General features: G+C 43.2%; 1 non-coding gene across 1 annotated transcript; it reads right to left on the reverse strand.

Moving 5' to 3' along the window:
* Nucleotides 1-45,279: 45,279 nt before the first annotated feature.
* TRNAE-CUC lies at nucleotides 45,280-45,352 on the reverse strand. Its single transcript has one exon. It is a non-coding gene; the product is annotated as a tRNA-Glu (tRNA).
* Nucleotides 45,353-72,089: the final 26,737 nt, after the last annotated feature.

Genomic DNA, 72,089 nt, shown 5'->3' on the forward strand with positions numbered 1-72,089 from the left:
CCCTACCATCAGGGGAGCTTTCCTGGTGGCTCAGCGATAACGAATCCACCTGCAAAGCAGGAGCCGCCGGAGAAGTGGGTTCGATCCCTGGGAGGGGAAGATCCCCTGGAGGAGGACATGGCAACCCACTTCAGTACTCTTGTCTGGAAAATCCCAAGGACAGAGCAGCCTTGTTGGCTATGGGGTCACAAAGAGTCGGACACGACTGAAGCGACTTGACACGCACACATGCACCACCATCAGGAGCCCATGAAGCTGCCAGTGATAAGTGACGACCTGAGCACCCCTGACCTGAGGTCTGGGACTGTCACTCACCTCCAGATCAGAGTAGACGCTCGTACCCGGGCTGATGGATGAACAAATGAATGAAGGACTGAATGGTCAGCCCATGCCTTGTCTTGCCTGGGAGGCTGCTAGAGTTTTCCAAGTGGTCCCCTCTTCTTTCTCCTGCCCAAATGGTCACCCAGGCCCATGTCAGAGTCTAGTTTGGGATCAGGGGTTGTTCTGAGTTTCCTTCTCCCAAATGAGTGTGCGCTCAGTTGCTCAGTTATGTCCAACTCTTTTTGACATTGTGGACTGTAGCCCGCCAGGCTCCTCTGTCCGTGGGATTCTCCAGGCAAGAATACTGGAGTGGTTTGCCAGTTCCTCCTCTAGGGGATCCTCTCGACCCAGGGATCACACCTGTGTCTATTCTGTCTCCTGCACTGCAGATGGATTCTTTACCTCTGAACCACCGGAGAAGCCCTTCGCCGAGGTGGTCAGACCCCCAGATGCAGGCTGTGTAGGAGCAGCACTCTCACTGGGCTGTCAGGCCCTAGGATTTGAGTCTCAACTTTGTTCCATGATGGCAGGAGAGGAAACAGATGCCTTTTCGATTTTTGTTTTTTTTTTTTTCCTGAGGCAAACTATAGTAGGAGGGGGGGCTGCCAAGATCACAAAGTTTGCCCCTCCCCTGCCCCCTCCTGTACCCCTGACCAACCAGAGTGCAATTAAAGATGCCAGACCAATTCACATCCCTAGTATTAAGGTGCTAACAACTTGGATTGAGATCTCTTGGGGGGACATTTGCATTTGAATGTTTAGGGCTGGGCTTGGAAGTTTGTGAACTAGGAGTCTGGAGGTTTGAATTAGGTCTCCAGGGTACAATAGACAGACAGCCCTTCAACCTGTGGGTGAGTGATCTCTCTCTTTCAGTTCCTCTCTGAATCTTCCTCTCTCTCAGTCTGTAAATTTGAAACTGTTGAACTAGATATAACACCCAATATAACAGAGTTAGAATTAAGTGGTGCATTTTTTGTAACAATTTTATGAAAAGGGCACTATTAATGGTACCATTTTACAGATGAGAAAACTGAGGTCCAGGGAAGCACCTTGCTTGAAGTAGGTGGCAGTTTAGGAGCAGAACCAGGATGCAAACCCAGGCCATATTCTGCCAGCGTCCACCTACCACCTCACTCCCTTCACCTTCTCACTCCCTCACCTACTCACCTCACGCCTTCTCACCTTCACTCCCTCTCACATTCAAAAAACAAATAAATGTGTGTTGTCACAACAAGGAAGAAATCACCGTGGGTGAGGGCTGAGGGAAAGTTTGCTCAGAGTCTGTCAGGTGTTTCCCCTCCTCCTCCCTTCCCGCCCCAGGGAAGTTGGAGTTGGCTGGAGTTGGGTAGTTTGCTGGATGTATGGTGTTTACAGTTTCATGAAAGGCGGTCCCAGGCCTTTTAACCAGCTCCATGGCCCAGCCCCTCTTTCACGTATCAGGTAACATCTTGCACAAAGTCAGATCTTTGTTAGCACCAGTTTCATTTTCTTTTCTTTTTTTTTTTCACAAGGAAAGATTTGCTTTATTTTTCTTACACTTAACAAACCCCAAAGCATTTTGCCCTTAACATCAGATTATTACAGTTAGAATGAATAAACAACAAGGTCTTACTGTATAGCATAGGGAACTGCATTCCATATCCTGTGATAAGCCATATTGAAAAAAATTGTGAAAAAAGAATGTCTATATGTGCATAACTGAGTCACTTTGCTGTACGGCAGGGATTGGTGCAATGCTATAAATCAACTATACTTCAATAAAAAAATGCCAACAGTGTCTAATGATGATACTGGGTTTCATGAAAACAAAGATTCACCCCCCCCCCCCCCCCACCATATCCTGTGTGTGAAAACATCATAACCAACTATCAGAAATGACAAATGGAAGCAATCAAAATAGATTATTGGATATGCTAATGATGGGGTATGGGATGAAGGGTTGAAGCTGAGAAGTGTGTCCAGCAGGGATGTCCCCCTTCCCCACAGGAGCCTTGGGACCCAGGACCCCAGGACATAGTGGTGGGAGGTGTGGGTGGGAACAGGGAGGTGCCCACACCTTGGCCTGGGGTTAGAGGAAGGGGAGCGAGGTAGCGGGGAGAGAAAGTTGAGTTTCCTGGAAGACCTGTGCCAGCTCCTTGGGAAGCTGTTTTGATGGAGTTCAGGAGGCCATGAGCATAGATTTAAACTCAGAAGCCAGAGGCTACCTGGGGGACAGACACTGTCTGAAAGCCTAAAAGAGAACATGCAGTTAAACCAGAGTGAACAGGGAAAGAAGCATAAAGACATCTCATATAAACCTCCCTGGAATAAGACGGAAGTGCTGACAGTATGGATCCTTCGAGGAGCAGCCAGGGCTCTAAGCATTCACCACCGGCCCTGTCCTGTGGCTCCCTGCTGTTATCCCTGCTTTAGACGGGGCTCCAGAGCACACAGGCCAAGACACTTACTCTTGGTCAAGGCTGGAACCTGCACTTGAACTAAGGCTGACTTAGAGCCATGCTCCTGCCCTCTCTTCTGTACCTAGAATAGCAGGTTGACAACAAGGCAGAGGAAATGGCAATGGATATTAGAGGGGAGTGCAAGAGGAGGTCAGAATCCTAAGCAGGGAGGAGCCCCACCATCCGTAAAGGCAGTGAGAGATGCTCTATTCACAAAATGGGGCCCCTTAGTTAGGCTTCATTGGGGTCCTTCATTGGCCTCCTTTTGTCAAACTTCTTAAAGGTGAAGAAATTCTGATGGGCTACACAGATGGACAATCTAATTTTGCCAGCTTTAAAAGATCATTCTCATTTCTTCTTAAATTAGGATACCTGAATCTGGACTCCCTAGGGGACCTCAGTGTGGGTCATTTTGTCCTGAGTTCAGTCTTGGAGGAGCAGGTACTACTGTGGATGGAATGGGGTAGGGACCTGGGGATCCAGGCAGTCTGTGTATGGACTTTGATCTACCTCCCTTCTTAACCTTGCTTTCTGGATTTCTGGAACCTCTCAGGAATCTATAGGCAAATTGTCTCTCATCTTCTTGGTATTTCTCTCTGCAGGGTTTAAGTTATAAACATATATAACTTGGTATATAAATTGGTTAATCTTTCTCCAGCCACTCCTTTTCAACAGCTACATGCTGTGCTGTGCTTAGTCGCTCAGTTGGGTCTGACTCTTTGTGATCCCATGGACTGTAGCTCACCAGGCTCCTCTGTCCATGGGGATTCTCCAGGCAAGAATAACTGGAGTGGGTATACTGAGATGTAATTGACATAGAATAAATCACATGTTTCAAATGTACTCCTTGAAAGATGTATCTTACACACACACACACACACAGACACAGACACACAGGGGAATACTACTCAGCCTTAAAAAAGAATAAAATAATGCCATTTGCAGCAACTTGGATGGACCTAGAGATACTAAGCGAAGTACGTCAGACAGAGAAAGACAAATATTGCGTAGTATCACTTATATGTGGAATTGAAAAAAAATAATACAAATGAACTTATTTACAAACAGAAACAGACTCACTGACAGAAAACAAAACAAAACAAAAAAACTATGGCTACCAAAGGGGAAAGAGGGGAATGGATAAATTTGGAATTTGAGATTAAAAGATACACTGCTGCTGCTGCCAAGTTGCTTCAGTCGTGTCCGACTCTGTGCGACCCCATAGACGGAAGCCCACCAGGCTCCCCCGTCCCTGGGATTCTCCAGACAAAACACTGGAGTGGGTTGCCATTTCCTTCTCCAATGCACGAAAGTAAAAAGTGAAAGGGAAGTCGCTCAGTCATGTCCGACTCTTAGCGACCACATGGACTACAGCCTACCAGGCTCTTCCATCCATGGGATTTTCCAGTCAAGAGTACTGGAGTGGGGTGCCATTACACTACTATATATAAAAGAGACAATCAACAAGGACCTACTATACAGTACAGGGAACTATATTCAATATCTTGTAATAACCTATAATGGAAATGAATCTGAAAAACAATATATGCATTATATATATAATTGAATCACTTTGCTGTACACGTGAAAGATTGTAATCGACTGTACCTGATAAAAATTGTGCTCCTTGATAAGTTATGGCAAATGCACACACCTGTGAAACCATCACCACAATCAAGATGTCCATCACCTCCAAAGTCTCCTCATACCTCTTTAATCCACCATCCCATCTCTCCCTAAACACACCTGCCCAGACTCCATTATCAGCTTTCTTTCACTTTCAATTTGGTGACCTTTTCTAGACTTTATGTAAATGGATTCATATACTAAGTACTTTTTTGTCAGCTTCTCTAAGTATATTACTAATTCAAATATGTTAGTTTTAGAAAACAAATTCCTATTTAAAATAAAAAGGAAACAATGTGTCCATTCAGTTGCTAAGAAATTTTGCATCTCCAATACCCATGTGCCTGCCTCCAGAACAGTCCTTAGTTCTTGCCTTGGTTGCTCCAGGTTGAGAACAGCATATTGCTTTGAGATTCATCCAGCAGTTATTTTCCATAGCTCATATCCTTTAGTCACTGAGGAGTATCCACTGCATGGTAGGACTGCCTATTCAAGGCATCCAGGCCCCAGTCTAACCACGTCCTACATCTAGAGGCAGATTCTAGTGCTCTCACATCCTCATTTTTGCTTCCCTGGTGGCTTGGTGGTAAAGAATCCATCTGCCGATGCAGGAGATGCAAGTTTGAACCCTGGGTTGGGAAGATCCCCCCGAGAAGGAAATGGCAACCCACTCCAATATTCTTCTCTAGGAAATCTCATGGACAGAAAGGAACCTGGTAGGCTACAATCCATGGGGTCACAAGAGTCAAACATGACTTAACAACAACAGCATCCTCATCTTAAAAAATTCAGCATAATTGTATTTTTTAAATTTATTTTTGACTATGTTGGGTCTTAGATTGAAGAAAGTAGGGAAAACCACTAGACCATTCAGGTATGACCTAAATCAAATCCCTTATGATTATACAGTGGAAGTGAGAAATAGATTTAAGGGACTAGATCTGATCTGATAGATAGAGTGCCTGAAGAACCATGGACGGAGGTTCGTGACATTGTACAGGAGACAGGGATCAAGACCATCCCCATGGAAAAGAAATGCAAAAAAGCAAAATGGCTGTCTGGGGAGGCCTTACAAATAGCTGTGAAAAGAAGAGAAACAAAAAGCAATGGAGAAAAGGAAAGATACAAGCATCTGAATGCAGAGTTCCAAAGAATAGCAAGGAGAGATAAGAAAGCCTTCCTCAGTGATCAGTGCAAAGAAATAGAGGAAAACAACAGAATGGGAAAGATTAGAGATCTCTTCAAGAAAATTAGAAATACCAAGGGAACACTTCATGCAAAGATGGGCTCAATAAAGGACAGAAATGGTAGGGACCTAACAAAAGCAGAAGATATTAAGAAGAGGTGGCAAGAATACACAGAAGAACTGTACAAAAAAGATATTCACGACCCAGATAATCACGATGGTGTGATCACTCACCTAGAGCCAGACATCCTGGAATGTGAAGTCAAGTGGGCCTTAGAAAGCATCACCATGAACAAAGCTAGTGGAGGTGATGGAATTCCAGTTGAACTATTTCAAGTCCCAAAAGATGATGCTGTGAAAGTGCTGCACTCAATTTGCCAGCAAATTTGGAAAACTCAGCAGTGGCCACAGGACTGGAAAAGGTCAGTTTTCATTCCAATTCCAAAGAAAGGTAATGCCAAAGAATGCTCAAACTACCCCACAATTGCACTCATCTCACATGCTAATAAAGCAATGCTCAAAATTCTCCAAGCCAGGCTTCAGCAATACATAAACTGTGAACTTCCAGATGTTCAAACTGCTTTTAGAAAAGGCAGAGGAACCAGAGATCAAATTGCCAACATCCTCTGGATCATCAAAAAGCAAGAGAGTTCCAGAAAAACATCTATTTCTGCTTTATTGACTATGCCAAAGCCTTTGACTGTGTGGATCACAATAAACTGTGGAAAATTCTGAAAGAGATGGGAATACCAGACCACCTGACCTGCCTCTTGAGAAACCTGTATGCAGGTCAGGAAGCAATAGTTAGAACTGGACATGGAACAACAGACTGGTTCCAAATAGGAAAAGGATCACATCAAGGCTGTATACTGTAACCCTGCTTATTTAACTTCTATGCAGAGTACACCATGAGAAACGCTGGGCTGGAATAAGCACAAGCTGGAATCAAGATTGCCGGGAGAAATATCAATAACCTCAGATATGCAGATGACACCACTCTTATGGCAAAAAGTGAAGAGGAGCTCAAAAGCCTCTTGATGAAAGTGAAAGAGGAGACTGAAAAAGTTGGCTTAAAGCTCAACATTCAGAAAACGAAGATCATGGCATCTGGTCCCATCACTTCATGGGAAATAGATGGGGAAACAGTGGAAACAGTGTCAGACTTTATTTCTGGGGGCTCCAAAATCACTGCACATGGTGATTGCAGCCATGAAATTAAAAGATGCTTACTCCTTGGGAGGAAAGTTATGACCAACCTATATAGCATTTTCAAAAGCAGAGACATTACTTTACCAACAAAGGTTTGTCTAGTCAAGGCTATGGTTTTTCCAGTGGTTATGTATGGATGTGAGAGTTGGACTGTGAAGAAGGCTGAGCACCAAAGAATTGATGCTTTTGAAGTGTGGTGTTGGAGAAGACTCTTGAAAGTCCCTTGGACTACAAGGAAATCCAACCAGTTCATTCTAAAGGAGATCAGTCCTGGGTGTACTTTGGAAAGAATGATGCTAAAGCTGAAACACCAGTACTTTGGCTACCTCATGTGAAGAGTTGACTCATTGGAAAAGACTCTGATGCTGGGAGGGATTGGGGGCAGGAGGAGAAGGGGACTAGAGAGGATGAGATGGCTGGATGGCATCACTGACTCGATGGACGTGAGTCTGAGTGAACTCCGGGAGTTGGTGATGGACAGGGAGGCCTGGTGTGCTGCAATTCATGGGGTTGCAAACAGTCAGACACGACTGAGCGACTGAACTGAACTGAACTGAGGTTGGGTCTTAGTTGGGGCACATGGGATCTTTTGTTGGAGCAGTGGGCTTAGTTGCCCCATGGCATGTGGGATGTTCCCAGACCAGGGATTGAACTCCAATCCCCTGCATTGCAAGGTGGATTCTTAACATCTGGACCATGAGGGAAGTCCCAGCACAATTGTATTTGGCAGATGATAAGCTCCCAAAGACACTGTTTTAGATGGTTTTTAAATCTTTTCAAATATTTTGAATGGAGATGTAATAATAAGCTGTACTGATTGATTCTTCTGTCTGTATTTTCAAAGTTGGTTGATACCAGGCCATTTCTTTCTGAGAAAAAGTGTTACTGGGCTACTAATCCTTTTCCCCCACCATTTTACCTATCTCCAGGATAATTATATGAACAACAAGATGTTTTATGATTATTATCATTATCGTTGTTATAGGACTTTACTTTTCTAGATCAGTTTTAGCCTCACAGCAAAATTGAAAGGAAAGATCAGTTTCCAACCCCACCCCCCCGCCCACCTCACCACATACATAGCCTCTTAGATTAATCAATATCCGCCATTAGAATGGTATTTGTTACAGTTGGTGAACTTTCATGGATGCATCATACAAAGTCCGTGGTTTACATTAGGGTTCACTCTCGGCGTTGTACCGCCTATGTGCTGTGCTGTGCTGAGTCACACGTCCAACTCTTTTCAATCCCATGGACTGTAAGTCCACCAGGCTCCTCTGTTCATGGGGATTCCCCAGGCAAGAATACTAGAGTGGGGTGTCATGCCCTTCTCCAGGGTAACTTACCAACCTAGGGATTGAACCCAGGTCTCCCGCATTGCAGGCAGACTCTTTACCACAGAGCCACCAGGGAAAGCCCCAAAATACTGGAGTGGGTAGCCTATCCCTTCGCTAGGGGATCATCCTGACGATCCTCTAGGAATCTAACTGGGGTCTCCTGCATTGCAGGTGGATTCTTTACCAGCTGAGCTACCAGGGAAGCCCTGTACCTCCTATTGGCTTAGACAAATGTATAATGATCCATCATTATATATCCATCATTATGGTATCATACCAAGTTTTTTCACAGCCTTAAAAAAATCCTCCATGCCCCACACATTAATTCCTTACTGCCCCCAACCCCTAGCAACCCTTCAGCTTTTTATTCTCTTCATAGTTTTCTTATTTCCAGAATGTGATATAGTTGGAATCATACAATATGCAGCCATTTCATACTGGTTTCTTTCACTTAGAAATACGCTTTTAAGTTCCTTTCATATTTTTTCAGTGTTTGATAGCTAATTTCTTTTTTAGCACTGAGTAATATTCCATTATCTGTTCACTCAGTCATGTCTGACTCTTTATGACTCCATGGACTGTAAGTCTATCAGACTCCTCTGTCCACGGAATTCTCTAGGCAAGAATACTGGAGTGGGAAGCCATTCCCTTCTCCATGAGATCTTCCCTACCCAGGGATTAAACCTGGGTCTCCTGAATTGCAGGAAGGATTTTTACCATCTGAGCCACCAGGGAAGCCCCTGGATGTACCATAATTTGTTTATTCATCACCTACAGAACATGTTGGCTGCTTCCAAGTGTTGACAGTTATTAATGAAGCTGCTATAAGTATATCCACATCACGGTTTTGTGTGGACATAAGTTTTCAGCTCCTTCTGATAACAAGGAAAGGGGTTGCTAGATTGTATGGTAAGAGTATTAGTTTTGTGAGAAACCATCAAACTGTCCTCCAAAGTGGCTGTGCCATTTTCTACTCTCACCATCAATGAATTAGAGTTCTTACTGCCCCACATCCCCACCAGCATTCGGAGTTGTCAAGTTTCCAGATTTTGGCCGTTTTAGTAGGTGTGTACTGGTATCTTATTGCTTTAATTTGCATTCTCTTGATGACATATGATTTGAATATATTTTCATATGCTTTTCGGCCATCTGTTAATCTCCTTTGATAATGTATCTGTTAAGGACTTTGACCTTTTTAAAAATTGGGTTCTCTGTTCTCTCATTGTTGAATTTAACATGCTAATTTTTACCAAGAACTGTTCGTTAGAGGGATAAATGCTTAGCTAAAGTTCCTGATTCACTACCAGAGATATCAAATGTCAAAGCTGGAATGCCTCTATAGACCAAAAGTTCCTGATTTGAACTGATTTATATCCTCCCTAAATTTCTATGTTGAAGACCTAACCTTTAGTAGTACTTCAGAGCATGGTTGTATTTGGAGATTGGAACTTAACTAGGTTAAAGTATTAGTTGCTCAGTCATGTCCAACTCTTTGCGACTCCATGGACTATAGCCCACCAAGCTCTGTCCATGGGATTCTCTAGGCAAGAATAGAATGGAATGGGTTGCCATTTGCTTCTCCAGGGGACCTATCTGACCCAGGGATTGAACCTGGGTCTCCTGAAGGCAGATTCTTTACCATCTGAGTCACCAGGGAAGCCTGGTAAATGGTAAATAAGTTAAGATTGCTGCTGCTAAGGCGCTTCAGTCATGTCTGACTCTCTGCGACCCCATAGATGGCGGCCCACCAGGCTCCTCCATCCCTGGGATTCTCCAGGCAAGAACACTGGAGTGGGTTGCCATTTCCTTCTTCAATGCATGAAAGTGAAAAGTGAAAGTGAAGTCACTCAGTCGTGTCCAACTCTTAGCGACCCCATGGACTGCAGCCTACCAGGCTCCTCTGTCCATGGGATTTTCCAGGTAAGAGTACTGGAGTGGGGTGCCATCGCCCTCTCCGTGAAATAAGATTAGGGTCTACCTAATTCAACTGGACTATAAAGAAAGCTGAGCACTGAAGAACTGATTCTTTTGAACTGTGGTGTTGGAGAAGACTCTTCAGAGTCCCTTGGACTACAGGGAGATCCAACCAGTCAATCCTAAAGGAAATCAGTCCTGAATATTCATTGGAAGTACTGATGCTGAAGCTAAAACTCCAATACTTTGGCCACCTGATGTGAAGAACTGACTCATTGGAAAAGACCCCGATGCTGGGAAAGATTGAAGGCAGGAGGAGAAGGGGATAACAGAGGATGAGATGGTTGGATGGCATCACGGACTCGATGGACATGAGTTTGAGTAAGCTCCAGGAGTTGATAATGGATAAGGAAGCCTTGTGTGCTGCAGTCCATGGGCTCACAAAGAGTCGGACACGACTGAGTGACTGAACTAACTGAACTAATTCCATTAGCTGGTGTCCTTATAAAAAGAAGAGATTAGGACACAGAGAAAAGACCGTATGATGACACAAGAAGAAATAAGCCATCTACAAGCCAAGGAGAGAGACTTCAGAAGAAACCAACCCTTGCTGACACTTTGATCTTAGTCTTCCAGCCTCCGTGATTGTGAGAAAATAGACGACCGTTATTTAGGGAACCCATCTTCAGTACTTTGTTATGGCAGCCATAGCAAACTAGGTCTGTCTCTTAGTTCATCCAGCGGTGACCAAATGCTTAGCACATGACAGGCTGGGTAGGGGGTGTATTAGGAGGGCAAAGATAAGGTCCCCATCCTTAGGAACCTATGACCTAGTTGTGTCACTTCGCATTTGAAGAAACGTAGGCTCAGATAGGTGAACTGACTTGTTTGAGTTAATAGCACAAACCTTCTCTACTTCCTCTTTTTCAAAAATTTTTTAATTTATGTGACTGTGCTGGGTCTTAACTGTGGCACCCGGGATCTTTGTTACTGCCTGTGGGACCTTCGCTGGGGCACGTGAAATCTTTTATCTGTAGCATGTGGCCTCTTAGTTGTGACATTCTGGCTCTCAGTTTCAACATTCAGGATCTAGTCCTCTGACCAGGGATTAAACTGGAGCCTCTTGGATTGAAAGCACAGAACCTTAACCACTGAACCACAAGAGAAGTCCCTCTACTTCCTCTTAATCCCTTTGGTCCCCTCCCCTGACATCACAGGTTGATCCCATCTGTGGGCTTGGAGGACTCATTGACGTAGTGGAAAAGTGCCCTGAAGAAGGAGTCCTTACTAGTTGTGTGGGCTCTAGTTTCAAACACACCTCTGCGAAATGGGCATGATAATTCCCACCCAGCCTTCTCCCCAGGTGGCCCTGTGGACCACAGGAGATAATACAGGTGAAGCACCAAATGGAAAGCATAATTATTGGGACTGTGGAGGCCTGAGGGCAGCCTCTTGGATCCCACTTAAGATGCAGGGCCCCAAGTCTGCACTTGCCCCCGGAGCAGGTGTTTACTACCTGGCTTCTGGAAGAGCTGCTGCTCCAAATGTGCTAATAACACAGGCCTGGACATCCCTCTGCAATTACCTCCTGCAAACCTAGACTCAGGAGCTCCAGCTCCAGAGACAGCATCAGTCTTTGTGGCATTTTAAGTATATGGTGTGTGTCTGAAGAAGTGCGCCTGGGGTGTGCACATGGGGACCAGTACAGTGCTTACCTCCAGTCCCCCTGTGATGGCTAACTCTAGAAGTCAATAGGCATCAACCTGGTTGAGGCCACAGCACCAAGCATGTGTGCGTGTGTTCAATTGTGTCTGACTCTTTGTGACCCCACGGACTGTAACCTGACAGGCTCATTTGTCCATAAGCTTTCCCAGGCAAGAATACTGGAGTGGGTTGCTGTTTCCTTTTCCAGGGGATCTTCCTGGACCAGGGATTGAACCCTTGTCTCTTGAGTCTCCTGCATTGGCATGCAGATTCTTTACCACTGCGCCACCTGGGAAGCCCACAGTACCTAGAGAGATGATCAAACATCAGTCTACATGCTGCCATATAAGTAGTTTTCAGATGAGATTAACATTTAAATCAGTGGACTTTGTGTAAAGCAGATTAGCCTTCTTGGGGAGGGAGTGCCTCATCCAATCAGTCAAAGGCCTTAAGAGAAAACAGACCAAGGTCCCTGAGGAGGAGAGAATTCTGCCTCCAGCCTGCTTTTGAACTAGAGCTGCTACATCAAATCTTCCCGAGGTCTCTAGCCTGCCAGCCTGCCCCGCAGAATTCAGGCTCACCAGCCCAAACAATCACATGAGTCAATTTCTTAATACACACACAAGACACTTCATATTGGTTCTATTTCTCTGGGGAACTCTGACTAATAGGCCCTGTGTTTTAGTCAGCTTGGGCTGCTGTCACAAAATGCCATAGACCGGGATGGGTTAAAGCACAAGCTTTAATTTCTCACAGTTCTGGAAGTGGGAAGTCCAAGATCAAGATGCCAGCAGACTCTGTTCCCAGGGAGGCTCTTCTTGGCTTGTAGATGGCTGCCTTCTCACTCTGAGAGCTCTCTGTCTCTCCAATGTGTGAGGACAGAGTGAGAAGGCAGCCATCTACAAGCCAAGACTTTCATTTTTATTGAGTATTTACTACACTTATTAGACATTGTTCTGAGTACTTCGTGTGTATTAACCCATTTAATTTTCATAGCAACCATATGAAGTAAGGATTAAAAAATTTTTTGATTTGTTTATTGGATGTGCTGGGACTTTGTTGCTTCACTGCTTTTGTGAAAGCCTTGTGTGAGCTTTTCTTTAGTTGTGGCAAGTGGGGGCTCCTGTCTAGTTGTGGTGCTCAGGACTCTCATTGCGCTGGCTTCTCCTGTTGTTGCTCTAGGGCATGCAGGCCTCACATGGGCTCAGTAGTTGCAGCTTCCGGGCTCTAGAGCACAGGCTCAAGAGTTGTGGCACCCAGGCTTAGTTGCTCCATAGCACGTGGGATCTTCCTGGACCAGGAATCGAATCTGTGTCTACTGCACTGGGGGTGGATTCTTTACCAGTGAACCATCAGGGAAACCAGGCAGTAAGGATTAATTCATCCTTATTTCACAGTCAATGACGCTGAGGCACAGAAAGGTTAAGAAATGTGTTCAGTGTCACACAACTAGCGAGTACCTCTGGGGTCTGCTCTCTAGACCTTTGTGCTGTGCTGCCTCTTGGGTATAAGCCCATATCCTGGACATGGAATGGGTTCTCACACCTGTCCAAACAGCAGAGACTGCATCGTCCCACAGGTGAACTCATTGGTCATCTCAGCCACAGGGGACATGCACAGTGCTCCATGGTCACACTGCATCATCCCCCATGATGTTGAGACATTCCTGCCCAGGGTGCATTATCTGAGACTGGCTGTGGCTGACCTGCTCCTGCTCCTACCTTGGCTCACGAAGGCCAGATGGAGCCTTGCATGGATGCTGGCACTCAGGGGCTGCTGATGGGCAACTGGATGGATGGCCTGACATGACACTGCAAAAGTACAACGGGGTGGTGTCTCGCATCTGATCTTCCAGGGGTGGAACATGGGGAGGTTGACATAATCTAAAAAAAAAGTGAGGTGCTTCTGGCTCTAAACTGAGTTCATATGCTTGCCTCCCCTGCCTCCCAAATCCTACTGAAATGACAGCAAAGATATAAAAAGGAAATCAATCCATGACTGTGCTGAGAACAGCAGGGATGGCTCTCTGTGCCCAGAGATTTTGACGAATTTCTGAAAGACAGGAAGGAGACGGCGGCATATGGAAGGGTAAGCTGGAGAAGAACTAGCTGAAGCTTAGAACATACTCAGCAAAGTGCTGTGTTAATACTCAGCCCTCAAGTACCGCCTGAAATGGAGTTAGATCCTGTGCAGTATTACTTTGATGATGATCTGCTAAATATCAGAGAAAAAATTATTTCCTAATTTTCAATCTGCTGGGAATGGTCCCCAGTGACAATGAGGTGCTCTTTCTCAAGGTATTTTAACAGATCTGGGCTGCAGGAATTGTATGCCTGCTACTGGGTGCATGCTTTCAATCTAGGGGTCTAGGGACTTGCCTGAGGCCAAGAGATAGGCCTAGAGAGGTCAGGAAGCTTCTGATGAAGCAGGAGGGAAGGGGCAGGGCACAATCTTTAAAAGAAGGACATGGCCATTTGTTGTTGTTCAGTTGCTCAGTTGTGCCTGATCTTTGTGACTCCGTGGACTGCAGCACACCAGCCTTCCCTGTCCTTCACCACCTCCCAGAGCTTGCTCAAACTCATGTCCATTGAGTCGATGATGCCATCCAACCATCTCATCCTCTGTTGCCCACTTCTCCTCCTGCCCTCAATCTTTCCCAGCGTCAGGATCTTTTACAGTGAGTCTATTCTTCGCATCAGGTGGCCAAAGTATTGGAGATTCAGCTTCAGCATCAGTCCTTCCAATGAATATTCATTGCCATAGGACATGACAGAAACTGATGACATGACAAACTTAGAACCAACTAGGTACAAGATGCAGATGAGTCAACTTCCAGTAGACCCTGGGAGTCATTGTAAACTCACTGTAATACATTAGCATAAACTAAATGGCACCATGACAGTTCTGAGGCTAACCAAAAAAGGCCAAAAAGTGGGTGCTGGTCCAGTTCCTAGAAATCCACCTCCCTATTCCCTAAAATAATTGGAACAATTCTCCTACTCATTAGCCTATGAAATTACCCAGCCTAGGGACTTCCCTGGTGGTAGAGTGGATAAGAATCTGTCTGCCAATGCAGGGAACATGGGTTCAATCTCTGACCTGGGAAGATTCTACATGCTGTGGAGCAACTAAGCCCAGGGGCCGAAACTACTGAGCCCAGGTGCTGCAGCTACTGAAGTCCACATGCCTAGAGCCCATGTTCACAGCAAGAGAAGCCACTGCAATGAGGTGCGCATGCACCACAATGAAGAGTCGATCCATTTGCTGCAACTAGAGAAAGGCTGCACACAGCAACGAAGATTCAAGACAACCAAAAATAAACAAATAATTTACAAAAAAGAGAAATTATCCAGCCCACTAAAACTAACCACATCATATTTCAGGGCTCTCTCACCTTCTGAGATGGCCCACATTCTGTCTGGGGAGTGTGTTTCTCTCTAAACAAATTCAGTTCTTACCTGTAACTTTGTCTCTCAGTGAATTCTTTCTGCAATAAGACATCAAGAATCTCAGAGTCACTGGCAACAGAGGTTGTGTGCAAACATTATTGTCTCCTTGGGCATTTTTTCTGGGATCTTAAGTCCATTGCTTTGGTTAGATTTGCAAAAGCTCTGTGACCCAAGGCTGTGGTGTACTATTAGAGTTTTATGATGACTTCCCCAACTTCCCACAGCTGGTTAGCTATGGCTGAGCAGCTCCTTTGGGCTCCTAGTCATCAGTACATTTTGTCCCCACTATGACAAAGGTTTGTATAGTCAAAGCTATGTTTTTTCCAGTAGTCGTGTGTGGATGTGAGAGTTGGACCATAAAGAAGGCTGAGTGCTGAAGAAGTGATGCTTTTAAATTATGGTGCTGGAGAAGACTCTTGAGAGTCCCTTGGACAGCAAGGAGATCAAACCAGTTAATCCTAAAGGAAATCAACCCTGAATATTCATTGAAAGGACTGATGCTGAAGTGGAAGCTTCAATACTTTGGCCATCTGATGCAAAGAACTGACTCATTAAAAAAGACCCTGATGCTGGGAAAGATTGAAGGCAGGAGGAGAACAGAATGACAGAGGATGAGATGGTTGGATGGCATCACTGACTCAATGAACATGAGTCTGAGCCAATTCTGGCAGACAGTGAAGGACAGGGAAGCTGGCATGCTGCAGTCCATGGGGTTGCAAAGAGTCAGACCTGTCTGAGTGACTGAACAACAACAACTAAAATTGGACTTTTCAAAATGCTTTTGTGTTTACTGTCCTCTTTGACTCTCACAATAGCCCACAGAAAAGATCAAACATGCACTGTTATCATCACTTGAGAAATGAGGAATCTCACACACAGGGAGGCTAAAGGGGTTCTCCAAAGTCACGTGACAAGATGGTGGTGAAGCTGTTGTGGGCTCCAGGTCAGGTGTCAGGACTCCAGGTCAGTGCTCTTGGCTGTTTTTTAGTTTCCTTACAGATGAGAGGAGCACTTCTGTTTTCTTAATGAGCCAAGTAGGAACCAGTAGCCATATGTTCAGATTCCTCCAAAAACCTGGTACAGCAACCTAGGGTGTGACCTCAAAATGAATCTTCTCCAGAGCTTGAATCTTTCGCAAATGCCTTTCTTCAAATAAGAACTATCATTACAAAAGGAGTGGCAGAGGCAAAGGAAACACCAGCTCCTTTTTTATCCTCTGTTGTTGTTTTTGTTCACTCGTTCAGTCATGTGCGACTCTTCTTGACCCCATGGATTGTAGCACGCAAGGCCTGCCCGTCCCTCACCATCTCCCAGAGATTGCCCAAGTTCATGTGCATTGCATTGACGATGCCGTCCAGCCATCTCATCCTCAGACTCCCTCTTCTCTGCTCAGTCCTATCTGACTCTTTGCCACCCCATGGACTCCTCTGTCCATGGAATTTTCCAGGCAAGAATACTGAAGCAGGTTGCCATCCCTTTCTCCAGGGGATCGTCCCAACCCAGGGATTGAACCCAGGCCTCCTGCATTGCAGGCAGATTCTTTACAGTCTGAGCTACCAGGGAAGCCCGCTTTTATTCTCTATGGCATCCCAAAGCACTTCCTAACTCCAAATGCCCTGGAGGAGATGGCCATAGCCTCCTTCTGCACTCCCTCTCCAAGAGTCAGTGCATCCCACTGAGCTCTTTTCTTGGCTTTAATTGATGCTATTTAAATGATGCTATTGGGTAATAGTTAATTACTACCCATGGTCCCCAGCATGTAATGAGTGGCAAACCACTGGGATCTAACCAGTGGCCCTTAATATCTGAGCTGCTCTCCTCCTCTCTGCTCCTCCTCATCTCAAAGCTGCATCAGGCTAGAGAAATTAGTCCCACATCTGTACCTTGACCAGCAGGGGCTGCTGATGAACATCTGTTGGCTCTCCTGGCCAGAAACCACAGCAGTCAGCCAGAACGGGCTTAATTGACTGCTCCTTGTCTCAATCTGTAGGCTCATCCAAAGATTTGGTTTTGGAAGGTTCCCAGCTAAGGTGGGCAGCTGGCCTTTGGATAGACAACTGTCCTATGTGGTTACCTCATTCCCAGCCTAGGAATTTTCAAATTCCAACTGAGTTTTCAACAGCTCACCGACATTTGGTGGGGGTGTGGAGGCATTGTCCAGAGTGCCTTGTTTGGACTTCCCTGGTGGTCCAATGGTTAAGACTCCAAGCTGCCAATGCAGGGAGCACAGGTTTGATCTCTGGTCAGGGAACTAAGATCCAACATGCCAAGCGGTCAGGAAAGAAAAAAAAAATTAAAGTGCCATGTTCACTCCAAGTTCTCATTGAAGGCAACTTGGTGCTGGAGGAAGGGTGTGGGCTTTGGATTCAGACAGACTTTAGCTTGTGGGAGGATTAAATAAGTTAATGCACATTAATACACATTTCAGTGCTAAGAATAGTGATTGGCCCTCTGTAAGCTCTCTGAGTGTGTTAACCATTGTCATAGAGATTAGAGCTCATGCCTCCAAAGCCCAGTACACAGTGGCTATTATTATTTTAAGCCTAGTTCATAATTTAGGGAGCCTCCCAAAACAAAAGCATCCTTTCTGTCCATTCTGAGCTTGGATCCAAGTTGTTGCTCATTAGAGAAATATTACGGGTTTCCCAGGTGGTGCTAGTGATAAAGAACCTGCCTGCTAATGCTGGAGACATAAGAGACACGGGTTCCATCCCTGGAGGAGGGCATGGCAACCCACTCCAGTATTCTTGCCTTGAGAATCCCATAGACAGAGGAGCCTGGCGAGCTACAGTCCATGGGGTTGCAAGAGTCAAACACGACTGAGTATGTGACAGATGGAGAGACATATTGGTGCCTTAGAAATCAGTCTGGGTATGGAAGCAAAAAGCCAGAACTTCTTAGCTCTGTCATTAACTGGGGCTATAATCTAGACCAATTCACTTCAGTCTCTAGCATTGTTCTCTTTTGGTGGATTGGACATTGAGGACCTTACATTGGATTGAATAGTGTCCCCCCCACCCCCACCAAAAAAAATTAATTCTCATCCAGACCTCAGAATGTGACCTTATTTGGAAATAGGGTCTTTGTAGACAAAATTAAGTTAAAAGGAGTTCATAGTGGATTAGGATAAGGTCTAATCCAATATGATTGGTGTCCTTATAAGACAAGAAAGGACACAGAGACTTGGGGACAGAAGGATGCACAGGGAGAATGCCATGTGATAGTGGAGGCAGGGATTAGAGTGGTAAGTCTACAGATGAGGATGCCAAAGTTTGCCAGTGACCATCAGAAGTGGGCTTCCCTCGTGGCTCAGTGGCAAAGAATCTGCCTGCAGTGCAGGAGACACAGGTTGAAACCCTGGGTCAAGATCTCTTGGAGTAGGAAATGGCAACCCACTCCAGTATTTTTGCCTGGAGAATCCCGTGGACAGAGGAGCCTAGCGGGCTTCAGTCCATGGGGTAGCAAAGAGTTGGATATGACTGCTGCTGCTGCTGCTGCTGCTAAGTCACTTCAGTTGTGTCCGACTCTGTGCGACCCCATAGAAGGCAGCCCACCAGGCTCCCCCATCCCTGGGATTCTCCAGGCAAGAACACTGGAGTGTGTTTCCATTTCCTTCTCCAATGCATGAGAGTGAAAAGTGAAAGTGAAGTCACTCAGTCGTGTCCGACCCTCAGCGACCCCATGGACTGCAGCCTACCAGGCTCCTCCATCCATGGGATTTTCCAGGCAAGAGTGCTGGAGTGGGGTGCCATTGCCTTCTCTGCAGATATGACTGAACAACTGAGAATTGATGCACCAGAAGTTGGAAGAGGTGAGGGAGGAGTCTCCCTTGAGTGGTCAGAGAGAACACAGCCCTGCTGACACCTTGAGTTCAGACTTCTGACTCCAGAGGTGTCACGAAACTTCCTGTTGTTTTCAGCCATCTGGTTTTTGGTACTTTGTGATGGCAGCCCTCAGGAAACGAATACAAACCCTAAAGAGCCATCCTGTTCTAATAGACTTAATTTATTGAAACACACAAAGCCCTGTCCCCTTATTTGACATCATCCACCTGTTCTCATCAGCCTGATCTTTGGAGGTACCTGAGACCTGGGCTATCCTTAAAAAGGAAGGAGGGAAAAGAATGAAAGGAAGCAAGGTTGAAGATGGAGTGCAGATGGTGGGCAGCAGAGCCAGAGGCGTCCCTGTAGAGGAAATGGAAGGGAAATGGAAGGAAAGAGCCCTGTGGTGGTGGGGGAAAGCCCTGCTACATTTGTGGGGTCAGTCCCAGAGGCAACATGTCACTAGGGAACAATGCCCTAAGTGGATCAGTTAAGCATGGATAGAGATCTAGGAGCCTCATGGTTTGGGGAGGATTTAAGCATTGCCATTGAATCAGTTCTGGATACACAGACCTTTATATAGGGCTTTCCTGGTGACTCAGTGGTAAAGAATCTGTCTGCAATACAGGAGACACAGATTCAGTCCCTGGATCGGGAAGATCCCGTGGAGAAGGAAATGGGAACTCACTCCGGGCAAAAACAATTTTTCCTGAAAATTCCATGGACAGAGGAGCCTGGCCAGATATAGTCAATTGGGTCACAAAGGAATCAGACACGACTGAGTGACTAAACAACAACAACAGCAGAACTGTAGATGCCAATGAAGTTATGGGCCTCCTCCTAGCAGAATGCTTAATAGGCTATTTGTGTCTGGAAGGTGGGAAAGAAAATGACATTTTTCCCTTAATATGTACTGGGCATTGCACTGGGAAAATTTTCAAATGTTTTGTTAATTTACTTTTGAAAATGACAGTGTGGTTACTACTTATTCTAGTTTGCAGAGGAGACTCAGAGCTATGAATTTGCTCAAGGTCACACACTTGTCAAAGATCTGTCCTGTAGTCAGTTCTCATTTTTGTTCCCATTCATCTCCTTTTTTTCTTCCTCAAACTCTTATCCACTCATTTAAAGTGCCCACAATGTCATTCTCTCTTGTATAGAAAAATTCAGCTGCCAGAATAATAAGGAATTTTCCCATCTTTTCATTTTAGAAATGAAACTCTTTTCCAGCTTGAGTTTTCCCAAAGTGAGCTGTCTTTTTAGTCCTTTAAATCTGTTACATCTCTGAAGTGTCTGATTTCCCAAAGACACAGTAAAAAGGAAATGACCACACCAAGAATGTTCAGCCAGTGAGGATAAGCCAAGTTTTGATCAGCGAAGTCTGGTTCCCTAGCCCATACTACCTCTGGAGAAATTGTCATCAATGACAAGTCAATGGACAGACTGCTTTGCATCTCTGAAACTTCTAAAAACCAGATGAAATTCTTTCAAGGCCTCTTCCATTGATGACAAAAAAATGATAGAAAAACAGTTCCTTTTGCCTGAGTGATCAATAAAGGGACTTAGGAGCCAATGTCTGCAAATGGAACCCATCACAGCCCTGAACTCATTCATTCACTTGCTGACCAACTTTGATGATCTAAAAATCACTGACAACCATAAACATTAATCAAGGCAAGCTGGGTACATGGATATAACTAGGTGGTCAATATGAAATCAGATTGGTTATATTCTTTACAGCCGAAGATGGAGAAGCTCTATATAGTCAGCAAAAACAAAACTGGAGCTGACTGTGGCTCAGATCAAGAACTCCTTATTGCAAATTCAAACTTAAGTTGAAGAAAGTAGGGAAAACCACTAGACCATTCAGGTATGACCTAAATCAAATCCCATACAATTATACAGTGGAAGTGACAAATAGATTCAAGGGATTAGATCTGATAGATAGAGTGCCTGAAGAACTATGGACAAAGGTTCATAACATTGTACAGGAGGCAGTGATGAAAACTATCCCCAAGAAAAAGAAATGCAAAGAGGCAAAATGGTCGTCTGAGGAGGCCTTACAAATAGCTGGGAAAAGAAGAGATGCAAAAGGCAAAGGAGAAAAGGAAAGATATATCCATCTTCATTAATGAAGAGTTCCAAAGAATAGCAAGGAGAGATAAGAAAGTCTTCCTAAGCAGTCAATGCAGAGAAATAGAGGAAAACAATAGACTGGGAAAGACTAGAGATTTCTTCAAGAAAATTAGAGATACCAAGGGAACATTTCATGCAAAGATGGGCACAATAAAGGTCAGAAAGGGTATGGACCTAACAGAAGCAGAAGATATTAAGAAGAGATGGCAAGAATACACAGAAGAGCTATACAGAAAAGATCTTCATGACCCAGATAACCACAATGGTGTGATCACTCACCTAGAGCCAGACATCCTGGAGTGCAGTCAAGTGGGCCTTAGGAAGCATCACTATGAACAAAGCTAGTAGAGGTGATTACTAGCAAAGCAATGTTCGACATTTCCATTGCCCACACCTGAAGATTGCCGGTGCCCCTTCCTTCCCTCTGCTCCCATTCCCAGGCATCCCCTTACCCGCTTTCTTTCGTATGTGTGTGTGTGTGCTCAGTCACTTAGTTGTGTCCAACTCTTGGCGACCCTATGGACTGTAGCCTGCCAGGTTCCTCAGTCCATGGGATTCTCCAGGCAAGAAAACCGGAGCATGTTGCCATTTCCTTCTCCAGGGGATCTTTCCGACCCAGGGATCGAATCTGTATCTCTTGCATTGGCAGGTGGATTCTTCTACTGAGCCACCTGGGAAGCCCATTTCTTTCACTATACCTTAGTCTGCATTTCCTAGAACTTTTTGTGAGTGAATTTTATAGTATGCACTCTTTTAGCCAACACGATAATGTTGATGTTCATTCATGATGTTTGCATCACAGTTTACCCATTTGATTGATGGGTAGCATTCCACTGTGTGGATATACCACAGTTTATTTATCCATTTATCTATGGATGGGCTTTTGTGTTGTATCCAGTTTCACTATCATTTTTAAACATACATACACAGGACACTCTGATATGTAATATGTCTTCATGTTGGTACCCAGGTGTGTTCTGATTCTATTTCCCTCTCTGGGGACCAGGATGTGACTTTTTAAGTCTCAGAAATCCTGTGATTCAAGAGTCCTCTAGTTCCACCCAGAAACCTGGTAATCAAATTTTTTTATGGGTAAGTAATGCAACTCTGTATAATAGGATTAGGGCAGAATGTTACCAGGCTGCACTAAAACAAAAGGATCAAGAAATAGGTCTTGAAAAATCACTGAACAATCTTCAAATTTATATCCAAATACAGAAACTGAAAAATCAGCCAAAAAAGTCATTATTTCTCAAAGCTTTTTATATAAAACACTGATTCCTCAGGATGAAAATAGATGTTTTGTTAAAAAATCACATAAAGCAAACTAACAGAAAATCATCAGCTTTCTTTTCTTTTTTTTTTTCCAGTTCTACTAGTTTATTACTACAACCCATCTCCCTCCACCCTCACCCATGTGTGCTCAGTCATGAAACCCCACAGACTGCAGCCTGCCAGGCTCCTCTGTCCATGGACTGTTCCTGTAAGAATACTGGAGTGGACTGTCAGCTTTCTTGATTACTTAAATTTTAGAAACACTGAATATAAGTTAACTTTAAATTGCTTTATTGCAAGACTTTTGAGAGTCTGTAACACATTAATGTCGATGTTCATAGACGTTACAAGAGGAGTGGTATGGAGTGTGAATTTAAAGTTTCCCTAATGTATCTAACCACCAAATATTTCTTTTTCCTTGTAAATTGGTATTCCATAAGAATATACTTTGAGAAGTGTTCTTCTGGAGACTTAATCATTCCTCAAAGCAATTTTATGTAAAGGAAAAGGAAAGTAGACAATAAAATATTTTAAAAAGGAAAACTAGAATGAGTTAGATTCAAGATTTTTTTTTTAAACTGGAGGACCCAAGTTCCAGGGAATTCCTTGAATCACCAATAGATGACTCTGTTAGTGACTAAGCATCTTCTCCTTTTCCTAAGTTTTTTTGTTTTTTTTTTTTGCCCCCAGTATGATAATCTTAAGGGCTTCCCAAGTGGCACAGTGGTAAAAAATTCCCCTGCCAATGCAGAAGACATGGGTTCAATCCCTGGGTTGGGCAGATCCCCTGGAGGAGGAAATGGCAACCCACTCTGGAATTCTTGCCTGGAGAATCCCACAGACAGAGGAGCCTGGTGGGCTACAGTCCATGGGGTTACAAAGAGTCACACATGACTGAGAACACATACATGATAATCTTAAAGATTAATATTATTTTTAATCATAATAGATGGCTCTTCTGGTGAAGTTTTTCTCTATGATCTCAGGATGATTGAATGCACTGCCCCCTCAGGGAGCTTCTTTTCGGTCCTGGTCCTTCCTCATCACTCTTGGGGGTGGCACTGGGGCGCCATCCCTCAGTGGGTGGGGGACCCACCGCATGCATTGGTTTGGCTGCATCCAACAGGTGTGCTCTCCATGATGAGAATGTGCTGGTGCTTATGGGAATCCATAAAACACTATCTGCTTGCTTTATAAGCTCTCTACTGTAATCCAGGCTCCATAAATGAGCAATTCCTTTGCATAATGAACGGATGAGGCTGTTTTATGCACTTTTATGTTGTTCCAAGTCTGTGGTTTTACTAAATTTCCACCTCAAAGATATGTAATTAGAGCCTCAACAATCTGCTGTCTTGGTCCTCCCCACCCTCCTCTGGAATCCACAGCAGTCTCACAGGCTGGTTTCTGACAGGAGCAAAAAGTAGGGTGTGTGTGTGTGCACGCGTGTGCATGCAGATGCATATATCTGTCTCTCTAGGTTTGTGTGGGTAGAAAGCATGACTCAGTCTTCTAGAAAGTGTGATGGATGGGTGGATGGAGGCTGGGTGTCAAACATGTGTACCTTTTGCTGATCTCTGGCTTTCTTGCTCACTATGGGGCCACTCATGGTTTTCTCCTACTAGGTCCCAGATAGCTCTCAGACCCCTAAAGGTTTATATTCTACTCTCCTCCCCCCTGGGCTTCCCAGGTGGAATAATGGTAAAAAGTCTGTCTGCCAATGCAGGAGATTCAGGTTTGATCCCTGTGTTGGAAAGATCCCCTGGAAGAGGAAATGGCAACCTCTTCCAGTATTCTTGCCTAGAAAATTCCATGGACAGAGGAGCCTGGCAGACTATAGTCCATGGGGTCGCCAAGAATTAGACATAGTGACTGAGCACAGCCCATCCTCCTCGCTCCTAGGCTTTCCCTCATGCTACTCCCACTGCTAAGTAAGCCCTTCCTTCTTCTCTTGACCAAACAATTTTTCCTTCAAGGCTCAATTCAAACTCTTATTTTGTTCCAAAACTCTTATTTTGCCTTTCCCCTCCAATCCTTAAAGATCTTTTCTTTCTCACTCATCTTATACTTGAAGTTAGTACCACAAAGCTCAAATTTATATTTTGTGTGTTTTCATGTTGACTTTATGTTCCCTGGGGTTAGGGACCATGTCCTATATTTCCTTGTCCATGTGCCCAATATAGCAGTGATCCTCTGACTGCTTTTGGTTTGGGAGGAGGAGCTGAAGTCAAATTTTAGGAGTTTTCAGATGAGGGCTCCAAGCTTCTGGAGCCATTTATGTATCTGAACCACTTCAATATTCTTGCCTTGAGAATCCCATGAACAGTATGAAAAGACAAAAAGAGTGGACACCGAAAGATGAACTTCCCAGGATGGTAGGTGCCCAATATGCTACTGGAGATCAGTGGAGAAATAACACCAGAAAGAATGAAGAGACAGAGCCAAGGCAAAAACAACATCCTGTTGTCCGATGCTGTAAAAAGCAATATTTCATAGGAACCTGGAAAGTTAGGTCCATGAATCAAGGCAAAATGGAAGTGGTCAAACAGGAAATGGCAGAGTGAACATTGACATTTTAGGAATCAGCAAACTAAAATGGACTGGAATGGGTGAATTTAACTCAGATGACCATTATATCTACTACTGTGGGCAAGAATCCCTTAGAAGAAATGGAGTAGCCATTATAGTCAACCCAAGAGGCTGAAATGCAGTTCTTGGTTGCAATATCAAAAACTACAGAAAGATCTCTGTTCATTTCCAAGGCAAACCATTCAATATCATAGTAATCCAAGTCTAAGCCTGATCAATAATGCTGAAGCTGAAGTTGAACGGTTCTATGAAGACCTACAAGAACTTCTAAAACTAACACCCCCAAAAGATGTCCTTTTCATTATAGGGGACTGGAATGCAAAAGTAGGAAGTCAAAAAACACCTGGAGTAACAGGCAAATTTGGCTCTGCAGTACAGAATGAAGCAGGGCAAAGGCTAACAGAGTTTTGCCAAGAGAACTCACTGGTCATAGCAAACACCCTCTTCGAACAGCACAAGAGAAGACGCTACACATGGAGATCACCAGGTGGTCAACACCGAAATCAGATTGATTATATTCTTTGCAGCCAAAGATGGAGAAGCTCTATACAGTCATCAAAAACAAGACCAGGAGCTGACTGTGGCTCAGATCAAGAACTCCTTATTGCCAAATGTGGACTTAAATTGAAGACAGTGGGGGAAACCACTAGACCATTCAAGTATGACCTAAATCAAACCCCTTACAATTATACAGTGGAAGTGAAAAATAGATTTAAGGGACTAGATCTGATAGAGTGCCTGAAGAACTCTGGAAGGAGGTTCGTGCCATTGTACAGGAGACAGGGATCAAGACCATCCCCAAGAAAAAGAAATGCAAAAAAGTAAAATGGCTGTCAGAGGATGCCTTACAAATAGCTGTGCAAAGAAGAGAAGCAAAAAGCAAAGGAGAAAAGGAAATATATACCCATTAGAATGCAGATTTCCAAAGAATAGCGAGGAGAGATAAGAAAGCCTTCCTCAGTGATTAGTGCAAAGAAATAGAGGAAAACAATAGAATGGGAAAGACTAGAGATCTCTTCAAGAAAATTAGAGATACCAAGGGAACATGTCATGCAAAGATGGGCTCAATAAAGGACAGAAATGGTAGGGACCTAAAAGAAGCAGAAGATATTAAGAAGAGGTGGCAAGAATACACAGAAGAACTGTACAAAAAAGATCTTCATGACCCAGATAACCACAATGGTGTGATCACTCACCTAGAGCCAGACATCCTGGAATGTGAAGTCAGGTGGGCCTTAGGAAGCATCACTACGAACAAAGCTAGTGGATGTGATGGAATTCCAGTTGAGTTATTTCAAATCCTAAAAGATGATGCTGTGAAAGTGCTGCACTCAATATGCCAGCATATTTGGAAAACTCAGCAGTGGCCACAGGACTGGAAAAGGTCAGTTTTCATTCCAATCCCAAGGAAAGGCAATGCCAAAGAATGCTCAAACTACCGCACAATTACACTCATCTCACACGTTAGTAAAGAAATGCTCACAATTCTCCAAGCCAGGCTTCAGCAATATGTGAACCATGAACTTCCAGATGTTCAAGCTGGTTTTAGAAAAGGCAGAGGAACCAGAGATCAAATTGCCAACATCCGCTGGATCATTGAAAAAGCAAGAGAGTTCCAGAAAAACATCTATTTCTGCTTTATTGACTATGCCAAAGCCTTTGACTGTGTGGATCACAATAAACTGTGGAAAATTCTGAAAGAGATGGGAATACCAGACCACCTGACCTGACCTGCCTCTTGAGAAACCTGTATGCAGGTCAGGAAGCAACAGTTCGAACTGGACATGGAACAACAGACTGGTTCCAAATAGGAAAAGGAGTATGTCAAGGCTGTATATTGTCACCCTTCTTATTTAACTTCTATGCAGAGTACATCATGAGAAACGCTGGGCTGGAAGAAGCACAAGCAGGAATCAAGATTGCCGGGAGAAATATCAATCACCTCAGATATGCAGATGACACCACCCTTATGACAGAAAGTGAAGAGGAACTAAAAAGCCTCTTGATGAAAGTGAAAGTGGAGAGTGAAAAAGTTGGCTTAAACTCAACATTCAGAAAACGAAGCTCATGGCATCTGGTCCCATCACTTCATGGCAAATAGATGTAGAAATAGTGGAAACAGTGGAAACATTGGCAGTATTCTTTATTTTTTGGGGACTCCAAAATCACTGCAGATGGTGACTGCAGCTATGAAGTTAAAAGATGCGTACTCCTTGGAAGAAAAGTTATGACCAACCTAGACAGCATATTAAAAATCAGAGACATTATTTTGCCAACAAAGGTCTGTCTAGTCAAGGCTATGGTTTTTCCAGTAGTCATTTATGGATTTGAGAGTTGGACTATAAGGAAAGGTGAGCATCGAAGAATTGATACTTTTGAACTGTGGTGTTGGAGAAGACTCTTGAGGGTCCCTTGGACTACAAGGAGATCCAACCAGTCCATTCTAAAGGAAATCAGTCCTGAATATTCATTGGAACGACTGATTTGAAGCTGAAACTCCAATACTTTGGCCACCTGATGCAAAGAGCTGACTCATTTGAAAACACTCTGATGCTGGGAAAAGTTGAGGGCAGGAGGAGAAGGAGATGATGGAGGATGTGATGGTTGGATGTCATCACTGACTCAATGGGCATGAGTTTGAATAAGCTCCAGGACAGGGATGCCTGGCATCCCTGATGTGATGGACAGGGAAGCCTGGCATGCTGCAGTTCATGGGGTTGCAAAGAGTCGGACATGACTGAGTGAATGAACTGAACTGAACTGATGTATCTTTATTCACTTAAATTATATACTACCTCCTTTTTTTAAGTGATAGAATTGGAAATAGAGTGGATCTAAGTCAGGTTCCATGTGAAGTCGGTATGAAACAGTCATGTGAAGATGGCCCCACTCATAGTCTGCTCAGTGCTCATAACAGCCCTCTGACTTAGGTGTTAAGCCTGTTTTGTGACAAGTCCCTCTCTTATCTAGAAGAAGATTTTGGCAGGAAACAGAAGACTCTGGATGGTGCCAAGGATGGTATGATATGGTGAAAAAGGTTGTGTTTTAGAATCAGATACATTTGGATTTGCTCCTTGGCTTTGATCCAGTGGTAAAGAATCTGCCTGCCAGTGCAGGAGATGCACGATACTTGGATTCAATCCCTGGGTTGGGAAGATCCCCTGGAGGAGGGGATGACAACCCACCCCAGTATTCTTGCTTGGGAAATCCCATGGACAGAGGAGCCTGGTGGGCTACCTTCCATGGTGCTGGAAAGAGTCGGACATGACTGAGCCTGCACACATGTCTTGACACTGAGCTTCTTAATTATGTGACACTGGACAACTTACCTCACCACTCTGTTTCCATTTCTTCACATTTAAAATGAGACAAACAGCATCTCCAGTGGAAGGTGACTGGGAAGATAGACCTTCCATAATGGCTGGTCATTATCATCACCAAAAAAATCATCACAATTGATGGAAGGCAGTGAAAACAGGCATAATTTGTTCTTTGCACATTCCAGTCAGACATCAAGATGAAAATTGTCTTTTCCCATAGCTATTTCTGAAGCCTACTCAGGATCATCTTATAAACCATCATCTCCTAGGAATTCCAGTTAAAGTTTGCCAGGCAGATCATCATGAGAGAATCAAAATCTGAGATTCAGTGTAACCAGGTGTTCAAGCCAGCCTCCAAACTGCATCTGCTGTGTCTACATCCTGTTTTATGGTAAAATCTACGGGGTCTCAGCTCCCTTTTTTGAGTCCTATTTTCTCCCTCAAATACAAAGGCACTCCCCATCCAAATTAAGCTTGTTGGAAACTAGTTCTCAAAGGAATATGCGATGAGGTGAATGAAGAGAGTTAAAGCATCCTCACCAACAATTTGGGTAATGTTATGTAATGTTACCAGCTCAATGGACAGGAATTTGAGCAAACTGTGGGAGATAGTGGAGGACAGAGGAAGCCTGCCTGCTGCAGTCCATGGGGTCGCAAAGAGTTGGACATCACTTAGCAACCGAAAAACAACAACAAACAATGAGAGAGGACTTTAAGCTCTCTAATGACAGTTCTCACACAGAGAGAGGGAAACTGAAGCTCAGAGAGAGGAGACCGATCGTGTTCAAGAACACAGCCAGTGAGGAGTAAAACAAGGCCCCCAGCAGCTATTTCCCGGTTTCTAGTTCATTTTCCTGATACCACACTTTGGAGGCTTTCATGAGTTGAAGGAAAAGCAATGAGTTAGGCCATTCCTCTACATCTCTAATATCCCTAAGAAGAAGCAGGTAAATTTCTTTCAAATCCCAGTTACTTTTTTCTCTTTCTGAGAGAAGACAGAAAGGGGTAAAGTCAGCTCCACCAAATAATTCGGTACTAATGGACTCAGAATTAGAACATATTAAGCCTTTGAACTCACCCACTCATTTATTTAACTAATTCTTTTTTAAAAATCACTATTTAAAAGAATTTTAAAATTGAAGTATAGTTGATTCACAAAGTCGTGTTAGATTCAGGTATACAGCACAATGATTCTGTTACAAGTGTATATCTATTCTTTTTCAGATTCTTTTCTCTTATAGTTTATTACTAACTATAGAAATGATCCCTGAAAGTATCATCTTTATAAGTCATTACAAAATATTGAGTATATTTCCCTGTGATATATTTCCCTGTGTAGGTCCTTGTTGGTTATCTATTATATATATATAATAGCTTGTATCTGCTAAACCCATATTCCTAATTTATCCCTCCCTGCTTCCCCTTTGGTAACCATAAGTTTGTTTCCTTTACCTGTGGGTCTCTTTTTGGTTTGTAAATAAGTCCATTTGTATCTTTTTTTTTTAAAGATTCCACATTAAGCAATATCATATTTGTCTTTGACTCAACTAATTATGACGCTAATATCTACATAGCATTCAACTATTCACACAGACACATTAAACACACACCTATATTAATATTTTTGCATTATATCAAAACTCCCCACAAACTTGGTGGCGTAAAACATCAACCATCTTATTTTCTCTGATATTGGCCAGGGTCGATACTTTGAGCTGGGCTCAGCTTGGGAAGGATATCCTGGCAGGAAACAGAAGACAAGATGTCGTTCAGGTTGGGTGCTTTCTCCAGGTGTCACTGATACACCTGCAGTCACATGGTGGGTCTGGGGGCGTCTAGAACAACCTCATCCACAGCCCGGTGGTCCATCCAGTTGTCATCCAGTCTCTCTCCCCAGGATCTATGATCTTCAAGAAGGCTAGCTCAGCCTTTGTCATGTGGCAATGGCAGACTTGTAATCTCAGCAAGTGAAAACAGGAGTTGTAAATACTGTTGAGACCTAGACTAGGAAGGCATACAATGGCACATCTGTTGTATTCTAGTTCTCATGTCTAGCTGTCAAAGCAAGCCACAGAGCAGGTCAATCTTCAAGGAAACGAGACACAGACATTGGTTTTTGATGGGTGGTGCAAAGTCTCATTTAAAGAGGCACATACATAGGATGGAGAGGTTGTTCTTGTGGCCAATCTATCTATATCTATCTAACTATAATTCTACTCCAACCTACATTTGGATATTGATATAGATAAAGAATGGATACGGACATAAATGGGGGCTTCCCTGGTGGCTCAGATGGTAAAGAATCTGCCTGCAAAGCAGGAGACCTGGGTTCAGTCTCTGGTCAGGAAGAGCCCTGATGAATACTAGCTACCCACTCCAGTATTCATGTGTGTGTGTGTGTGTGCGCGTGCACGTGTGCTCAGTCGTGTCCGACTCTTTGTGACCTCATGGACTGTAGCTGCCAGGCTTCTCTGTCTATGGAATTTTGCAGGCAAGAATACTGGAGTGGGCTGCTATTTCCTCCTCCAGGGGATCTTCCTGACCCAGGGATTGAACCCATGTCTCTTGTGTCTCCTGCGTTGGCAGGTGGATTCTTTACCACTATGTTACCTGGGAAGCCCTATAAATATATAGACAGATCAATACTATATTCTTGAATACATAGGTATTCATATAAAAATGTGAAAATAAACACACACACACATACATATTCTTATCCCTGTGTGGAGCTTACAGTCTAGTTGCAGAGACTCAGCCTGATATTTGAAAAGTGACAGTGAAAAGGGCTAAAATGAGCAGTGCAGCAAAGTGCTGAGTTGGGGGAAGAAGGAGCTCCCCGAAGGGCCACATGAGGGTAAGAAGGAGCTGCTGGGTCTTGAGGGTTCATTTTCCTGCATCCACGAAATGTGCTGGGCCTATCCAGGCACTGATGAACAGGCTGGTCCAGAGGAGGTGAGGGCTGTGGGTGAGGAGAGAGAGAAGTCAGGGTGGGGAGCTAGCCTGGGTCAAGCCAAGGGGGCCCAGATGCTGGCTGAGGCATTCAGACCTGAATAAGTGGGGGCCATTGAAGGATACTGAACAGAGGTTATTAAAAAAATTATTGAAGTATAGGTGATTCACAATGTTTTGTTAATTTCTGCTATACATAAAAGTGACTCAGTTATACATACATATATTCTTGTCCATTATGGTTTATCACAGGATATTGAATATAGTTACCTGTGCTACAGACCTGGTTGTTTATCCATCCTATAAAATGAGAAATTTGTATGCAGGTCAGGAAGCAACAGTTAGAACTGGACATGGAACGACAGACTGGTTCCAAATAGGAAAAGGAGTTCGTCAAGGCTGTATATTGTCACCCTGTTTATTTAACTTATATGCAGAGTACATCATGAGAAATGCTGGACTGGAAGAAACACAAGCTGGAATCAAGATTGCCGGGAGAAATATCAATAACCTCAGATATGCAGATGGCACCACACTTATGGCAGAAAGTGAAGAGGAACTCAAAAGCCTCTTGATGAAAGTGAAAGTGGAGAGTGAAAAAGTTGGCTTAAAGCTCAACATTCAGAAAACAAAGATCATGGCAGCCGGTCCCACTACTTCATGGGAAATAGATGGGGAAACAGTGGAAACAGTGTCAGACTTTATTTTTTCTGGGCTCCAAAATCACTACAGATGGTGACTGCAGCCATGAAATTAAAAGACGCTTACTCCTTGGAAGGAAAGTTATGACCAACCTAGATAGCATATTGAAAAGCAGAGACATTACTTTACCAACAAAGGTTTGTCTAGTCAAGGCTATGGTTTTTCCTGTGGTCATGTATGGATATGAGAGTTGGCCTGTGAAGAAGGCTGAGCACTGAAGAATTGATGCTTTTGAAGTGTGGTGTTGGAGAAGACTCTTGAGAGTCCCTTGAACTGCAAGGAGATCCAACCAGTCCATTGTGAAGGAGATCAGCCCTGGGTGTACTTTGGAAAGAATGATGCTAAAGCTGAAACACCAGTACTTTGGCTACCTCATGTGAAGAGTTGACTCATTGGAAAAGACTCTGATGCTGGGAGGAATTGGGGGCAGGAGGAGAAGGGGACGACAGAGGATGAGATGGCTAGATGGCATCACTGACTCGATGGACGTGAGTCTCAATGAACTCTGGGAGTTGGTGATGGACAGGGAGGCCTGGCGTGCTGTGATTCATGGGGTCGCAAAGAGTTGGACACGACTGAGCGACCGATCTGATCTGATATATATACAAGTTTGCATCTGATAATCCAAAACTCCCAGTTCTTCCCTCCTTGTTACCCTTTCCCCTTTGGAAACCATAAGTCTGTTGTGTATGTCTGTGAGCTGTTTTTTTTTGGCAATGAGCTTTTGAATGATCTTTTTCCTCTTTTTCCTATCCATACTTCCCCCTTCTCCCAACCAAATTCCATTCCTCAGAGCAAGGTTCTTCCCTATTCCTACCCCAGAGGGTTAACTGGTATTCCTGGTTTAGCCTGTTGAAAACTGCTGTTTATTGGGGCCACCTCCAGCTTGCCCCAAATCTCCTTCTGGTCCTGAGATTTGAGAGTCATTCATTCATTCATTTATTTAGTTTAAATTTATTGAGACAGACGTTGTTTTATACCCTATATTAATATTTAGTTATTTAAGTCTCAAAACAATCATTATTACCTTGAATGTTAAAAAAAAGAAAAACCAAACAAAAAGGTCTAGAGAGTTGAGGAACATATTCAAGGTCACACAGGATTCCAGAGTGAGACTCAGACCTGGCCATCAGTCCCCACTCCCCATTCCAAGTCCAGCCTCTGTCACCTTGCCTGTCACCCACAGGGAGGAACTGGCTCTGCCAATTTCTGTCTAGGGTGACTTTATGAAAGGGGAGCTCCTTGAGCAGATCTTATTCTGGAACATTCACGGACACTGAAGGGCCAATAGCTTCAGTCTTCCTGACCTCTTCCCAGTCACTGAGACAAAGTCCAGAGGAGGCAGGAACCCAGGCCCCTTGAGAGGCCAAAGGGGCAGTAAACCTGCACTGATGCGTGGAATTTGAGCTCCTGTGAGGACTGCTTATCTCCAGGCCCATCAGCCCCTCCAGTCATCTCTGAGGAGAATGGAGAAGCCTTGCCAATGCCTGAAGGAACTGCCTGGCCTGCTCTATTCTGTGTTAATTTAACCTTACTTTTGCATTTTCTTTGCCTGTCTTCTTTGGGCTTCCCTGGTGGTTCAGATGGTAAAGAATCTGACTGTAACACAGGAGAACCAAGTTTGATCCCTGGATTGGGAAGATCCCTTGGAGGAGGACATGGCATCCCATGTCAGTATTCTTGTCTGGAGAATCCCATGGACAGGATCCTGGTGGGCTCGACATGACTGAACGGCTACTAACACTCACTTTTCACGCTTGCCTGTAGACTTTCCAGGTTTTACATCTCTTCTTTCACATGATCTGCACAATGTTTCCAGGATGAGGCTGGCCTGGGGGCTGCTGTCTCCATTTCTCCCATGAGGAAATGGTGGGGCAATGTCAAAAGGTGGTGAAGGAGGAGGGACAGGGTCATATTTGCTGAGTTCCTGTCGTGTGTGCAGTGCTTTCATGCACAAAACTCGCGGAAACTCATCATGACTCCTTTTTTTTTTTTTTTTTAGGATTAGCAAACTGAGCCTCAGGGAAGGAGATGGGGCCTAAAAGGAATTCAAATTTATTAGTTACAATGCCAGGGCAAGATTCAGCACTTCATAAACCCCAAGTCTGACCTTTGCCTCCCTATAGGCCCTGTCATGGATCTGAGGGCTCAGGAGTGACTCCTGGGGCCACATAAGGAGGGCATACTCAGAGCTGTCAGGGCTGGATGTGGCAAAGGGTTCCCACTCCCATTTCCTCCCCTCCCCGCTCCTGAGCAGCCAGACTTGCTCCCACTGTCCCCTCTTTGGTATTGGGGGTGATCTGCCCATCCCACTGGTGGATGCCTATGAATGCCTGGATCTCACAAGATGCTCAGGGGCTTTCCTCCACTCACAGCTGGGAGGTTCCTGTCAGGACTGGGACCTCTGGGGTTCTTCTTCTAAAGGCGCTCATTAATTTATTCCAGGGGTGAGGTCTCCAAGACCCAGAATTCAGACCCCCAGGCCCTTGGCTTTTTTATGGCTTGTTCTTGCTCTTTGCCTGAGAGGAAGAAGATTCACATTCACTCCTATAAGGTAACAAAGGATCAGGAGTGAGAATGAAGTCAGTCTTGGATGTGTCTTCTCATCACACAAATTACTGAGCATCTGGGGCACACCCAACACTGAAGTGGGCTCTGTGTGTAAGAAACATGCAGGGAAGTCTCTTTGCTTTCAAGTGGTTTATAGCAAATGGAGAGAGAAAATATCTGAAAATAATGAAAATATAGTTATGAAGAAGGCCCAACACTGTCTCACTGAATATTACTTCATTTCTTTCCCCTTTTTGATTTGTGATCTCCAGGATTCACTCATTCATTCATCTGTTCATTTGTCCATCTACTCATCCATCCATCCATTCATCTGTCCATCCATCCATCCATTCATCTGTCCATCCATCCATCCATTCATCTGTCCATCCATCCATCCATCTATCCATCTCTCCATCCACCCATCATTCATCTCTCCATTAATTTGGTCACCCAGTCATTTGAAGAGTAGAACAAGGTATGAGTCTAAATAATGGAGATACAAACAGGACATGAAGGACCCTGTGCTGGGGAAAGGGGCTGGCTATTAGTAGAAGGCATCAAAGGGAGTAAAAGAAAAAGCCTTGGCTTCAAGTAGGACTGAAGCTATAATCCTCACTACACTCAGTAGTAATAAGCTCTGTGTCTATTTGTCTACTCACCTTAAGTCTTACTTTGTAGTCTCAATATTCCTATTGCTTTGCGGAGTTCCTGGCTCAAAACAAATGCTGAATGAAAGAGCAAGTGAAATACAGCAAAGAGTGTTGTAATCCCTTTAGGAGTCTACTTTCTCATGTGAGAAAATGGGTGTTAAAGATAGTCCAGTAGAGGTTAAGTAAATGTAGTATTTTATTTGCCTAATGGGACACAGTACCCGGATAAATAAATATTTCCTTTTTTGCTTCCTTCTTTATCTTGGGCCTGCCTCTTTCCTGCTCTCTACCCTTTTTCATGATTAACAATGAAGCGGTCAGAATACTGTCTGAGGGCCTGACCCAGTTTGATTCAAAATACTGGATAATAGTCTAGCACTTGGCATTGTTCCTGGGAAAGCTTCTGCGTGCTTTTCATAGATATTATGTGGTACTCGCTGCATCTTAATTACCAGTTAAATGTGAATCATCCATAGGTTGCTTCAGGCTCCTCAGGGATAACACCTCAGTTGCTTAGAAAATAATAGCAGGGAGGGTCCCTAACAGTGACCGCAGTTTTCTTTTCCCAAAACACAGGCCACTGTTTTTATTGATTAAGTGGATTTCAGTGTAGCTTTTAAACTATTATTGTCTCTGTTGCAGTAGGTCTGAGCAATAAAGCTGCTCAGGTGAGATTTTGATATTAACAACTGGGCAAGAAAGGGAGTACTGTATTTGGTGGTCCAAAATGGCATTTGGGGGCCCCCTGCTGTCAGTCAGACACCAGAGGGTTGGATGCTAAAACCTTGGCGTTTGGTCTGCATTGCCCCCTGGTGGCAAGACTGGTATGTGGTCTGCATTGGCCCCCTGGTTACAGCCGGAAGGGGGCAGTGGCATTATTCCTGTGGGCCAAGCTCCTGAGTCACCTAGCAAGAGTTTAAGGAGCAGGAGTGCAGTTCCAGTGAATTTCCTGAGCATTTTTTAGGCTGTCTAAGGCACCATGGAGGTCATACAGGAAGAATAAGGAATCCATTCTGCCCCCAGCAAATTTGTTTTTTGGCCTTCCAAATTTCCCCTGGAAATTTTTCCTGCCTTCTGGACTTATTGTCATTCATTTACTCATTCATTCCTTATTTTTCAACAAACATTTATTGAGCACCAATAATAGGTGCTGGGGTTATCTCTCTATCAGTTCAGTCTGATATCAGTTCAAGTGCTGGGGTTATAGAAACAAACAAAACAAGTCTCACCCTCATGGATTTTCATATTCTCAGATCCCTACCTTAATGCCTGGCCCACCAACATGAACACAGTCACATACTGAGTAAAACTTTGCTTACGTCTGATAGCCAGTAAATCCTCTACTGAGGCACCGCATACTTAGAGCTTAAGCTGTTTTTCTTCTATGGGTTATTTAGAATTTATTCAAGAGGAAACTCTAGGAGATAGTGAAGGACAGGGAAGCCTGGTGTGCTGCAGTTCACGCGGTCACAAAGAGTCGGACATGACTTAGTGACTGAACAACAAGAACAAGAGGGAATTGCCAAAGAGAAAACCCTCAAAGATGGAAAGGAATGTATGACTAATGGTGGATCTTCAGGTAATAAGGTGGGAGATTGGAGGCACAATTGGGAAATTCCTTGCATTTTCCAAAGCACACCTGCCAAGCCACTTCCTGCTCCGCCTGTGTATAGGACTGGATCTTCCAGCTCTGCCTTCTCTGCAAGGTTCATTGGAGTCACCTGAGAGCAGTGGGAGCCACGAATGGATGCCTGGACTCCAAAGAAGAGCTCTGTGGAGTTTCTCTTTCCCATATAAAGAAGAAGAAGAAAAATTCTGATGATATCTGTTCTTAGTTCTGGCCTCAAAGATTTTACAATCTTCTGAGGGGAGGGAAAAGTTATAGACATTTATACTTACAAGAGAGGCACAGATAGGGGCCAGAGGATTTCTGAGTAGAAAGAAGCGATTCATAAGCTGAAGCATCAGGGGAGATTTCAGGAGGAGATACACTACTCCTGAAGATATCAGATACTTGATAGGCTATCTTATTATTTGGGGAAGTCAAGCTGTGCTGCCATAGGAACCCTGGTGGTAGAAGAGGATGTTTGGACAGCCATTGAGGAAGTGAAACTCAATCAATGTTCCAGGACTAGAAGGTTGAGGCAAGATTCTCACTTGGCCTCTGGAGATGTTCTTGGGAATTGCTATTTAAAAAAAAAATTTTTTTTTGGCCAAACAATATGGCATACAAAGTCTTAGTTCTCCAACCAAGGATCAAACCTGTGCCCCCTGCATCGGGGGCATGGAATCTTAACCACTGGGGAAGTCCGGGAAATTGCTAATTTAATAAACCAGCATCCACTCGCAGGGCTTCCCTGGTGACTCAGATAGTAAAGAGTCTGCCTGCAATGCAGGAGACCTGGGTTCAGTTCCTGATTTGGGAAGATCCCCTGGAGAAGGGAATGGCAACTCACTCCTGTATTCTTGCCTGGGAAATCCCATGGACAGAGGAACCTAGCTGGTTACAGTCCATGGGATTGCAAAGAGTCACATCCACTCATAGTCCCTCCCCACACCACCCTTCATCCTCTAGGTGCTAGCAGGTCAGGTCACTGAACTAAAGGTCCATACCCTGGATGGCCTGTCCTGCCATCTGCCTCAGACTTGAGCAGACGCATTAAAACTTTGAGCCTCTGTAAAACGTACACAGGTGGCACAATCAGCTCAATAGCAAGTTCCTTTCAAATTAGTTTAGGATTCTCTTTTTCCTTCTTCCCTGGGTATTTACTACTCTGCTCTATTTCAGATTGGCAGCAAAGTGAGACTTAACTTTTGTTTGTGAAACGCAACTGCTTTATTTAGGCTTCCCAAGTGGTGCAGTGGTAAAGAATCTTCCTGCCAATGCAAGAGACACAAGAGACACGAAATCCATCCCTGAGTTGGGAAGATCCCTTGGATTAGGAAATGGCAACCCCCCGTATTCTTGCCTGGAGAATTCCATGGACAGAGGAGCCTGGTGAGCTTCAGTCTATGGAGTCACAAAGAGTTGGAAACAACTCAGCACACACACTGCTTTATTAAGTCTTCTGTATTTTGAAGCTGTGTGGGTGCTGGAGTGCAGCCATATTGCTGTGCATCTTATGTAGCCTTTGGAAATTTGGAAAAGAGGAACACTTTAAAGAGTCACGATTGGATTAATTCACTTTTGGAGTATAGAAGATACCCTCAACCTGGGGTACTCAAGGTACTGCAGGCTTCTATGCTAGAGAAAGAGCTCTGATTATAAGGGAGCACATTGACAGACAGATCACAGGGAAAAACTGGGGGCAGGATGTTGCTCTTCGTGTGGGACTTGTGAAGGTCACTCAGTTGTGTCCAGCAATTTGCAACTCCACGGACTAAACAAACCATGGAATTCTCCAGGCCAGAATACTGGAGTGGGTAGGCCTTCCCTTCTCCAGGGGATCTTCCCAAGCCGGGGATCGAATCCAGGTCTTCCTCATTGCGGGCAGATTCTTTCCCATCTGAACCACCAGCGAAGGCAATGTTTCATTTCCTCACTCACCACACTGAAGTCCTTGGTGCTCAGGTTTGCTGCTCTTCTCCCTCCTGCCTCCAGAGGGCGATCTAGCCACAGCTCTTTTGGAACACTGCAAGGGTGGGAGTGTTACGGCAGGGCTTGAGCCCACTGTATCCTTTCTCACTTTCTTTTCACAGACACGCCTATGTATTTGGTCCAGAAGGATCCATATAGATCTGTGAGCCTAAACCACATATTCCATTCCAGCTTCTCCTGGCGAGTCCTGAACTGAGTACCATACGGCTTGCACCACCAATAATCATGTCACTTGTGTGTGAGCACCTTTGAAAATGTCATGGGGAGGACAAATGATCAGCTGGGTAAGATTATTTTTATTTATCTTTAATTTTTTATTGAATTTTTAAAATTTTATATTGGAATATAGTTGATTTACAATTTTGTGTTAGTTTTCAGGTGTATAGCAAAGTGATTCGGTTACACATATACAGGTATCTATGCTTTTTCAGATTCTTTTCTCATTTAGGTTATTACAGAATATGGAGTAGAGGTCCCTGTGCTTTACAGTAAGTCCTTGTTGATGATCAATTTTACCTTTTATTTATTTCTAACACACTGCTGGTTGTGTCTCTACCTTGCTCAGGATCCCAGGACCCCTTAGCAAAGGCCCTTTGTAACTTGTCCCCAAATGACCCAGCCACCGTCATCTTCTCTGTTATTGCTGCAGGTCATGGGCATTCTTGGGGTGTGGGGAAGTACAAGCAAGCAGCCTGCATGTGAGAAGGATGAGCCAGGGCCCTGACTCTTTAATAGACTTCATCCATGATGTAGTTGCCGTGCTGCCAAAATAGAAAAGAGGAGGGGAAGCTGCCGTCTGTGTCTAAGCACAGGAGCACTGGCTGCTCTGTGACTCAGCCAGGTGGCCCGGGTGTGGCCTGACGGTGAATCATGGCCCACCCACCAGGCTCCACTGGGCTCCTGAGCAGATGGTTATCATTTAGAACCAGCCCAGCCTCTTTAACGGAATCTGGCATTTTATTGCTGCCTACTGGTTGTCAGGCCTGCTTCCCCCCATTTCCTGAGTTGGAGAAGCCCCAGCTTCCGGGCTGTAACACGGCAAGTTTCCACCAGAGGCTGCTGCTGACTTTGTCTCTCTCTCTCTCTTTCTGTTCTTTTCATTTGGGAGACCTGACTCCCCGGTCCACAGGCTCTTTTCTGTTGCCTCTTGTTTCCAAGCAGCCAGGTGTAGTTCAATGAACTGCTGGGGGCTTGGGCGCGGTCCTTCCACTCTCGGATCTGTGATGTATATTTGGTGGGAAAGGGCCATGTTCCAGCAGCACCATGAATGTGAAAGGGAAAAGGATTGCTTCTCCCTCCTTCACTTTCAGTTGGGCATCTCCCCACACTCCCTGCAAGGGCTCTGAGGCTAGGGTTGGGTCCTGGCTGGTCTTTTAAGTCTTTGTTCATTAAGGAGGATGTTCCCCACAGATAAGGACCACTCAAGGCTACTGCAAATGCCCTGGGGAGGACCAGGAATTCTACTTAGATTTTGAAATCTGAAAGAGATGGTTGTTATTTAGTCGTTCAGTCACGTCCAACTCTTTGTGACCCCATGGACTGCAGCACACCAGGCTTCTCTGTCCTTCACTGTCTTCCGGAGTTTGCTCAAATTCATGTCCATTGAGTAGATGAAAAAACACAGATTGGCCCAGGGCACCCAGCCACCTGCAGCTGAAAGCTCCTGTGGTCTCCTCAGGCTTCAGGAAAGGCTGCTTTATTGGCTTGGGGTGGAATCGCTTTCTCCTCCTGACCACCTCCCCCCACTCCCCCGTTCTCCTGCCCAGTCCTTTCTGGCCAACTCTGAGAGCCTCTGGCATATCTATTTCTTCCTAGTTGGCCCAGACTTGGGCACTGTTGTTTTTTTTCCCTCTCCCCGCGCCCCCCCCCCCCCCCCCCCCCAGGGAGAGGGTAGTTTATTGAATCCAGTGCTTAGATTACTGTAATTCTACCTGATCTGCTGTCTCCCATGTTGTGTGACCCACCTCCAGCCCCAGACCGTCCAAATTCAAGACATAAATCACCCACTGCCAGCATGTTGCTGCCCTAGACAAGAACCCATGATGGATCTCTATTGCTTTTTGAATCCAAACTACTGCCTGGCATTCACAATGCTTCGCGTTCCTCTCCTGTTTTCATATTCAGCCAACTGTGTCTCTATTCTCTACTTTGCCAACACAGTTGTCTCTATGCTTCCTCTGAAACCCCCACCCTTGAAAAATATCCCGGAGCCAAGAAAACTACCCAAAACATATCAGGCTCATTTGTATCTCCTTTCCTAGAATCATGTCTTGTGTTTGTCTCTCAATCCCAATAATATCCATCTTTGGAGTCAAATTTCAAATCCCACTTCTTAGACAATCTGAATCCACACTGACATCTTTTTTTTTTTTGATGGCCTGGAGCACTTTTGTCTGTAGCAGACATGTTGGCACGTAATTATGTTCAAGATGCTGATGTTGAGTTGTTTTATACTCACTTATCCAATTGTTGAGTAATCATTCATTGAGTGCTTATTATTGTGTTCCAGGCATTGGGCTGATTCGTTAATCTAGGAATCGTCCCTGCTTTTTTTTTCCTCACCTTCATGACCAATCAATCAAGTGGCCTGAGGGATGTGAAGGATGCTTCCAAAATGTGTGCTGGTTTGGCCACATGTCTACACCACCGCCTACCCCTTGCCCACCGTTCCTGTCTGCACTACTGAAATGGCCTTCCAACTGATCCCCCATATCTATTTTTGCCTCAGTGCAGTTTGTTCTCTACAAAATAGAATGATTTTTTTAAAATTTTATTTTATATTGGAGTAGAGTTGATTTACAACACTGTGTTAGTTTCAGGTGTACCACAAAGTGATTCAACTATACATGTGTATATATATTTTTTCTTTTGCAGATTCTTTTCCCATTTAAGTTATTACAGAGTATTGAATAGAGTTCCCTGTGCTCGACAATAGGTCCTTGTTGATTATCTATTACATATGTATATGTTAATCCCATCCTCCTAGAGCAGCAGTTCCCAACCGTTTTTGGCACCAGGGACCAGTTTCATGGAAGACAGTTTTTCCACAGATGAAGGGCAGGGGGATGGTTTGGGGCTGATTCAAGCACTTTACATTTATTATACCACCACTGATAGGACAGGAGGTGGAACTCGGGCAGTAATGCAAGCTATGGTGAGCTGCTGTAAATACAGATGGAGCTTCTCTTGCTTTTCGGCTGTTCATGTCCTGCTGTGTGGCTCAGTTTCTAACAGGCCAGGAAGTGGTACCAGTCCCCTCCTGGAAGTTGGAGAGCCCTGTCCTAGAGTGTCTTTTAAAGGAGAAAATTAGATCATATTGGTTTGTCACCATTGTTAAAACCCTCCTGTGGTTAAAGCCCACCAGGGGTGTTCTATTGCATTTAGAATCAAATAGAAATAGAAAATAAACTAGACTCGCCACCCTGGTCTATAAGGCTGTGTGCCATTTGGCCCCTGCCCACTTCTCTGGCTACATCTCCTGCTTCTGTCCCCATTCATCACTGGGCTTGGCCTCCCAGCTCACCATTCCATTCCCAGGGAGTCATGTCAACTCATTCCTGCCCCTGAGCCTCACTCTTACTGTTTATCCCTGGGATTCTCTTTCCAGATGTTCAGGCCACTAACTCTGTCATCATTTAGGGTGTCACTGACTTAGAGAAAACTCCCATGCCTGCTAAATTGCTTCAGTTGCATCCGACTCTGTGTGAACCCCATGGACTATAGCCCTTCAGGTTCCGCTGTCCATGGGATTCTCCAACAAGAATACTGGAGGGGGTTGCCATGCCCTCCTCTAGGGGATCTTCCCAACCTGAGGATAGAACCCACGTCTCTTACTTCTCTTGCATTGGCAGGCGGGGTCTTTACCATTAGCACTACCTGGGAAGTTGAGAGAAGCTTCCCAGTACTGTGTTGTTACAGGTTGCATCCTGGCCTTACTGTTAGTCTCCTCCCTATGATTTTATTTTCTTTATATCACTTGTCTGATTCATTGGTTTATTTTATTGCTTCTCACCCTCACCCGCTTTAGAATGTGGGTTCCAGGAAAGCCGGGGACTTGTTAGTCTTGTTTTCTGTGGCACTATCAGCACCTTGAACAGCATCCAGAACCTGGAAGAGACAGTATTTGTTTAAGTAAAGGAATGAATGATTGTGTGAATACATGTATCCAAGGTGAATAAACATGATCCCTGCCTTTGGATAGTTCACAGAATGCTTGTAAAGGAGAGAGACTAATAAACATCTCCAATCCAAGGAAACAAAAGCTATAATAGAGACGTATAAAAGCACTATTTGAACACAGATGAGGGAATAATTAAATCTACCTCCTTTGAATGAATCTTATCTCTTTGCTTATATTATGGTTCCATAAGGACAAACTATCTCATTCTTCTATTACATTCCCCACTACAGTGGTTTCTAAATGCCAGTCTCTTGGCCAGCTGCAGCGGAATCACCTGGGAAGCTTAAAAAGCATCACAGATGTCTAATTTCTGACTCTGCAAGTCTGAGTGAAGCCCTAGGATCTGTCTTTGTATAAAAGGTCCCTGGGGGTTTTCAAAGCATGCTAGCTTGGGGACCGCAGTGCCACATTGCCCGGCACAGGGCTGAGTGCATTGTAAGGGCCCTGCGAGCCTGCCTTCCAGAAATAAACCCATCTTTCCTGGTGTTTTCTTTTTCCTATGAGCCCCGGGGTAAGTCACCATGGTGTCTGAGGTTCCTGTGACCAGAGGGGGATGTAAGGCCATATGGGGGATCATTCCTTTTTGCTGGTCTGACAGCTCAGTGTTGCTCATCTCTCTTCACAGGGATGGTTATTACCAGCCTTACAGGTTGTTTTATTTTCCTAATGAACAACACACAGGCATTCTCCTATTAATCCCACCCCTTGTGAGTACTGCGTGGCAGTAGAGATCCACAGCCTGGAGAAACAGCCCTCAGGGTTACAAATCTCCTCTTTCTATAGGCAGTGGGCTTCCCTGGTGGCTCAGATGGTAAAGCATCTGCCTGTAATGCAGGAGACCCAGGTTTGATCCCTGGGACAGGAAGATCTCCTGGAGAAAGGAATGGCTACCCACTCCAGTATTCTTGCCTGGAGAATCCCATGAACAGAGAATCCTGGTGGGCTAGAGTCTGTGGGGTTGCAGAGTTGGACACGACTGAGTGACTTTCACTTTTCATAGGCAGTGAACCACAGGGATGAAGCAGGAGGGAGTTTGTGTGTTTGTGCTATTATTCAGAGAATGGTTAGTAACTTGTGCCACAAAGAAGGCTCCCTGGACTTCAGCAGGCTCTGGTGTTTCTTCACGGGGGCCTGGGATTAGCAGGTTGGTGGCCTTGAGGCCAAGGCAGGAGGTGGCCTTTCTCCAGCTTTGGGAGACCTCTGGGGATCTTTCACCTGCCTTCGTGTCTTGACTTGCCATTGGAGAGGACCCTACCAGAGAATGACTTGGTATCCAGGGCTGACCAGCAGATTTCTTGAATGCTGGTGATTCCAGAATTTTCATATAGGAGAAGTTTAAAGGTGGCAATACTTTGAAGTGGGAGCTAGCATCCTTCTCTGGAAACTGTTTTATGGCAGGCACAATATTTGTACTTGGATTGTGTGTTGGTTATGCATTGTGTAGGAGTCTGACAAAGATTATGGAGAAGGAACCCGGAGCTCCCCTCATCACCCCATGCCTACCTCCTCTGCCACCTGCCTGTGCCTCTCATCAATGTCACCTCTACTCGTAATTAAGATTAAGGGCTTAATCTTGGAAACAAAATTTCTCCAAATCTCGTCTCCTTCCCTCCCTTTCTTCACTCTTTTATAGCAGCTAGTGAAAGTCATTCAGTCATGTCTGACTCTTTGTGACCCAATGGACTGTAGCCCCTCAGGCTCCTCTGTCCATGGGGATTCTCCAGGCAAGGATAGTGGAGTGGGTTGCCATGTCCCACCTCCAGGGGATCTTCCCAACCCAGGGATCAAACCCAGGTCTCCTGCATTACAGGTGGATTCTTTACCGTCTGAGCCACCAGGGAAGCCCAAGAATACTGGAGTGGGTAGCCTGTCCCTTCTCCAGGGGAACTTCCCAACCTAGGAATCGAACCAGGGTCTCCTGCATTGCAGGCGGATTCTTTACCAACTGAACTATCTATTAGGTAAGCCTGGTATAGCAGATAGGATCATTTCAAAACAGTACATTCTCAGCTAGGCTTGCTTTTAAGTATTCTGGCTACGAAGGAACAGACTCAATGTATATCATAGAGTTTCCATCAACTACTTGGAAGAGGAGTGAGAATGAGGAAGGGAGGAAGGAAGGGAAGGGGTTCCAGAGCAGGCAGTCACTACAGTGACCATGCACTAAGGCTCACGTCTTTTTAAAAAATATACTTAATTAACTTGACTGTGCCAGGTCTTAGTTGCAGCACATGGGATCTTTGCTGTGCCATGGGGGGGTCTTTAGTTGTGACATGCAAACTCTCAGTTGCGGCATGCAAACTCTCAGTTGCGGCATGTGGGATTTAGTTCCCTGACCAGGGATCGAACCTGAGCCCCCTGCATTGAGAGTGCAAAGTATTAGCCACTGGACCACCAGGGAAGTCCCAGGCTTACATCTTTGTGCAGGAGAAACACCTCAGTCCTGCACACAGATGGACACTACTTTTCTCCTAAATTAGGTTTCGTAGAAAGTTGGTGTTTGATGTTCCAGCCCATGATACAGTAGGAACAGAAAATTTAGAAGGGAGCAGAAGTCGCTAGGAGCAGGTGCAATGATGGTGGGGAAACGAGACAGACAGACCCAGAGATGAACTGACTCTCATGGAAAACACACTGACTGCCAGGGGCCATGCCACCAAGTGGAGGGTATGGGGACCTAGGAACCAGAACAACCCAAGTTCATGCCCTTGTTCTGCAACTGACTCCCTGGAGGGCCTTGGATGGGTTCAGTAAGCCTCTCTGGGACTTGATTTTCTCATCTAAAATGGCAATAATAACAACCCCAAATATCCTCAGACTCCTATCCAATGAAGTAACAGGTGGTATTTTTTCATTTTTTCTTACCAGAGCCTTTGTTTGTTTGATAACAAAAATAACAAACTATTTGTTGTGAAAACAACTTTCGAAGAAGAGAAAAGAAATGGAACCATTCAGAAGTTCATAGAGTCAAAAGAGAAAGTACCCTTTACCTCTGCATGCATCCCCTTCCCCATGGATCTTATTCCTCACTCTTTCTAGAGTGTCCCTTTAATCAAGATGTGTTAAACCTACACAGAGTACAAACGCAAAGACCAGAAACCAAGGGGGCAGAGCTATTATATCTCAACAGCTCCAAGGGCCTCTCTGTACAGAAACTCATAAAAAGGACTTCTTTTCTGAAAGTAAAACAAACAAGAAACTGAAGGAAAAGGTTAACTGATGGGCAGCACTTCCTGTTTAATAAGGTAAGGAGGCATATAGTGTTGATTATAAAGACTCCCATAAGCACTGTGAACATATACAGAAGTTCTGGCACTAAACAAAGACCTTCTGCCCTTCAGACGTTTACCTTTGGTGGAAAAGTTCCTTCTCCGCTTATACCATCCTTTTTTTTTTTTTTTTTTTAATTTTATTTTATTTTTAAACTTTACATAACTGTATTAGATTTGCCAAATATCAAAATGAATCCGCCACAGGTTTACATGTGTTCCCCATCCTGAACCCTCCTCCCTCCTCCCTCCCCATTCCATCCCTCTGGGTCGTCCCAGTGCACCAGCCCCAAGCATCCAGTATCGTGCATCGAACCTGGACTGGCAACTCATTTCATACATGATATTTTACATGTTTCAATGCCATTCTCCCAAATCTTCCCACCCTCTCCCTCTCCCACAGAGTCCATAAGACTGTTCTATACATCAGTGTCTCTTTTGCTGTCTCGTACACAGGGTTATTGTTACCATCTTTCTAAATTCCATATATATGCGTTAGTATACTGTATTGGTGTTTACCATCCTTGTGCTTCATGGTCGCTGGTAAGTTTACGACGTATCACTAGGCTGAGAAGTTAACCCCTCCCAGGTGTTCAGAGTAGATACCAAAGGCAACCTGTGAAATAGTTCTCTCCAGTTTCCTTTACTGGTCGATACACATTTATGTTGATCTCTGATTTGTGTTCATTTATGTTTCTTTATGTTGGTAACTTGAGCATCGGCTAAATTAGTTAAATAGATTCACCCCCCCCCCCGCCCCCGCCCCCGCCCCGCCAATTTTGGCTTTACCTTTTCTAGTTGGACTTTATTCAGTCCGCTGTGTCTAGCTTTGGTCATCCCTTTTTTTTTTTCTTTGACCATGTGAGTTGGTATGCTGGATCTTAGTTCCCCAGGGATTGAACCTGTGCCCCATGCAGTGGAAGCACAGAGTTTAAACCACTGGACCGCTGGGGAGGTCCCAGTTGTGCTTTGGTCATTCTTGAAGCCAGGAATCTCCTCTTGTCTCCATGTGGGCAGCACAGGGTGGAATGCCCTCCTCATTTTTTAGAAAGTCAAGGTCATGTGGTGAAAATTCTCCCAGACTCAGAATCAGGAGTCCCAGAGTTGAGACCTGTAATATTGCTTTCATTTCACTCCTTTGGGTTTCATGTTTTTTTCTCTGTGGGCCCATCTTTTCAACTCACATGATTTTGGATTCTGGGATTTTGTACTCAGATGTGGTTTGAATTTGCTTGCAATGCAGGAGACCTGTGTTCAATCCCTAGATCAGGAAGATTCTCTGGAGAAGGGAATGGGTACCCACTCTAGCATTCTTGTCTGGAGAATCCCATGGACAGACGAGCCTGGCAGGCTACAGTCCTTGGGATCAAAAAGAGTTGGACATGACTGAGTGACTGAAACACACACACACGTGGTTTGCCTGCTGGTGTTTGCCTACAGTGGGATTCCAAGTTCCAGTCTTACCGCTTGGCTGGGCTCTTTCCTCCTCTGGAGACTCAGATGCAGCCCATAAGTGTGGTTCCCCTCAACCCCCACACACAGGAAAGCGGCCGGTTATTCTCAAGGGGGTATGTATCTAGCTCTGCCTGCAGTCTCAGGCTGGAAAATTATAGAAGAGTCAGCACTCTGGGGAATCCAAGGATGTAAGCTTTGACCATTTCTCTTCAAGCAGACAGGCTTAATTTGGGGCTCAAGAAACCACAAAATTATAGAACTTGAGCTAACAAGGCTTTTAGAGACCTTTTTAGTTTTCTTTTTAATTATAAAAATAATGAGCTGGTGAAAATGAATTTCGACAGTACTTAATGGTATAAAATAAAAAGTAAAATGCCTTTTATCCTCACCTTCAGTGATACTTTGCAAGGAATCCTCCATGAAGAGCTTCTTATAAATGTGTTGGAAATGAGCTGTGCATTATCACACTTCCACATACACCCTTTTGTGTCAGCTCACCTCCACCTGCACTTAGGCACATGGACACACATGGGACCATTTTAGGAAGTTTGTACCTTGCTTTTTGCACATAATGAAACATGTTGGAGATTTTCCATGCCAACACTCATGGGCCTTCCCTGCTCTTTATAGGCTGCTTAGAATTTTCTGAGGGAGAAGAGATTGGCTGCAACTAGCAACACACACCCGGGTTATTTCCAGTTGTTGCCACTGCGAACTGTGCCTCTCAGACAGCATTTCATTCAGTGTCTTCTAAAGTTTCATCTTTGGAACATAAGCCTTTGGAAGTGCTCAGGGACAGAAACAAAAACAGCCAGCCACCAGTTTAAAGGTCAAACAAACATGAGAAACATTTTATTTATTTATTTAGGTCACTCAACACAGCTTGTAGGATCTTAGTTCCCCAACCAGGGATTGAACCCCGGGCCATGGGGGTGAAAATGCCAAATTCTAGCCACTGGACTGCCTGGGAATTCCCAGCATTGCATCTCAGATGTGGAAGTTGAGAAATATTATGTTCTTCTTCTTTTTTTTAAATGAAGTATAGTTGGTGTACAATATTATATGTCACAGGTGTGTGGTATAGTGATTCATACTTTTTAACAGATTGAACTCCACTTATAGTAATTATAAAATACTGGCTATATTAATCCTAATGTCCTGGTTTGTCCCTCCTTCCATATAACACACTACTATATATAAAATAGATAACTAATAAGGACCTACTGTATAGCATAGGAAACTATACTCAATATTTTGTAATAACCTATAAGGGAAGAGAATCTGAAGAATTTTAAATATATATCTATATATAGATATATATACTTATGGTGATTTAGTCGCTAAGCTGTGTCCAGCTCTTGTGACCCTTGTAGCCTGCCAGGCTCCTCTGTCTATGGAATTTCCCAGGGAAGGATACTGGAGTGGGTCTCCATTCCCTTCTCCAGGGTATCCTCCTGATCCAGGGATTGAACTTGCATCTCCTGTACTGCAGGAAGATTCTTTACTAATGATCTACCAGGGAAGCCCATATATATTTGTATGCACATATAATTATATATATATATATATGTGTGTATATATATATATATCAGTTCAGTTCAGTCACTCAATCATGTCCGACTCTTTGCGACCCCATGAATTGCAGCATGCCAGGCCTCCTTGTCCATCACCAACTCCCGGAGTTCACTCAGACTCATGTCCATCAAGTCAGTGATGCCATCCAGCCATCTCATCCTCTGTCGTCCCCTTCTCCTCCTGTCCCCAATCCCTCCCAGCGTCAGAGTCTTTTCCAATGAGTCAACACCTTGCATGAGGTGGCCAAAGTACTGGAGTTTCAGCTTTAGCATCATTCCTTCCAAAGAACACCCAGGACTGATCTCCTTCACAATGGACTGGTTGGATCTCCTTGCAGTTCAAGGGACTCTCAAGAGTCTTCTCCAACACCACACTTCAAAAGCATCAATTCTTCGACGCTCAGCTTTCTTCACAGTCCAACTCTCACATCCATACATGACCACAGGAAAAACCATAGCCTTGACTAGATGGACCTTTGTTGGCAAAGTAACGTCTCTGCCTTTCAATATGCTATCTAGGTTGGTCATAACTTTTCTTCCAAGGAGTAAGCGTCTTTTAATTTCATGGCTGCAATCACCATCTGCAGTGATTTTGGAGCCCAAAATGAGCTTCCCTTGTAGCTCAGTTGGTAAAGAATCTGCCTGCAGGAGACCTGGGTTTGATTCCTGGGTGGGAAAGATTCCCTGGAGAAGGAAATGGCAACCCACTCCAGTATTCTTGCTTCAAGAATCCCATGGACAGAGGAGCCTGGCAGGCTACAGCCCATGGGGTCACAAGAGTCGGACATGACTTGGTGACTAAACCACCATATATGTAAATGAGCTACTGTGATGTACACCTGAAACTAACACAATGTTATAAATCAACTATACTTCAATTAAAAAAAAAGATTAGGCATGGTCTTTATATATATACACACACATATGTATACAGTGCAAGATATTCTTGTAGCTTATTTTATATATAATAATTCTATCTCTTAATCCCCTCCCCCTTCCCTCTCCTTACTGGTAACCACTAGTTATGTTCTTTATATCTGTAAGTCTTATTTCTTTTTCATATAGCATGATACCCTCCAGGTCCACCCATGTTGCTGCATTTGGCAAAATCTCTTTTTTATGGCTGAGTGTTGTTCCATTGCAACATTGATCTTATACTATCTTTGGCACTCCTGGATCTCAGGCCTTCAAACTTTGAATTATACCACTGACTTTTCTGGGTCTTCAGATTGCAGGTAGCAGGTAGTGAGATTTCTTAGCTTCCAGAATTGTGTGAGCCAATTTTATTTACCTATCTATCTGTTCTCTTTCTCTGGCTGTTCAGTCCCTAAGTTGTGTCTGACCCTTTGCGACCCCATGGACTGCAGCACACCAGGCTTCCCTGTCTTTCACCATCTCCCAAAGTTTGCTCAAACTCATGTCCATTGAGTCAGTGATGTCATCCAGCCATCTCATCCTCTGTAGCCCCTTTCTTTTCCTGCCCTCAATCTTTCCCAGCATCAGGGTCTTTTCCAATGAGTCTATTCTTCGCATCAGGTGGCTAAAGTATTGGAGCTTCAGCTTAAGCATCAGTTTTTCCAATAAATATTTAGAGTTGATTTCCTTTAGGATGGACAGGTTTCATCTCCTTCCTCTTCAAGGGACTCTCAGAACCCTAATATAGGGCCTGAGGTTAAGGATGTTGAAGCCAACAAGTCCTCACTTGTTCTAGTGGCATCTGGAAACTTTAGGAATCTACTTAGAACAAACTGTAACCCCACTCAAGGGAACTGTTCAGTGCAGACTCGATAGAGGTTACCCCAAGTAGAGTTGAGGAAGGAATGGAAAAGTGCTCTGGGCCAGCAACTCTCCTAAGAGCATTCATGGGCACTACCTCATTTGAGCATCACCATCTTTTTTGCCTTTAATATTTATTTATTTGGTGGTGTCTGGTCTTAGTTGTGGTATGTAGGATCTAGTTCCCTGACCAGGGATCAAACCCAGGCCCCTAGCATTGGGAGCTCAGAGTCTTACCCACTGCACCACCAGGAAAGTCCCTTCAAAGGAGTTCTTACTTTCACTTTACAGAAAAGGAAATTGAGAACACAAGAGGGAAAATGACTTCCTTAGGGTCTCACCAAGCTGAACTTCTATCTCTGGAGGAGGCTTCTGAATTACCAGCAAAGCCACTTATAAATGTGTTGCCCACCAGGCTTCTCTGTCCATAGGATTCTCCAGGCAAGAATACTGGAGTGGGTTGCCGTGCCCTCCTCCAGGGGATCTTCCAGACCTGGGGATCAAACCCACATTTCCTGTGGCTTCTCCATTATATGCAGATTCTTTACTGCTGAGCTACTAGAGAAGCCCACTTATAAATCTATCTTGAACTAAATCTTGTCTTTGGATTTTCTGTAGGGCTTTCAGAACTCTCAGAGTCTGAGTGAATCCAATCTTCCTAAATTCCGAGCTGCGGAGATGTCATTATCCATACACTGTTGGGTGAAGAATAGACCTGACCTTTAGTTCAGTCCTGTCCCAGCCCTTTCTAGCTGTGTGATGTTGGATGACTTACACAACCATTCTGTGCTGGGGTTTCCTAAGCTGTTTGACAGAAATAATGAAACCTGCCTCATGTTGTTGGAATTTAATACAACATGGTAGGTAGGCATGTTTTTAGTCTAGTCCTGGAATGTGGGTTTGATCCATTCCCTTCATAATCCTGGGCCCCGCTGGCTGTCCCCATTTCTGATCCCCTCTCCAACCTTACTTAAATATTTACCAGTCCTCTAGCACATCGAAAGCTGCTCTGGGTCCTGGATGGCTTTTGCTGTCTATGTTGGGTGAGTCTCATGTGTAGTGGATGCTCCATAAACATTTACCGTCTGATTGAATGATTGATCTTCCTTTCTCCTCTATCACTAGTGCTTGTCTTTTTTTCCCTCCAAACTGGCTGTCTATGTCCTGGCCCTGGAAGCCCAGCTGGTATCCAAGGACAATGAGATGACCCCAGAATCACCCACTTGCTTCTACTCTTGTGGCTGAGACCTGAGACAACAGCTCTTCCCTGGACCAGCTCTGATTTTTACCCTTGGGGTCTCAGGTTCTTTCTCAATCCTGCTTTCCATGGATTGGCACCTACTGAGGTCACCTGGCACTGCCTCCTAGGCTGATGGCACTCACTGCCCTTGTAATTTCTCCTATCTTTTTTTCTGTATTGATAGCTGTGTGATGCTGGGTTGCCATGACAACTGATTGATTAGCATCCAATTCCTGGACTGGGAAACATGCAGCCATAAAGAATTACAAATGATGCCTGATTGTCTGCTGCCAATAGCCTGATTGCTGCCATTTTCTGGCAGGTAGCGCAGCCCTAACAGGAAACCCTGTGCTGTGCAATTATTGCGATGTGATTGATGCATCACTATAGTTACAATCTGCAGTGTTCCCAACTCAGAAGATTTTTTTTTCTTTTAAGAAAAAGGAAAAAAACCCTCCCACTTTCAGATGGAAATGCTTACAAATGAGGAAGCAGTATGGAGTGGGGGAGGGGAGTGGAGCTGGCAGGGGAGGTGAGTTTAAACTAAGCAAGAGCCTGGTTGGAGTTTCAGAGGTAATGAAGGTAGGGAGTGAGGCACAGTAACATATAGTCAGGGAGAAGGAAAAAGGTATGACCCCTTCCCCCTCCAGCTCCTGGGCATTGCAGCACACTCAGGGGTGGTTCAGAAATCACTTCCAAGTGAGAGAGGCCTGAAAAGTGGGGGAATACAAGATGGAGCACAAAAATTATACAGGCTACAGGTGGTGTGCTGTTAAGGCCAATTACTCAAGCTGCTCTCTTGGGTTTAAGTCATTTGTGATGACCAAAGAGCAAGCCCCAGGACCTGGAAATACTAAGGGAAAGAGGCTACGAAGCCAGATGAGACTAGTGAGAGTGTGGAGGATGGAGCCTGAAAGAAGGCTGGTCCTCAGAGGCTTTGGGGCAAAAGAGACCTTTTCATCTGACCCAGGGACAAAATGCCTCTGTCGTTCCTCAACTGGATGTTGAATACTTCTCAGGCTGGTAGAGAAGGAAAAAGAATAAAAATATTTGTGATTGTTAGGGCTAGATGTCAGTCTTTTTGTCTTGTCAAAGCTGACTATTACTGGGAAGGTTGCTACTCCCAAGTATCTCCCAAGTCATGTCAATAGTTCAAAGATGCCTAGTTATCATGCTGCGGACACTTCTTCCCTAAAGTTAAGGATGTCTTGCTTTCTGCAGCCTTCTTTTAAAAAGCAAATGCTCTTAGTATTATTTAGTCACTTAAACCTAGATATGAATGTATGTGTTTTTAAACCACTTTATTGAAGCATGATTGACATAGAGAAACTCTACATGTTTAATGTATACAACTTGATGAGTTTTGGAGTAAGTGTACATCCATGAAACCATTATCACAATATGCCATAAACATATTGATCACCTCTGAAATTTCCTCCTTCCCTCCTTATTTATCATTATAATTATTAGTGTAAAAACAGACCTAGAATAAGGTGAGAATGTCTACTCTTGCCGTGTTTATGTAACATAATACTTGGAATCCTAGCCAAATAAATTTGAAAAGAAAAAGAAATACAAGCATCCAAATCAGAAAAAAAAAAGAAGTAAAAATGTTCTGTTTGCAGAGCTTACATGCAGAAAGCCTAAAGATGTTGCAAAAATACTCTGTTAGACTGAATAAGCAAATTCAACCAAGTTGCAGGATATAAAATCAACATATAGCAATCAGTTATATTTATATACACAAATAACAAACTATTTGGGAAAAAAAATCAAAACAACAATCCCATTTACAAAAAGGAGGAAATATTTAGGAGTAAATTTAATCAAGGTGATGAAAAACTTTTACACTGAAAATTATGGAACACTGGTAAATGTGTTTTTATACTCATTTTACAATTATCTGAATCCTTTCTATCATTGAATTTAGGTATTTTTATTTTTGCATTCTTTTTTTTTTCTTTTTACTGTTTGAAAGAAGGGACAGAGTCATTAATTTTGTCATATAATGGAATCATAATAAATGGTGTTGAATGAATGAGTGGGTGGAAAGATGGTTACAATGATGAGGCAGCCTCAGATATATGGGGTTGGGTAGGAGTTGGTACAGTAAGGTATGATGGGGTGCTGATGGTCAAAATTAAATTGAAAACCACTAAAGACTAGTTCTGGGTTTCCCTGGTGGCTCAATAGTAAAGAATCTGCCTGCAATACAGGAGATGGAGGCAACATGGATTCTATCCCTGGGTTGAGAAGATCCCCTGGAGGAGGGCATGGCAACCCACTCCAGTATTCTTGCCAGGAAAATCCCATGGACAGAGGAGCCTGTGGGATTCTGTCTATGGGGTCACAAAGAGTTGGACACAACTGAAGTGGCTGAGCATGCATGCAAAGACCAGCTCTAGTCACATAAAGGAAGTCTTAGATACAACCTGCTTCCAAAGAAGCCTGGGTAAAAGTATTAAAAATATAGGCAGGCTAATATCTCTGGTGCCTGACATTGCTAACTATTGCTTTCTGGTACCATAGCAAAGAGGTCCACGTGGACATGTGCCTATCACTGTGGTTACTGACTGGTATGTGTCCCTTGCCTACAATATGGATCTGCCCATCAGAAAATGATTAACGTCTGTAAGTTGATCCCAATAGTCCAATTGATTTTCAGTGGGAGGAAAAAAATGAATTAAACCGTTTATTTACTTCTTTTGTCTTCTTATTAGACTGCGAGTTTTCTGAGGGCATGAACCATGTCTTCTTTCTTTTTGTTTTTAGTGAGTCCTGGCACTGATAAAGCATTTAATTAATATATTACTGTTGAATAAGTGCACAATTTAATAAGTTAAGAATAAATTCAATCCTTCTCAGCCACAGAGTAAGAATTGAGGAGAAGGAACAGTTAAAATTGTGGTACATATATACAATGGAATATTACTCAGCCATTAAACAGAATGAAATAATGCCATCTTCAGCAACATGTGTGGACCTAGAGACTGTCATACTGAGTGAAATCAGACAGAGAAGGAGAAATATAGTATGACATCCCTTATATGTGGAATTTAAAGAGAAATGATACAAATAAACTTACTTACAAAACAGAAACAGACTCCACAGATTTCGTGAATGAGCTTATGGTTGGTTGCCAGAGGGAAGAATGAGAGGAAGGGATAGTTACGGAGTTTGGGATGGACATGTACACACAGCTATATTTAAAATGGTTAGGGCTTTCTTGGGCTTCCCTGGTGGCTCAGATAGTGAATAATCTGCCTGCAATGAGGGGGACCCAGTTCAAATCCCTGGGTTGGGAAGATCCCCTGGAGAAGGAAATGGCAATCCACTGCAATATTCTTGGGGCTTCCCATGTGGTGCTAGCAGTAAAGAAACTGTCTGCCAATGCAGGAGACATGAGACTCAAGTTCGATCCCTGGGTCGGTAAGATCCCTTGGAGGAGGGCATGGCAACCCACTCCAGTATTTTTGCCTGGAGAATCCCACAGACAGAGGAGCCTGACAAGCTACAGTCCATAGGGTCACACATAGTTAGACACGACTGAAGTGGCTTAGCATGAAACCATGCCCAGGGCTTTCTTGCCAGAAGGAACTCTCAAGAATGGCTGCTCCGGAGTCTGTGTTTCCTGAGGGGGCTTCAGCAGAACTCCCACCACCTCTCCAGGAGACTCTCTGAGACCAGCAGGCCTTGTGAGGTTACAGTGAAAAGACAGTCACCTATGAAGCAGGCCCTTCTCAGTTCAGTTCAGTTCAGTTGCTCAGTTGTGTCCAACTCTCTGCAACTCCATGAATCACAGCACGCCAGGCCTCCCTGTCCATTACCATCTCCCAGAGTTCACTCAGACATGTCCATCGAGTCAGTGAAGCCATCCAGCCATCTCATCCTCTGTCGTCCCCTTCTCCTCCTGCCCCCAATCCCTCCCAGCATCAGAGTCTTTTCCAATGACTCAACTCTTCGCATGAGGTGGCCAAAGTACTGGAGTTTCAGCTTTAGCATCATTCCTTCCAAAGAAATCCCAGGGATGATTTCCTTTAGGATGGACTGGTTGGATCTCCTTGCAGTCCAAGGGACTCTCAAGTCTTCTCCAACACCACAGTTCAAAAGCATCAATTCTTTGGCGCTCAGCCTTCTTCACAGTCCAACTCTCACATCCATACATGACCACAGGAAAAACCATAGCCTTAACTAGACGGACCTTTGTCAACAAAGTAATGTCTCTGCTTTTGAATATGCTATCTAGGTTGTTCATAACTTTTCTTCCAAGGAGCAAGTGTCTTTTAATTTCATGGCTGCAGTCACCATCTGCAGTGATTTTGGAGCCCAAAAAAATAAAGTCTGACACTGTTTCCACTGTTTCCCCATCTATTTCCCATGAAGTGATGGGACCAGATGCCATGATCTTTGTTTTCTGAATGCTGAGCTTTAACCAACCTTTTCACTCTCCTCTTTCACTTTCATCAAGAGGCTCTTTAGTTCCTCTTCACTTTCTGTCATAAGGGTGGTGTCATCTGCATATCTGAGGTTATTGATATCTCCCCCGGCAATCTTGATTCCAGCTTGTGCTTCATCCAGCCCAGCGTTTCTCATGATGTACTCTGCATAGAAGTTAAATAAGCAGGGTGACAGTATACAGCCTTGAAGTAGTCCTTTTCCTATTTGGAACCAGTCTGTTGTTCCATGTCCAGTTCTAACTGTTGCTTCCTCCTCACCAGATATCAAATCTTCTAGTGCTGAAATACTGAACCTCCCAGTCTTCAGAACTAGGGGCCGTGGGAGGTGAAGAACAAGAGCAGAAAGCCCCCCCCCCCACCAAAAAAAAGAGCAGAAAGCCCAGTTCCATGATTACTGGAAGAAGTCAGGAGCCCACCAGTACAATGGTGGATGAGAATGAATACTGGAGAAGTTGACAGTATAACACCAACGGTAGCAGATAAAAGAACCTCAGTACAGCTTCCTCTCTGTAGCCTAAGGACCAGGAATGAACTCAGCCAAGGGATGCCAACTCATCATTTATAACTGCTGAACATCAGAGTACAAAACCTAGACCCACTCACTCAATTCAGAATGGCCATCCCAATTCTATAGCTGCTCAGAGGAAGAACTGTGAAGTCTTTTGCAACCTGCTATGCATGCTAAGTCACTTCAGTCATGTCTGAGTCTTTGTGATCCCATGGGCTATGTCCCCATGGACCAGGCTCCTCTGTCCTAGGATTTCCTAGGCAAGAATACTAGAGTCGTTGCCATTTCCTCCTACAGGGGATCTTCCTGACCCAGGGATTAAACCTTCACTCCTTATGTCTTCTGCATTGTAGGTGGGTTCTTTACCACTAGCGCCACCTGGGGAGCCCTAAACCACCTTGCAATTCAATTGCTCTCTGCTCAGTCCTTATTCTTGCACTTACTTGCTGCTGCTGCTGCCAAGTTGCTTCAGTCGTGTCCGACTCTGTGCAACCCCATGGACTGCAGCCTACCAGGCTTCTCCGTCCATGGGATTCTCCAGGCAAGAACACTGGAGTGGGTTGCCATTTCCTTCTCCAATGCATGAAAGTGGAAAGTGAAAGTGAAGTCGCTCAGTTGTGTCTGACTCTTAGCGACCCCATGGACTGCAGCCTACGAGGCTCCTCCATCCATGGGATTTTCTGGACAACAGTACTGGAGTGGGGTGCCATTGCCTTCTCCCTTGCACTTAATTAGAGTATATGTTTAAAAGGACTCTTGAGTAAATTCCTGCTCACAATTCTTCTAGGAGTTTGTTTCCTGGAGAAATTCTAATCCTTCTAGAGCAGATATTGAAATTAATAAACCATCATTCCCTATTAAGATGATCTTTTTTGGACTTCCCTGTGGCATGGTGCAGCGGATAAGAATCAGCTTGCTAATTCAAAGGACATGGGTTTGACCCCTGGTCTGGGAAGATCCCACATGCCACCGAGCAACTAAGCCTGTGAGCCACAACTATTCAGACTTTATATCCCAAGCACTGAGCCTGCATGCTGCAACTACTGAAACCTGAGCACCTGGAGCCTGTGCTCCACAAGAGAAGCCGCCTCAGTGAGAACCGTGCACTACAACAGAGAGTAGCCCCCGCTCACGGCAACTAGAGGAAGTCTGCACAAGCCAACAGAGACCCAATGCAGCCAAAACTAAGTAAACAAATAATAAATTGATTTATAAATAAATAATTTATAAATTTATAACTGTAAATAGGTAAATAAATAATTAAAAATACATAAAGTGGATAATTAACAAGGACCCACTATATAGCACATGAAACTTTATTCAATGTTATGTGGCAGTCTGGATAGAAGGGGAGTTTGGGGGAGAGTGGATGCGTGTATATGGATGGCTGAGGCACTTCGCTGTTCACCTGAAATGATCACAACACTGTTAATCAGCTATACCCTAACACAAAATAAAAAGTTAAATAAATGTGAGAAATCATCTGGTCAGATGGGAACTATCTATGGGTTCTAGGGAGACAGATTTACAAAGTCCTAAATTCAAGTTCAACTCTATAACTCATCAACAGTGAAAGCTTGGGTAGGTTATTGGACTTCAGTTTTCTATATGGAAAATGGGGAATAGCAACAGCATTTATTTCCTAGGGTATTTAGAAGGATGAATCGACAGGATGCATGCAAAGCATATAACACATAGCATTAATTCAGCAATTATTCTGCAGTATCTAATTCCTGGCCTAGAAGTTGAATGTTTTTTGCTTAAGATGTACAAAAACAACACAAGTGACCACTTGAAAGATAACACACGTTACATTGGTACAATGATCAGTGACCCTATAGTTGTAGGAGATGGAGTAAAGCAGGAAGGTTCTTTTGATTTACCTTAAATGTGCCCAGAGAATATCTTGCCTTGTTGTTGTACAGCAGCTATAAAGTACTTGTGATATGGCACAAATGTAAAAATAAGTCCTTTTATATTCAGTAGATGAACTATATCCACATTTGTAGTACCATTTAAGGTCATTGAAGACCATGAGAATTGGTGTCCCCCAACTTCAGATACCTAGACACATAAAAGCTGGTTTCCATAGGAACCAGTTTTGCTTTCTTCTCCGTCTAAGTGGAGTCCATTTATTCAAGCCTGAATGTTTTACAAGTACCTTGCAATGAGTTCTTCACTTGGTTTACCAAACTCAGTGCAAGTGCAGGGAACTTAGCGTTTGCCATGTGTTAACTTTGAGTGACTACACACTCGAGTTTGCTGTGACTCATTCTTTGTTTATTTGGTTCATTTGCAGTTCAGACTTGAAGATCGGTTTCCACAGCAACTTGTCTTATCTAACATCCCTTAGTCTTTCTGAAGAATGTATAGTTTGGGGAACATTCTGGGAGAAGAAGTAGTTGAGGAAGAAGTTATAACATGGTGATACAAGCATTTCTTTGCATGTATCCGAGGACAGTGTGGACATTTTAGGAACTTTGACCTGGCCCTTCAGTTTCAGCCTATCTGTTCAATGCTTTGCCTTGTTATCCACTCAAACACCATGTTTCCCCTTATGTCTCTCTCTTAACTCAACCTCTGTTATTTTCTAGTGTTGAATACCTGTTCTTTTCATCACTTCTAATCCCCATCAAAGAGTCCTTGACCTACATTTTTAGACCCTTGGAGGATTGGGAAGATGCCTAAATGACTTAGGCTGGGATGGGCAGAGGAAAGAAGAGGACCACGGAAACTCAAGCTTACAACTCAGGAACTAAATGACTTCAGTAAGGGCATCACCATGTACCTTTTCTTTTCTCAGCCTCTGATTTGGAAATAAGTACTTGTGTTCTTCTCTTTGGGTATTTTCATTTGGAGAGCGCCTGTGGTTTCTAGGAGTCATGAAGCTCCTGTCTCTTTCTACTTATTGCCCCCGTGGCAGGAGACTCCTATGTCTCTCTGGTAAGTTTTGAGGTCTGCATATGATGAGGGCTCTCCCTGCTACCAGGTCCCTGCTACCTGCTCTGCTTGGAGGAGGCAGATAAGGGAAGTGGGGTAAGGAAGCCCCTGTCAACTGGCAGGGTGGCCTGGGAACCCAATGCTAGGCTGAGAAAGCTACAGTCTTTTTGGCTGGATTTGCCTTGGAACAGGATGGAACAGGGAATGGCCAGACCTTGGCAAAGGGCAAAGGGAGCCTAGATGGAGAAGGAAGCTTGAGAAGTTAATAGACTTGGGGCAGGCTTCACGGAAGGGCACCAGGTTTCCTGAGGCTCTTTGGGAGATGGTTCAGCAAAGGGACCCATAATCTTTCTAAATGCAACAGCATTTACCCCAATGGTTTCCCTGTTTTCCATGACTGTTTTACAATACCAGGCTTCTTTAAAAAGCAGGAACTGAGTCTTTAGCCTTCACCATGTCCTCAGAGTTTAGCCAGGGTCTGGTGATGAATCAGGACTCACTTAACTTTTGCTGATTTGAATGGATAGAAATTTGTATGTTTAGGGCCAGAAAGAGACACTTCAGTGCCCCAGACAAGCTAATGACTTGACGCCATTTTAAATGGTTTTAAATGTTTTTTCAACAGTTGTTCAGAGGAGAGATTAAAGGCTGACTGAGTAAAGGGCTACTAGGGAAGAGCCCACATTTTCAGACAGCCAATAACAAAAGACCTGCAGTTAAACAGACCCACCCTTGCCCTTTGGGAGGTCTCAACATGGAGGTTCCTTTTGTAGGAATTCTGGTAAATATTTCTTCACCAGATTTTCAATGGTGCTCAACACCCTTTGGAGCAGTGCTGTAGCCAGTTCTGTGGATATCTTTAGTCTAACCCAAGGCGGCAAATGTAAAGATGGGGCTATGTCAGCTATTGCTGATTTTGTCTCATTATGTTAAAAAAATAGATTATTATAGCAACTTTAAGCCCACTTTTAAAAGAATAAGAAATTACTCTCTATCACAAGGCTATAACAAAATAGGTGGTTTTTTTTTTTTTTTTTTTTTTTTGCGTATTCTGGAGACTTTGGCCATAATCATACATATCTTACATCAGTGTAATCATAGTGAACATAACATTTTGCTTTCTTCTTTATTCACTTCACATTACATCAAATGATTCTCTGTATTGTTCCATTCTTTTTCTATTTTAATAACTGCATAATATGTCATCAAGGGGATAAACAAATGATTTAGATTGTTCACATGTTTTTTGTTATCATAAGCAACCATCCAGTGATAACTTTGTGCATCTCACTTCTTTTTCTCTTTTAAGAATTATGTTCTTTAGGGATAATTTCCAGGGGATGGATTAAAGGCTGGGCCCAACCAGCTTGTAAGAGCCCATTTTGTAAATCTCTTCCCAAGTCTGCATTCGGGGACTTGAAATCAACTGTGGTAGGTCAAGTAGGTACCCCACAAAAATTGAAAAATGCTGCAAATCAGGGCTTTTTTGTTTTGCTTTGTTTTCATTTTTGTTTTGGGAGAGCTGGCTTGCCAGCACAACACTGGTCAAAAGGTACAAATGTGTTTATAGCTCTTTATGTATTGATTGCCGTATTATTTCTTAAAGAACCTGAACCAATATATGTATAACCAGTTTGATTGAGACATTTTAACTCGTTGAGGTATAATCATGAAATACTTATATTTTTTCAATAGTTACTAAGTTGTATTTTGTCAAAGCCCCATTTCCCACTGGGCAGTGGGCTCCCTTAATATATCTGAGTCCAACTCCATACTTTCTGGCTATTTAAAACTGTGTCACTTTGGTTGCTATGGTTTATTGTTGTTCAGTCACAAAGTCGTGTCTGACTCTTTGTGACCCCATGAATTGCAGCACACCAGGCATCCCTGTCCTTCACTATCTCCCAGAGTTTGCTCAAATTCATGTCTATTGACTTGGTGATGCTATCTAACCATCTCATCCTCTGCTGCCTTCTTCTCCTCTTGTCCTCAGACTTTCCCAGCATTAGGGTCTTTTTCAATGAGTCAGCTTTTCACATCAGGTGGCCAACGTATTGGAGCTTCAGCATCAGTTCAGGGTTGATTTTCTTTAGGATTAACTGGTATGACCTCCTTGCTGTCCAAGAGACTCTTAACAATCTTCTCCAACACCACAATTTAACTCTCACATCCATACATGAGTACTGGAAAAACCATAGCTTTGACTCTATGGACCTTTGTTGGCAAAGTGTTTATTTCTATTAAAAGACTTTGTTTGAATTCAAAGCTCATCCCTTTCTCTTTGTGCAGGTGACCTGAAACACTAGGATTTGGAGCAGAGAGGGGTTGTTATCTGCCACCCTCACTAGCGAAGGTGAACTAGTGAAAGAACTAGGAGCTCTTTTCATTTCACCTTTATTTACTCTCTGGAATTGAACTGGGTAAAGGGAGAGGATTTATGTGATTGCCTCAGTGTGCTGACTGTTTTCCTCTTTTATCATCAGATCTAGGGTTGTCTCTCCTTCAGTGGCCACGTGGTCTCTGTCCCTTCTGTTGTCCATTGCTGCCTCCCATCTGTCACTGCACCGACTACTTTTTCTGTGTGATTGGTGTCCCACTGTTAACTCCTTTCCTCTTGAAACAACTAAAAACTGGACAAAATATATGAAACATTATGTGAAACAACACATACGACATCAGGTAACAAGTTAGAGTCATTCCTGAGAGATGGGAAAAATCAGGACAAGCTCTATGATTGCCCTAGCTTGAGAGAGTTTTCAGGTTGAAGCTCAGAGGAGGATCCAGGTGGATCCTGAGTTGAGGGGATGAAGCTGGGGGTTCTGGGGAGACTAAGAAGGGCAGTGTAGGCAGGGCAGAGTACAGAGAGGAGACAGCTTAGAGTGAGGACTTGGAGATAGGCAGAGAGACCAAGTACTGATGAATGCATTTGTGAAAGCAAACTATATTAATAGTCGAGACCAGGGAAGAAACCACCCAAATGGATTAGAAGAATATACACCAAGGGCAGAGAGCTGTGGAACTTGTTTGCAACAGCAGAGTGAAAAGCTTCATAATTCACGGGGCTTTGGGTAGAGTACTCAGAAAGGTTTGATTTTGTAGTAGGTCAAAATTAGACTTAGACTTAGTGCTGTGTTCTCACCTAACAAAACTTAAAAGCCAGACATGAAAAGGATCAAGTTGTTTCCAATTAACTTAATTGGATTTCAGTACAAAGCTCAAGAATTTTAATAAGAATATAAAAATATTCAGGAACAACATGATAAATATCACAATGTCTTGTGTTCAATAAAAAAATTATGAGACATGCAGAGGAACAGGAAAATACATCTGATAATGAGAAGAAAGGTTGACTTAACATTTGAAAATTAGCCAATATAATTCACCATATTGACTAAATGAAGACCACATGATTATCTTGGTGAATACAGAAACAGCATTACAAAATCCAACATCTACTACTAATAAACACTCTCAGCAAACTAGGAATAGCAAGGAATTTCCCCAATCTGATATAAAGACATCTATGAGAAACCCACAGTAGGCATTAAACCTAATGATGAAAGACTGAATGTTTTCCTTATAAGGTCAATAAAAAGGCAAAGAGGTTCACTTCCACCACTTCTTTTCAACACTGGACTGGGGAATTTAGCCAAGGTAATAATGCAAGAAAAAGAAATAAAAAGCACCCAGACCAGAAGGAAGAAGTAAATACAGTTTTGTTTCATAGGACAGAATACATATTTATGAATAAAATCCTATGGAATATACCAGAATGCTAAGGAAGTAATATTTGGTTTACAAAATTTAGAGGATATGAGACAGGCTTACAATATTCAATTTATTTCAGTATACCAGTAACAAACACTCAGAAATTGAAATAAAATGTTAAATAGTGTCACTTAAATTAGCACAAAAATATGATATACTTAGGGATAAATCTGAGAAATTGGCCTGTGCACTGAAAAGTACAAAACTCCTGAGAGATGTTTAAGAAGATCAAATAAATTGAAAGTTAACACTATGCCATTTGATAGGAAGATTGAACATTGTTGAAATGCTATTTTTTTTCCCAATTGATCTGAAAGTTCAACACAATCTCAAACTCAAGAAGACTTTTTTTTGTGTGTGGAAATTGACAAGCTGATCCATTTAAAAAAATTAATTATTTTTAGTTGCACTAGGTCTTCATTACTTTGCTTGTGCTTTCTCTAGTTGCAGCGAGTAGGGGCTACCCTTCATTGCCATGCTTGGGCTTCTTCTTTGGAGCTTCTATTGTTATGGAGCCCAGGTTCCAGGCGTGCTGTTTCAGTAGTTGCAGCTCATGAGTTTACTTGCTCCTCAGAATATGGAATTTTCCCAGAATAAGGATCAAACCCATGTCCCCTGCATTGACAGGCAGAGTCTTATCCACTGAACCACCAGAGAAGTCCGACAAGCTGATTTTTAAGTTCAGAGAAAAGGGCAAATAATTTTAATGGCTAGAGAAATTTTGAAAAAGGAAAATAAAGTTCGAGGACTTTTACTACCTGATTTTAAGACTTATAAAACTATAGCAATTAAGACACTATGACATAGGTATAAAGATACACGATCTATATATAGCCAATTGATTTTCAACAAGTGTGCGATGGAAATTTATTTGATGGAGAAAAGTTAGCCTTTTCAACAAATTGTGCTGGAATAAACGAATATCCATAGGCAAAAACACCCCTGAACACCAGCAGCAACAAACTTCTATTTATTCCTTTTACCATATACAAAAATTGAATTAATATGGATCATAGATTCAAATATAAACCCCAAAATGACACAACTTCTCAAAAAAGAAAATCTTTATGATCTTGGATTAGGAAACTATATCTTAGACATTATGTAAAAAGTATGATCTATAAAAAATAACTTGAAGAATTGAACTTAAGAACTTTTGCTCTTTGAAATATACTGTTCAGAGAATAAAAAGAGCAAACCATAGACTGAAGCATTTACTTATAAACCAGAAATCTGATAAAAGAGTTATATTTAGAATTTATGAAGATTTGTTAAAAAGTAATAATATAACCCCTGAACAACTCAGTGAAAAAGGCGGGGGCAGATTTGAACATCATTTCACCAAAGAATATACTGTTGGCAAATAAGAACATGGAAAAATGCTTAACATCATTAATCAGTAGAGAAATACAAATTAAAATCATGATGAGATACTTTTCACCTATTAAAACATTCTGAATTAAAAAGGCTGACTATACTAAGAATCTGTGAGGGTGTGGAATAACTGGAACACTCAGCTGCTGGTGGGAATGTAAAATAGCACAATCACTCTGTTTGTATTCTTTATTTTAGTTTTCTAATTGAAATACAGTTGACATATGATATTATGTGAATTTAAGGTGTAGTGAATAGTGATTTGATGCTTGCATACATTATGAAATGATCACCTCGATAAGTCTAGTAACCATCTGTCCCCATATAAAGTTATCAAAATATTATTGATCATATTCCTTATGATGTATATTACATCCCTAAGGCTTATTTATTTTTATAACCAAAGGTTTGTACCTCTTAATCTCCTCCACCTATTTTACTCTACCACCCTTGTCCCCTCTATCTTTTCTCTGTATCTATAAGTCTGCTTTTATTTTGTTTTGTTTTTAGATTCCACACATAGTGAGAGCATATGGTATTTGTCTCTGTCTGACATTTTGCTTAATGTGATACCCTTTAGATCCATCTTTATTGTTGAAAATGACAAGATTTCATTATTTTTTATGGCTGAGAGTAATATTCCATTGTATATATTTACCATGTCTTCTTTATCCATTCATATATTAATGTATACTTACATTGCTTCCATATCTTGGCTATTGTAAATAATGCTGCAATAAACATTGGGGTGCTATTTATCTTTTGCAATTAGTGTTTTTGTTTTCTTTTTTTTAAATTTTATTTTATTTTTAAACTTTACATAATTGTGTTAGTTTTGCCAAATATCAAAATGAATCCACCACAGGTATACATGTGTTTGGGTAAATATTAAGAAGTGAAATTGCTGGATCATATAGCAGTTCTGTTTTTAATTTTTTGAGGAAACTTCAAACTGTTTTCCACAATGGCCACACCAATTTACATTCCCAACAGAAAAAAAACGATTCTCTTTTCTCTACATTCTCACCAACATTTGTTATTTTTAGTCTTTTTGGTGATCACCATTTGGACAAGTGTGAGGTGGTATCTTATCGTGGGTTTTAATTTGCATTTCTCTAATGATTAGTGATACTGAGCATCTTTTCACATGTCTGTTGGCCATCTATGTGTCTTCTTTGGGAATATGTGTTTTCAGTTTCTGTTTCCAGTTTTTAATGGAGTTGTTTGTTTTCTGATGTTGAGTTGCATTAATTCTTTGTGTATTTTGGATTGTAACCTCTTAACGGATATATTGTTTGCAAATCTTCTCCTATTCATTAGATTGTCTTTTCATTTTGTTGATAGTTTCCTTCACTGTCAAAACCTTTTTAATCTGATGTAGTCCCTCCAAATAGCACAATCATTTTGAACTGTTTTTAATCATACACTTACCATACGATCCAACTATTTCACTCAAGTATTTATCCAAAAGAAACAAACACATATGTTCATACAAAGATTTATACATAAATGTTCATAGCAATTTATTTTGTCATAGTTGAAAATTGAAAACAGCCCAATTGTCCATCAGCAGTTGAATGAATATAACAAACCATGGTATATTCATTCAATGGAATACTATTTAGCAATACAGAAAAGCACAGTACTGATACAAGTTGCAATGTGGATGAATTGCAAAGTAGTATGCAGGGTAGAATAAGCCAGACAGAAAAGAGTATGTGCTTTCTTTTATATAAGCTCTTAGAAATGCAAAATATAGTGAAAGAACATAGGTCAGTGACTGCCTGGGGAGGCAAGTTGTGTGAGGAAGGGATCACAAGGAGGAAGGAGAAAGCTTTTGGAGGTGACGGATTGGCTCAGTATCTTGATTGAAGCAATGGTTTTATGGGCGAATTCCTATGTAAAAACTTCCCAAACTATACACTTTAAATATATGCTATTTATTTCATGTTAATTATACCTGAAACCATTGTTAAAAATGATTAAAAATTGTGAGTGTGCTCATTATGTCATGATATACAATATCCAAAAAATAAAGTATAGGAAATACCCTATCTGAAATGGGATATCCTAAGATATTGGCCACTACATTTCCTATGAACAGTCAAAATTATTACAAAAGGCAAACATGAAAACTACATAGATGCCATTCATCAAACATGTAGAAAGTAAACCAAAAATTTCCATCTTCATTCAAGAAAGCCATTCTACTATGTTTTAGGATAAAAGTGAATATAGAGTTGCTCAAGAAAGTGGCTTAGTATCTGTCATGAATTCCACTGGCCAATGCTTTTCTCTCAGACAGAATAGAATTGCCTAGGGGGGTCACTGGATCACTGGGCCACCAGGGAAGTCCCCATGTGATCTCTTTAAACAGAAAATGTCAAGCATATCATTGAATCTTCATGCTAACAAGCATTGAGAAGAAGCAGTTTAATTCTCCATTTTTTTCCCTTTGGTGTCCACCCTCACCCTCTACCCAGCAGTCCGTGTGGTCTGAAGCCTTGGTCCAGGTGACTCTTCCAGGTCTTGAGGTCCTTCATTTGCTGCAGAAAGTGAAGAGCTGAGGGACCTGTGTCTGCAGTTTCCAAAACAGAATGTTCACTCTCCTAGAGAATAAATGCCTCCAGAGAATAAATGTCTTTCCTGATGAGGGAAATCTCCCAACTCCCCCTGAGCTTCTGATACTCTGCCCTGTGCCTGTAGACATATCTGAGACAGGGTTGGGTTTTAATGCAGGTGGTCTTGAACATCATATCCAGCAATCTTCAGGGAAGGGCCCTGGGTGTTGGGAGTTCATAATGGTAACATCTCGGAACACAGGTAAAAGCGTATTGACTTAGGAGTCAGAAATTCTGGGAAAAAAACCAGAATTATTCCTCACTACATGATGGCTTTGGATCAATTAGTTCATCTTATCACCTCAATTTCCTGGCCCATAAAATGGGGAGAATGGTGACCACCTCTAAGGGCCATTACACGTGTTGTGTGTGCATGGGCAATCAGTTGTGTCTGACTCTTGTGACTGCCTGGTTATATCCTGCCAGGCTCCTCTGTCCATGGAATTCTCCAGGCAAGAGTACTGGGGTCAGTTGCCATTTCCTTCTCCAGGAGATTTTCCTGACCCAGGGATTGAATCCAAGTCTCTTGCATCTCCTGTATTGGAAGGTGGGTTCTTTACCAGCTGAGCCATTGAGGAAGCCCCTACTACCGTTAATATATCAATATTATATTTTATGAATATATTATAATATACTAATATTATATGTAGTATATTCTCTGGAAAGTGTCCGTTATCATGGTGGGCACATCATAGGAGCTCAAGTAGTGAAAGCTACTGTAAGCTATCAGATCTGTTATGTGCTAAAAGATGTTCATCATAGCATTGCTTATAAACACACACCTTGGAAGCACCATCCATGTGTTCCATAAAGAAATGATTGAATCAATTATGATATACTCCCCCGATGAAATATTATGCCGCCATTGTAAATCATGATTTTTAAAGAAATGAAAAAATGCTCACCAAAGAAACATCAAGTAAAAAAAAATCAAATCATATATATGATTCAAACATATATATCTCCTAATTTATGCATAATCAAGTCATATTATGCATAAATTATATATGTGCTTATATAATTATACATGCATATATATGTTGTATATATAATTGAACAAAACTCTACCCACCTCCCTTAAAAGGATTTGGAAAACTATACCTCCGAAAGCAATAGTTTATCTAAGTGGTGGAGAATATGGGTAGTTTTCATTTTCTTCTGATTTCTTTTCTTGTGTTCCAGATTTCCCACAATGAACATTTCCTACAATTATAATACAAGGGAAAGTAAACATTATTACTTTTTAAAAATAACGTGAGAATCTGCACTTTTTTTTTTTTTTTTTTGCAAAGCAACAGCTGCCAAGAACCATTAACTTTCTCCTCCATCCATCCAGAAGCCCCGACCTCAGTCTGGTGTGGGCAAGATTTGGATGGTCCCCCATCTGCCAGGCCAGCAGCCCAGATGGGCTCCTTGTGACAGGAGGAGCACCCAGCCTTGTCAGGTTGTCCTCTCCCATCACCCCTCGCCCCGCTGGCGGTTCCTCTGGTGTTTATTCACTCACATAGCCTATAGAGTTAAAAGAGGTTTGTTTCTTTTCAGGCTGTTGAGTGCAGCCAGGGTAATTTAGTAGAAAAATGTCATGCTAATGCAATTCAAAGTTCAAATGATCTTTCATTTCGAGGGAAAGAAGAATGTGTGTGCAGTTGGAATGTTAAAACTCACTACTTGCCCTGCAATTCAAATAGAAATATGAGCTGCAGGGGCTACATAAGTCAGATGAAGTACTGTGAGTGAAATGTGCAAAATGAATAAAAATGATCCGGAAGCCGTTTATTAGCATTGCTGGGGGCCAGCACCAAACAAGCTCCACAGCCATCAGAAGCTGTGTGGGGAAGGAGTATTTTCATGAAATTACAATAATCCCAAAATAATGAGGAAGGAAGTGATCAGTGAGGTCCTTCTTATGAATGTCGAGGAGGCTGCCCTCAGCGCCCCCCAGAAAGCCGTGCCCTTTCCAGCCCACACATCTTTTTTTCCTCCCCTTATGGCTCCCTGGATGCACTTGGCAGGTGGACGGGGGTGTGGAGCTTAGGGAAGAGGTCATGTTGCCCACAGTGATCCTGTTCTCGGAGGCAGCACAGATAGAGGTCGGGTGGAGGCTTTGCAGCCCCTGGGGCTCTGGCTGCAAGGGAGTGTGGTTGGCCCCTTAGCCAGCCCACCATGTGAACAGAGAGCGGATCTGTCCCTGGTGACTTCAACATCTTTCTCATGCTCCACTTCTGTCCCACTTGCCCCTGTGCCACAAAGATGTGCTTGGAGGCAAGAATGTCAGTTATTTATATATTAATATTTATATATTTATAAATATTTATATATTAATATTTGCTACCTACCTTCAGCTCATAAGAGATCAACATTTTCAGCCATAGCTGTTATAATCCACTGACATTTTTAATTCCTCACCCCCCACCCCGCGCCCGTAAATTGTGAAAACGATGTGAGGCAGCAGTGTGTTGTCCAAGTTTCTTTAGTTTTCTAAAAATCAAATTGCGGAGACCTTTCCTGTCCCCATGAACATGACCTTCTTTGGTGTCATCATTATATTTTCCATCTTTGTTATGGACTGTATTGAATTTCCTTAAAATTCATGTATTGAAGTCCTAATCTCTGGTGTGGCTGTATTTGGAAACAGGGGGTCCATAAAGAAATAATTAAGGCTAAATGAAGTCAAAAGGTGGAGACTTGGTCCAGTAGGATTAACGTCCTTATGAGAAGATACGCTAATCTCACTCTTGCAGGAGCGTGCTCTCTCTCTCTCTCTCTCTCACACACACACACACACACACATATCCTGTGGCATACACAACACACCAAGAAACAGTCATGTGAGTACACATGAGATGGTGAATGCCTACAAGCCAAGAGAAGGGGCCTCAGAACAAAATCTAACTTGCTATCATATTACTCTTGAACTTCCAGCCTCCAGAAAGGTGAGAAAGAAATTTCTGTTGTTTAAGCCCCCAGGCTTTGGTATTTTGTTATGACAGCCTGAGCAGACTAATATAATCTTTTATAAACACATTCCAAAGGAAGAGTAAAGATATGATGGATCCTTATTTACGTAACAACAAGAAGATACTGAAAAAAAGAGAAAAACCTCAAACTCTAGCATTCAAGGCATGTGTGTGTGTGTGTGTATAGACAAGAGTACAGGTGTTATTTCTTTGACGAGTGTTAATTTTCAATTATGTTTCACCTAAGTGGGTGAAATTCTTCCCTATATATGTTTCACTGTAGGGTGGAAGAGTGATGATTTGGCTGTAGTCTTGGGACAGGGTGTGTTTCAGAGATGAGAAGAAAGGAAGAAGAGGACTGTTTTTATTTCTTTTTACATTTAGTTCCAAGAGTGGAAAAAAAAAGAATTACATGTATTTATATGCCCCTATTCCAATATATCTGTTATGCATTGTTTCCCAAACTGAATTCCAGAGAAATGCGAGTTCTGGAAAGGAATATTAAAGAAAGGTCTTGATGTCTTTCTCTTTGGTCAAGAGAGTTTATGAAACATTTCACCTGATTTTTCAAAGCCCATGCATTATGATTCTCCTAGAGGGAGATGTGGCCTGAAAGAGGTTCCAATGTCTTTGACCAAGACTCCCTTTCACTGTTGATTTTGGGGAACATGAACAGGATCCTGCTCCTGCAATGGAAGACCGTGGATGAGGAGTCACACAAGCCAGTTCCAGCTCTGCTTTTCCACTCATTTGGGACAGAATCCTGAGCAATCTTGGTGCCTTGGCTGTTTTGCTATAAAATGAATGGCAGGTTGTGTGATCTTGATTCTTTCTACTTCTCTGTCATTCTGTGATTCTGTTTCCATGGCTTCCTGGCTCTCCTGACCCACTTTGTACTCTTGGGCCAGGAATCAATTTCTCCATCTAGATGTAAGTATAGAAATGCTCAACCTACCTTCCACTGAGGGCTTTCCTGGTAGCTCAGATGGTAAAGAATCTGCCTGCAATGCAGGAGACCAGGGTTCAATCCCTGGGTTGGGAAGATCCCCTGGAGAAGGAAGTGGCAACCCACTCCAGTATTCTTGCCTGGAAAATCCCCTGGACAGAGGAGCCTGGTGGGCTACAGTCCATGGGGTTGCAAAGAGCTGGACACAAATGAGCAACTAACATTTTTCACCCTTTTCAGAGGTCTTGTGTCA

Source organism: Bubalus bubalis, chromosome 3, assembly GCF_019923935.1.
Source record: "Bubalus bubalis isolate 160015118507 breed Murrah chromosome 3, NDDB_SH_1, whole genome shotgun sequence".
Lineage (NCBI taxonomy): Eukaryota > Metazoa > Chordata > Mammalia > Artiodactyla > Bovidae > Bubalus > Bubalus bubalis.